The sequence below is a fragment of the Manihot esculenta genome, chromosome 8, assembly GCF_001659605.2.
Source record: "Manihot esculenta cultivar AM560-2 chromosome 8, M.esculenta_v8, whole genome shotgun sequence".
Lineage (NCBI taxonomy): Eukaryota > Viridiplantae > Streptophyta > Magnoliopsida > Malpighiales > Euphorbiaceae > Manihot > Manihot esculenta.
In genome coordinates, this window is record NC_035168.2 from 31634982 (window position 1) to 31707070 (window position 72089).

The 72089-nt window shown below is 36.1% G+C and overlaps 2 protein-coding genes across 5 annotated transcripts; both read right to left on the reverse strand.

Moving 5' to 3' along the window:
- Positions 1–19782: 19782 nt before the first annotated feature.
- On the reverse strand, positions 19783–28583 carry LOC110621780 (phosphoinositide phosphatase SAC8). Of its 4 annotated transcripts, XM_021766080.2 has the most exons (20): positions 28231–28582; positions 27843–27917; positions 27512–27639; positions 27322–27413; positions 27118–27175; positions 26490–26546; positions 26274–26307; positions 26010–26090; positions 25818–25924; positions 24031–24117; positions 23858–23935; positions 22996–23060; positions 21922–22020; positions 21706–21805; positions 21457–21565; positions 21308–21380; positions 21116–21209; positions 20910–20996; positions 20105–20171; positions 19783–20007 (listed from the first exon to the last, which is right to left on the reverse strand). In XM_021766080.2, the coding sequence occupies exons 1-20, from the start codon at positions 28397–28399 to the stop codon at positions 19880–19882; spliced, it is 1788 nt and encodes a 595-aa protein (XP_021621772.1). In that variant the 5' UTR covers positions 28400–28582; the 3' UTR covers positions 19783–19879. The 4 variants fall into 4 exon arrangements, with proteins under 4 accessions (XP_021621772.1, XP_021621774.1, XP_021621773.1 ...); XM_021766081.2 differs by lacking the exons at positions 19783–20007; positions 20105–20171 and adding an exon at positions 20184–20326 and having other exon boundaries at positions 28231–28583; XM_043959248.1 differs by lacking the exons at positions 19783–20007; positions 20105–20171 and adding an exon at positions 20344–20362.
- A 10646-nt stretch (positions 28584–39229) lies between these two features.
- On the reverse strand, positions 39230–41486 carry LOC110621755 (bifunctional monothiol glutaredoxin-S16, chloroplastic). Its single transcript, XM_021766039.2, has 2 exons — positions 40990–41486; positions 39230–39903 (listed from the first exon to the last, which is right to left on the reverse strand). The coding sequence occupies exons 1-2, from the start codon at positions 41398–41400 to the stop codon at positions 39400–39402; spliced, it is 915 nt and encodes a 304-aa protein (XP_021621731.1). The 5' UTR covers positions 41401–41486; the 3' UTR covers positions 39230–39399.
- Between the last annotated feature and the right edge of the window lie 30603 nt (positions 41487–72089).

Genomic DNA, 72089 nt, shown 5'->3' on the forward strand with positions numbered 1-72089 from the left:
CACTATGAGGCTCAGGAACTAACCGAGACTCAATAGTAGAAGAAGACTCAGTGGCAGAAGGAGACTCATGAATATCAACAAAACTAGGAAATTGAAGAGAATCAGAATAGTCAAGATCAGAATGCTCATGGTGGATAATAACCTCATTGTTGCATAAGTCTGAGTATGGAAATACATGTTCTTGAAAAGTAACATTTCTGGATAAGAATATCTGTCTGGTCTTCAAATCCATCACAACAAAACCTTTAGTGCCATCCTTATAACCAAGAAACACACATTTCTTGGCTCTTGGATCAAATTTGGTCCTTCCTGATACAAGAGTAGATGCATAGCACAGAGAGCCAAAGACTTTCAGTTGCAAATAATCTGGAGGTTTCAAAAATAAAGTCTTAAAAGGTGAATTAACTTGTAAGATGGGAGTTGGAATTCTATTGATAAGGAAAGCTGAATGAAGAACAGAATAGGACCAAAAAGATTTAGGGAGATGGGATTGAAACAAAAGAGCTCTTGCCACATTAAGGATGTATTGGTGCTTTCTTTCCACTATTGCATTTTGTTGAGGGGTTTCTACACATGTTGTTTGATGTATAATTCCCTTACTGTGATAGAATTCAGGCATGTTAAATTCAGAACCATTATCACTTCTTATCTTTTTCAAACTTGTTTCAAACTGAACCTCCACCATTTGAATGAAATTCTGTAATAATTTTCTTGCTTCAAACTTATTTTGCATCAAATATATCCATGTATATCTACTATAGTCATCCACCAAAGTAAGGAAATACTTATCTCCATTTATTGAAACTGTAGAAACCGGGCCCCAAATGTCCACATGTACAATGTCAAAAGGTCTAGTGGTTTGGGATTGGCTAATAGGAAAAGGTATTCTCTTTTGTTTAGCTAAATGACATATATCACAGGAATCTGATATATGATCCACAAGTACAGATGGACATTTGGAATGAAAAACTTTGTGTCTAGAAGTAGATGGATGACCAAATCTGTAATGCCAAACACTAAAGGAGTGAGGACCAATGCTGCTGGCAGCTTGAGAAACCTGGTTAATACTCTTTTGATGCAGCACATATAGGCCTTCCTCAACCTTAGCTGTACCAATCATCCTCCAGGGTTTCATTGCCTGAATGAAACAATAATTGTTGCCAAACACCAAGCAGCAATTAAGAGTAGCAGTAAGTTTAGTGTCTGAGATTAGATTGAAAGTAAAAGAAGGAATATAAAGGACATTTGTGAGGCAGAGATTATCATTGAGGCTAATTGTGCCTGAAAAATGTGACATTAGCTGCTCACCATTTGGTAACTTGACATGAATAGGGTGAATTCTTTTGTAAGAAGAGAAAAGAGATAGAGAAAAACAAATATGATCTGTTGCCCCTGTGTCTAAGAGCCAAAAATGAGACTTGGAAAAACATGACAGTGACACTAAATTACCTGTGGGAATTGAGACTGAAGCATTACTAGTACTGACTTGGTTAGTGGTGTGTGAAACTGCTAAATCTGAAGGTTGAATTAAAGCTAATAACTGCTGAATTTGCTCTTGAGTAAAAGGAGCACATGATCCACCAGAACTTACAATTGCCGGCATCTGATACGATTGTACACTCTCATCTGTTTTAGCAGCATCATGCATTGCAATATGATTGATAGATGAGTTTCTAAACTTAAAACCAGGAGGAAATCCGTGTTTCTTGTAGCATGTATCTACAGTATGCCTCTGCTTTCCACAATAGGTGCACACCTTTGCATTGCTAGAAGGATTTCTGTAGAAAGCATTTTTGTTCTGTGACTGATTAAAACTAATTGCTCTTTGAAAGTTTCCTTCAAGATTTGATGCCTTTGCACTAACAAATACCTTCACATTTTCACCAAGATCCAATTGTCTCTCTTGTTGTACAACTAGTGAGAAAACTTTATTTATGGAAGGTAAAGGATCTATACACATGATTTGAGATCTAACATGAGTGAATCTGTCATTCAGCCCTTTAAGGAAGCGAATTGCATAGTCATTTTTCTGATATGTAGTAAATTTTGCCACAGCACCACAAGCACAAGGATCAGTGCATGTGCAAACAGGTATAGGTCTGAAATTCATTAACTCATCATATAGTATCTTGAGTTCTGTGAAATATTCAGTGACAGTACGATCACCTTGTTTGAATGCATATATTTCTTCCTGTAGATCTGAAATTATGAAAATGTCTCCCTGTGAAAACTTTTCTTGAAGATCTTTCCAGATCTCAGCTGCTGAATCAATCCATATGATACTCTGTGCGATGGAAGGAGATAAGGATCTTGTAATCCAGGATGAAACTGTTGTGTTGCATCTTCGCCAAGCAACGTGCATCAGATCCGCAATCGACGGTGCTGGTAGAGTTCCATCAACAAATCTGTATTTATTTTTGGATAATAATGCCATTTTCATGGCACGAGTCAAGGATGATAGTTCTTCTCATTGAGAACAGTGGACACGAGTACAAGAGACGGATTCTCATTCGGATGAAGGTAGTATGGATTGGATGGATTCTGCAAGTAATCATTGACTTGATTCACGGCAACAACAAGTTGATTTGCCATTGAAAAAAAAAGGAAGGAGAAGAAAAATTACTGAGAAGACAAAAAACGGTTATGGAAGCAGAAGAGCTCTGATACCATAATAGAAAAGGAATCGCGAAATGGAGAGAAGAAAATTAATTGCTTTCTCTTGCTAGAAGAGGCTTTAGATACAAAGAGTTAACAGCTCACTTACTGAGCGGGAAAAAGGAAAAGAAAAGAACTGAGCTATTCTAACCAATAAGATAAATACATTTGCAGTATTACAAGTTAACTACCCTTTCTCTTTTCTCTGTAACAGAAAGATTGAGAGATTTCAGGTTGAGGGAGTTTTAATAAGTTCATTAAGGGTATTTTTGGAAAAAATTCTCACCTCTTACCTTTGATTCTTTGACCAAACGGGTATTTTGGACGGAAGGACTACGAATTTGGACAGAAGAGAAAGTGAGGGACTTAAGTGTTGGGTCGCCAAAATAGAGGGACAGAAGTGTTAATTACGTTAAACCTCAGGGACTAAAAAGTAATTTTCCCTTAGCATTATTACTAAATAAAGATGACAATGAATGAAATAGAAGTGGTAGCGCCATTGGCTTTTTCTTTTTCCTATTCGGTTAGGGTTTTAATTTTAGAGGTTGAGTCTGGTTGATTAGCTGCCTACGCGAGCAAATGAGCCGTGATTATTAGAATTGTCAGGTCTAGGTTGTTCTCTATGTATTGTTGGGCTTTATACTATTACCTACTGAACTTTTAAATATAATTATATTTAAATTCATTAATTTTTTCCAAATTATTTTTATACTTATTTGATATTATTATATTTATTATATAGAAGTTTACTTTTAACTTTTTAAAATTATTTCTAAATAAGGATGACAATAAGTGGAATAGCTATGGCGGTGGTGGCAATGATTTTACTTCTTATTCAGTCAAAATTTTCGTTTTGGAGATTGATCTAATTGAGGAGCTACTTGCATCAGCAAATGAGCGTGGCTTATTATGATTATTAGATCTATGTTGTTCTCTTTGTATTATTGAATGTTATATTGTTGCCTACTAGATTTTTAATGCAATTATATTTAAATTCAAAAATTTCATACAAATTATTTCACACTTGTTTGATATTATTATACTTACTATATAGAAATTTTCTTTTCAATTTTTTATTATTATTCCTAAATAAGGATGGCAACGAGTTGAATAGTTGTGCCGGCAGCAACGATATCAGCTTTATCTTCTTCCTGTTTGATTAGAGTTTTAGTTTTGGAGTTTAGTCTAGTTGATGGGCTACTTATACCAACAAATGAGCCTGGAATATTAGGATTATTAGGTTTAAGTTGTTCACTTTGTATTGATGTGTCTTATATTGTTGCCTACTGGACTTTTAAATATAATTACATTTAAATTTATTAATTTGCCCAAATTATTTTCATACTTGTATGATATTATTGTACTTACCATATAGAAGTTTACTTTCAACTTATTATTATTCCAATATAAAGATGACAATGTGTGGAATAATTGTGGCGATGACAATGACATTGGCTTTTTCTTCTTCCTGTTCGATTAGGGTTTTAGTTTTAGAGGTTTGATTTGGTTGACGGGCTGCTTGTGACCGTTATTAGGATTATTAGATTTGGGTTGTTTTACTTCTTCTTATTCAATCAAAATTTTAGTTTTGGAGATTGATCTAATTAAGGAGCTACTTGCATTAGCAAATGAGCCTGACTTATTAGAATTATTAGATCTATGTTATTCTCTTTGTATTGTTGGATTTTATATTATTGCCTACTAGACTTTTAAATACAATTATATTTAAATTCAAAATTTTCATACAAATTATTTTCCACTTGTTTGATATTATTATACTTACTATATAGAAGTTTTCTTTTCCATTTTTTATTATTATTCCTAAATAAGGATGATAATGAGTTGAATAGTTATAGTAGCAGCAGCGACATTGGCTTTATCTTCTTCCTGTTTGATTAGAGTTTTAGTTTTGGAGGTTTGGTCTGGTTGATGAGCTGCTTATACTAATAAATGAGCCTGGAATGTTAGGATTATTGGGTTTAGGTTGTTCGCTTTGTACTAATGTGTCTTATATTGTTACCTACAGTACTTTTAAATATAATTACATTTAAATTCATTTATTTTGCCCAAATTATTTCAACTTATCATTATTCCAATATAAGGATGACAATGTGTAGAATAGTTGTGCCGGTGACAATGACCTTGGCTTTTTCTCCTTCCTGGGCCGTTAGGGTTTTAGTTTTAGATGTTTGATCTGGTTGATGGACTGCTTCTGGTAGCAAATAAGTTTAGATTATTAGGATTATTAGATTTGGGTTGCTCTTTATATGTATTGTTGGATTTTATATTATTGCCTACTGGATTTTTAAATATTATAACATTTAAATTCATTAAATTTATCGAAATATTTTCACACTTGTTTGATATTACTGTACTTATTATATAAAAGTTTACTTTTAACTTTTCATCATTATTCCTAAATAAGGATGACAATGAGCGGAAAAGCTATGGTGGCAGTAGCAACATTGGCCTTTTCTTTGTACTGTTCGATTAGAATTTTTATTTTGGAGTTTGGGTCTGGTTAATGGCTGTTTGCGTTAACAGATAAGTTTGGATTATTAAGATGGTTTGGTTTGGTTTGGTTTGTTCTTTTTATATTTCTAGGTTTTATATTATTGCCTACTAGACTTTTAAATTACATTTAATTATTAATTTTGTCCAAATTATTTTCACAATTGTTTGATATTATTACACTTACGATGTAAAAGTTTATTTTAAACTTTTTATCTTTATTCCTAAATAAAGATGACAATGAGTGGTATAGTTGCGATTGTGGTGGCTGCGACGACAACATTAGCTTTTTCTTCTTTTTGTTCAACTAGTATTTTATTTTTGAAAATTGGATCTAGCTGGTGGATTGTCCGTGCCAACAGATGAGCCAAAATTATTAAGATTGTTAGATCTAAGTTGTTCTCTTTATATTACTGAGTTTTATATTGTTGCTTATTGAATTTTTGGATGCAATCACATTTACATGATAAAAAAAAAAACTTTAAAAGTCGGTTTACTCAAATATTTTTATTCAAACCTATTTAAAACTTGAAACAACATTAATGGTTAAATTTAAATTTATCACAAATTTGATTATATGCAATCCAAACTTATGGTGAGATGATTCAATTGAATTGAGTAACTAAAAATATTTGACTTATTTTTATTCTAAATTTGAAATTATATTTTTAGTTTATTTAATAATTTATTGATATGTATGCATTAAAAATAAAATTTATTAATTTTAACAATAAAAGATATATTTTAATACTACAATGCAAAAATTTATTAATTTAAGAGTACTAATTATATTATTTTATTTATTAATTTAAGAGTACTAATTATATTTTTTAAAATAATATGAAAAATACAAGTAAATCTATAATATAGATATCAGGATTTTCAAAATAATCTATATATTTGTTTTTTAGAAAAACCTTTTGCTACTAGTCTTTTTTTATACTTTTCAATTGACTCATCTGGGTTATATTTCCTTTTACAATTCTATTCACAACTAAATGGTTTTACTTTTGTAGGCAAGTCTATTAAAGTTCAGGTACCATTTTGAGTAATAGAATCAATTTCAGCTTTAATCGCTTCTTTTAAAAAGGAGTTTTGGAAGATTTAATAGTTTTAGAAAAACTTAAAGATTCATTTTCAACGAGATAAATATAAAAGTCATTTTAAAAAAAAAAATATTTTTTCTATGTCTTTTACTTCTTCTTAAATCTTCATTATTATTTTCAAAATTATTTTCATAAATATATTCACTAGGTGCATGGGAAATTCTCTCAACTTTTAAAGGAAAAATATGTCCAAAAAACTCAGAATTTTTTTGTCTCAATTATAGTGTTATAATCAAGTACATCACTTTTCAAAATAAGAAATCTATATGCAACACTATGTTCAGCATAACCTATAAACATGCAATCAGAAGTTTTTGAACCTATTTTTCGTTTTTTAGGGTCAGGAAGAATTACTTTAGCAAGACACCCCAAACTTTTAAATATTTTAAGTTACGTGGATAACCTTTCTAATGTTTTGTCAGTTATCTTATAGGGTATCCTATTTTGTAGATGACAAGAAAATAACAAAGCTTCCCTCAAAGTTTATTAGGTGAGGAGAAACTTATTGATAAAACATTCATCATTTCTTTTAATGTTCTATTCTTCCTTTTCGTTACTCCATTGGATTTAGGTGAATAAGGTGGAGTAAATTCATGAATTATTCATTCTTTTTTTCAAAAGTCATTAAATAAGATATATTATCTATCTCTAATTCTTTTTTACAAAAGTCATTAAATAAGATATATTCCCTATCTCTATCTGATCTAATCCTTTTTATTTTTCTATTTAATTGATTTTTTACTTCAGTTTTATATAATTGAAACATATCAAATTTTTATCTTTGTTTCTAAGCAAATATATTTTAGTATATCTAGAATAGTTATCAATCAAAGTTAAATAATATTTTTTACCATCTCTACTCATAGTTTGCTTTAAATCTCCCAAGTCTGTGTGTATTAAACTAAGCAATTCAGATTTTTTATGTGTAGTTAAACATGATTTTTTGGTTAACTTAGATTCTGCATAATTCTTATATTTATTTAAATATGTATTATCAGTGTCAGATACTATACCAAGATATTGCATTTTTTTAATATAAGAAGCACTAACATGTCCTAATCTAGCATACCATAAATCAAAGAATCAAGCAAGTAAGCAGAAGAATATACATTTTCATTTGTTATTGTAGAAATATTGAGAATAAAGAGTCGCTAATTACAATAACATTTTCCAACAAAAATGCCACTTTTAGTCAGTACAATTTTATCTGACTCAAAAGACACCGTAATCCTAGCCTTTTCTAATAGAGCTACAGAAATTAAATTAGCTCTCATATTAGGTACATGAAGTACTTCATTAAGTGCCAAGGTCTTGCCGGATGTGAGTTTGAGAAGAACTTTCCCTTTACTAAGGACACTTGCAGTTCGAATTACCTAAATACACATGTTCTTCTTCTTCCCTCACTATAGTGTAGGAGGTAAATGTATTTCTGTTTGTACAGATATGCCTAATAGAACCAGAGTTTACTACTCATTCTTGCACATTAGCTACAAGAAAAGTTTGAGAAATGACCGTAACAATAATGTCATCTCCTTCAACTAAATTCACTTTTGATTTAGGAGGATTGTCATTTATCACTCTTTTTCTGCACTGAGGTGCATGATGACCCGGCTTACCACATACAAAATAATATCCTTTCTTTTTAAAAGTGGGATTATTAAACTTAGGTTTGTAATTAGGTTTCTTATTTTCGTACCTGTTATTTAATTTGTGCACTTTTCCTTGTACAAGGTTTGCTCTCGTAGCCAGCTCTTTACCTTTTGCAGATTTAAGTTTCCTTCTGTTTGTATCTTCAATGATGATATGGATGATGAGATCTGACAGTGTCAACTGCTTGTGCTTCTGTTTCAATATCTTTTGTAGCTTTAAGTTCCCTTCTGTTTGTATCTTCAATGATGATATGGGTGATGAGATCTGACAGTATCAACTGCTTGTGCTTGTAGTCACTCCAGAAATTTGGTAATTTTTCTATCAGCAGTACAGCCACAAATTCATCTTGTAGAGTGATGTTTTCTGCTCTAAGATCTTCTAGAAGTTTATGGTATTCATTGATTTGCATTTTGATGTCTTTTTCTTCAATCATTTCCCACTTATAAAAATTGCCAATTACAAATTTTTGTTTTCCAGCATCCTCAGCAGTATATTTCAGGTTCATTGAATCCCATATTTCAGGTTCATTGAATCCCATATTTCCTTAGCTTCTTTGTAGGAACAGTAGACATCAAAGAGATCATTAGAAAGAGTACTGATAATTGTATGCCTACATACCTTACTAGAATAGGCCCAGATTTCATGCAACTTTGGATCAACAGCATGTGCAGGTCTTGATTTTGTGAGTGCTGAAGCAACGTCATGCATGTCAAGTATTAAAAAAAAAAATTCTCTCTTGCCATCTTTTAAAATTCTGACTTGAAAAAACTTCAATCTTTGAGATGTCAAGAAAATATTTGGCGTATGGAACAACAGGCAGTAGGAAGCATGGCGACAGGAAGTACAGCAGAAGCAAAGACAGTGATAATGTTATTGGAAGCAGGCAGTACAGAAGCAGAAGTAGTGACAACGTTCGGTTCTATTTGTTTAAAGTTTCATAAATCCTTAAGATTGTTGAAAAAATATGATAAAATAATAAAATTTGAATTGTGTTGGACATTGTCCCTAAGGTTTTATTTTGCAATCCCGCAAGATTAAATAGGTACTTCTAAAATTTTAATTTTCAGGATCATAACAATAAAAATTTATCTTTAATTTATAACCCAGCAGAAAGTATAGAGAAAAGAATGAATAAAATAGAAAAATGGGAGTATATTTCTTTGTAAAGATACAGACTATTTATAGTAAAAAAAAATGACTGTTGTAAGCGGTTATAAAAATATTGAGATAATATAATAAAATCATAATGGTCAGATTTAATATTAGATTTAAATATCAAATCTGCAATAGTAAAAAAATCTCACAAATAAAAGCTTCAACAACCATAAAATCTTTAATGATCATAAAATTTTAAACGACCACAAAATCTTTTGAAATCTAAATTTATTTTACAACAAAAAGCAAGTCACAAGCAAAAACGGTAGCTCAAAATTCATCGACACACAGTGACGGGAGTGTCAACGTGAGCTCTGCCTCGCAATCTCATCTAGATGTAGGTACCATGTCCATCGGAAAACTGGAGACTAAACCATACTCACTATCATCAACCATACAGAAGGAACTCCCGACCGAGAAGAACAAACCTCCGATGACTTCAATAATAGGAAACAAGACCGATTGATAAAAGGAAACCTTCAACCGTGACATGCAAGATCGGTCAAAACAAAATCAAAGCATAAACAACTCAAAACAAAAAGGGAGAGAGGGAATATCCTCCAAGCCAAAACAATCGATGGTTCCTCTACCCTAAAAGGCAAAAGAACCATCACAAAGAAATCTAAACAATGACTCTTACTCAAAACCTGTTGATGTCTTGCAACTGCTGGTCGGCAACCCAAATCTATATTACCATTCTCCTTATTCTTGTTCGGTTCTCTTTCTTTCTTTCTCGAGAGAGAGGAAACTTCTTCTTGAACATGTATCATAATCATTCAATAATAATTGCCTTCCTTAAATAATTATAGCTGAAAGTAAAGGTCATTGAATTGGCTCTCAGGTATTGACCTTAATTTTATAGAAACTATAAAATAAACATGCATTCTGTTAGTTTTTTTACCATGACAAATAGCATTTAAAACTCATTTAAGAGTAACATAGTAGAGATCAAGTGAAGTGCTTATAACCTAGCAGATTAAGCATTCCAGATGGCATTATTACACATCACGTTAACAAAAATTTGCCAAATTTGTGCTGGTTTCTCATTTGATGGACTCTGCCAAACTTGTTTTCATACTATATAAAACTATAATATAGTCGCTCAACATCTTTAAAAAAAGAGAGAAATAAAGTTTTATTTCTAAAAATAAATACTTAGTAATAGGTAAGGTCTTGGTCTCATTAGAAGAGAACATAATAATCTTAAGAAAAGGCTATTAAGCCTAAACAAAATCCTAAAGGAAGGGCCATATGCCCACAATGAAAAACATAATAATCTTAAGAAAAAGCTATTAAGTCTAAACAAAATCCTAAAGGAAGGGCCATATGTCCACAATAGAAAACAAAACCACCTTAGGTTTTGTTGGGGTAGAAAGGGAGCTACTGCCTAACTATCTAGTATTTACTATGGCAGATGAGATCGTTTATCATATAGAGTAGCAAAGTATTCCATTTTCTTTTTTACTCTTATCCCCTTACGAATTAAAATTTATGGATAAGAATGAAATTAAAAAAAAAAAAAACTCTTTCATTTTCTAGAAATACATGAAACTGAGATTTTATATTTTTAAATTAATAAATTTTATTCTTTAATATATGAATATACAATAATGGATACAGATAGGGGTGAGCATTCGGTCGGTTCGGTTCAAAACCGAACCGAATCGAATAAATCGAAAACCGAAATTTGAGTGTTTATGAAAACCGAACCGAACTGATTTTGGTCAGAAACCGAATCGAACCGAACCGGTCTGATTCGGTTCGGTTTGATCGGTTTCGATTTTTAATAATTTTTTTATTTTTTACACTTTATTTTTAATATTTTAAAATTTAATTAAAATATTTTAATTTTAATATGATTTTATTTCTATATATTATTAAAAAAACATATTATTATTACTAATCGGTTCGGTTCGGTTTTTTCGGTTTTTTTCTGATCAAAACCGAACCGAACCGAAATATATAAAAAACCGAACCAAATTTTTAAATCGATTCGATTCGGTCGGTTTTTTCAGTTTGAACCGAATACTGCTCACCCCTAGATACAGATATTTAAATCAGGATTCAGTTTTATTTTTTAGTAAAAACTTTAATTTCATTTAATTTATAAAAATTACTTATCTACGTGCATAAAGTTTTTTAAGTAAAATATAATTTCAAATAGAGAAATAAAAATAAATTTACGTGCAAAAAATTTTAAAAGTTAAATTAATTTGTACACATTAAATATTAAATATGAATTTTTAAAATTTTTTAATATAAATGGCTTAAATTATTATCTATTAAAAAATATTATTTAATTTTAATATTTTGATTTATATTTAAAATTTTTTAAATTTTAAATATAACTAACCATTAAACTCATTTTTTATTTAAAATTTATTTTTTTATCTAAATAGTTTATAAAATCCATTAAATAATCTAACTATTAATTTTAAAACTATTCTTTTATAAATTTAAGATTTATTTTTTAAATTTAAATAGTCTAATATATAATTTCAATCACGTAAATAAAGATAAATAAAAATAATTTTATATTTTAACAATAAAAAATTAATGTATATAAATAAATTAGATTAAATATATATTTTTACTAAATAGTGATGTTGATTGTACTAAAAATTTTTATGATAAAATTATTACTATTTAATTTTATTAATTTATAAAAATTTAAAATACAATTAGTAAATTTAGAGTGCAATTAATAATATATATAATCAATTTAATATTTTTTTAATAATAATTAATTTGTATTTAATTATTATAATTTTTATAATTTTAAATATTGAATGGATTAATTTCAATTATTACAGAATTTATATATATATATTAAAGTAAATAATTAGTGAATAATTTATTTTATGAATATTTTGAAAATAAAAGAAAATTAAGCATAATATATGAAGTTAAAATTTGAAAAATTAAACGTAAATTTTTTAAATTGAACAAAAATAAAAAAGAAAAAGAACATAAATTATGATGGCTGTATTAAAATAATATCCGTGTTGGAATTTTATTTATAAAAAATTATTATTAAATTTTTAAATTTTAAAAATTTATTAATTCTCATATTTATAAAAATAATTCGATTAAAATATTTATATACTTTATAAAATTAAATTGTTTAGTTTATTTGTTAAGTTATTCAACTTATTTTACTGTTAATTAAAGAGAATAAATAATATAAATATATAAATATAAATATATAAAGACTAAATAATATTTATAATTAAAATTATATAAATTAAATAATATAAATATTTATGTTAATGAATTTATAAAAATCAAAAAATTTATTTTATAAAATATAAAAATATTTGAATTAAATAATTTTTATATAGAATAAATTAAAAAATGTAGAGATTAAATAATAATTTTTTTATTATTTTAAAAAAATTACATAAATACCCTTTAAATTTTTCAAAAGATATAGGATACCATTCCCTCTAAACCTAGGGCTGAGCAGAATCCGGTTCAAACCGAAAAAACCGACCGAATCGAACTGATTTGAAAATTTAGTTCGGTTTTTTATATATTTCGGTTCGGTTCGGCTTTAAATTTCAAAAATTTTGGTTATTTCGGTTCGGTTCGGTTTTAATCAGAAAAAAACTGAAAAAACCGAACCGAACCGATTAGGGATAATAATATGTTTTTTCAATAATATAGAGAAATTAAATTATATTAAAATTAAAATATTTTAATTAAATTTTAAAATACTAAAAATAAAGTGTAAAAAATTAAAAAAATATTAAAAATCGAAACCGATCAAACCGAACCGAATCGAACCGAATCAGACCGGTTCGGTTCGATTCGGTTTCTGACCAAAATCGGTTCGGTTCGGTTTTCATAAAAACTAAAATTTCAGTTTTCGGTTTATTCGGTTCGGTTCGGTTTTGAACCGAACCGACCGAATGCTCACCCCTATCTAAACCCATACCTGAGTTCATCCTTATAAATATATTAATAAATTATTAACTAAATAATCTTTAAAAAACTAAGAGATTTACTATTTAGTCACTAGATATTATTATGTCAGTATTTATATTTTTAAAAATCTATTAAAAAGTTTTTTTTTTTCATCAATGACATAATCTTTCTATTAAAAATAGATAAAAGATGGAGAGAAAATTTTTAAAATCTAATTTTACCTTTAAATAAAATATTTTATTTAATTCTTGGATATTACTATTATTAATAAATCAGTTTCTGTAACGACCCGAAAATCGGACCGCTACCGGCGCTAGGATCCGGGTCGACTTAAGGCCACCGGGACCCGTAGCAAGCCTGACATATAACCTGTAAACCTGTATAATCCCATACATGATCAACAACATGCATAAAAATTTTAAACTTTTCTTTCATCATCCAACTCAACCTGAACATACATGCATAACCATAATCATGACCCCTCTGTGGGATCTCAACAATGCCCCAAGAGCACTATAACATGAGATGAGTTGGCTTACATCTGTATCATCAAATGTCTAAGATCATGCATCAACAAGGGATTACAATACTCATAGGGTCAAGCACATCTATAACCTCAAAATACCTCATTATATAACATACTGTAATCTCCTACATTACATCATAATACAATTTTCATGTCCACAATCTAACTATTACATCAACATACTTCAAGAACTCTGGCTAACCTTCTGGTCTACCCTGTACCTGCACATCTGGGGTTAGGGGAGAGGGGTGAGCTACAAAGCCCAGTGAGCAGAATAGTGGAAACAATATATTAAAATTTCATGCTTTCATGGAATGCAACACATCACAACTAATCACATCTCGGATGGTATTGTCACCTATAGTCCTCCACATAGTCCAACTGTGCCGGGACGTAGAATGGGTACAACCGGTCTTTCTCTTAACATAACATATCATATCATACAGTCCAACTGTGCCAGGGACGTAGAATGGGTACAACCTGGACTTCCTCTTACATCGTGCCAGGGACGTAGAATGGGTACAACCTGGACTTCCATACCATATCATGCCATAACATCAATCATATCATATGAGGACTAAAGGATCATCCAATAACCAATCCACATCAACATCAACATCATAAATGCAGTGCAACATATTCGTGAATACTAATGCAAACAACCTATTATATCTCATGGCATTCATGATGCATGGGTCATGCTCAAATTCATATTTCATTTATTTTAAAACTTAAGGTTTATTCCACTCACCTCTGGCTAGCTCTGACAAACTCTGTAGCAGCTGGCTCACTGCTGGGGTCCTCGGTTCCTCGGGTCCGAACCTACACAGGTGGACTCCAATGAGGGACCAAATATACATAAACATAACTCTAATATACTCCCCAAAAACCCCCTAAACCATCGGGAAAACATCACATAAAAACATGCAAGAAATGGCTGAACAGGGCACTTTCGGCGGCACCTTCGGCGGCCGAAAGTCCTGGACAGATCCGAAAGTCAGGCACTTTCGGCAGCACCTTCGGCGGCCGAAAGTCCCAGACAGAGACGAAAGTCTCCTTTTCGGGGGCAACTTCGGCAGCCGAATGCTGCCTCCACAAAGGGGGTTCGGCGGCCGAAACTCCCTTCGGCGGCCGAACCTGGTTTCTGCCAGAAGGGCAGAAACTTGGTTCACATGAACCCCTTGCCTCCCAAAACTTCAAATCAAGCATATATCTCAACCAAATCATGCATACAAGTTCCTAGGGGCCTCAAAACATCAAATACCCCAACTACAACACTTCAAACATACTCAAGCAAGCCACATTGTTCAAAAATCACATAAAACCTAACATTTGCTTAAAAACTCATACAACCCTATACATGCCATTCTACTCCATAAAATCACTTAAAACTTATTTAAAACATGCATTGAGCTTAAGATCGGCTCTTACCTCTTGAAGATCGAGAGAGAGACGACCTAAACTTGGAGATCCAAGAAAAAGAGCTCCTGAGTTCCCAAAACTCCAAAACTTGTTTCAAAAGTTCAAAACCTTCAATGCAAGCTTAAACTCAAGAAAAATGGTGGGGATTTGGAGGAAAAACACAAGAGTTGCAAAGGGAAGGTCAGAAGCTTGCTGTGGCCGAAAATGGGAGAAAGCTCGCCCATTTCGGCTAAGTGCCCCTTTTATAGGTGGTTGGCCAGGCCACGTTCGGGGGCCGAATGTGCCTCCGCATCCATGAAATGTTCGGCGGCCGAACCTGGGTTTTCCTCCAAAGACTTTTCATGTAAAACTCATTAAATTTTCATACTTAAAACCATGAAATACTTTAAAACATTTTATGAAAACATGTTTCTACCCTACTAGAGGCCTCCGACATCCGAGTTTCCACCGGACGGTAGGAATTTCCGATACCGGAGTCTAGCCGGGTATTACAGTTTCTATATTTTTAAAAATTTATTAAAATATTAAAATATTTTTATCGTTTATTTATATCAATAAAATAGTCTTTTTTTCTTCTCCTCCTCAGAAAAGAAGAAAAAAAACGAAGAAGAAAACGATAAAAATGTAGAAGAAAAAGAAAAAAAAAAGAAGAAAAAAATGATGATGATGAAAAAGAAAATAAGCAAAAGAAAAAAATCCTCTTTCTCTTTAAAGAAAAAGAATAAAAAAAATTGAAAAAAAATTAAACAAGAAGAAAAAGAATAAAAAAAAAGAAGAAGCGAAGAAAAAATCGATAAAAAAGGAAGAGGAGAAAAAAGAAGATAATTTAATATTTTATTATATTTTTAATGATAAAAATAAATATAAAAATTATTTTATTGATAAAAAATAAAAATAAAAATATTTTAATAAATTTTTAAAATTATATAGACTAATTTATTAATAATAACAATACTCAAAAATTAAATTATAAATCTCTCTTAAAAATTTTAATTACAACTAAGTATAATTTGTCATTAAATTATTTTTAGAAATAAATTCCATTCTTAATGTATATATGAAGTAGAAATATATTAATTATATCTTATAAATTATTATTGAAAGATACTCAGAAAAAAAAAAGTAATGGAAAAGTCCAGTGTATGACGTGGATAGTACCACATGAATATTCATTATGCGGTTGCTATCCAGAGGGTTAAGCCAAGTGGATAGTTATGGCCCTGGACTCTTGGAATGGCCATCCAATTCGACAATTGGCTGGGTTTTTCGAAACGGTGGCGGTGACGGTGAGTCGGTGACGGTTGCGGTGGGTGCATGCATCTGAGGTGGCTGTTCTCGGAAAATGGTGGCGGTGACGATTGGAGATCAAATAGAAATAATGTACGAGCTATGCGACAATTGCTTATTATGGCTCAAGTCACTACAATGCCAACCGTTTCATTGTGCAACAACCTCTACATAAGAAATCTCTCTCAAGTTCATTACTTTGTTTATAGGTCTTCATCTCATTTATTATGCTACGCGTTGATCAAGCTTTGATGATTTTTCTTTTAATTCAGAATTGGTGAATTTCATTCTTTCTCTCATTTTAAATTAGTGTTATTTTTTTAAAAAAAAAACTTTATTAATTTAAAGAAAATATAAAAATAGAAAGAATATCAACTCAAACTCTTTAATCTAATTCAGAATGAATCGATATTATTAAAATATGAACGATATCATTCGCAGATTTATGAAAAAAATATATTTTGTTTCTTCGTAAATTAGTGTTAAGTATTTTTTTTATTAAATTAATATAAATTACCATTTTATTGTGAGGATATCGTGAATTTTTTTTGTATTTGGTTTGTTTATATAGGTGCATGCTAAAATTTAAGCAACATTAAAATTTTTTTATTTTAATATTTAATTTTTAAATTTAAATATAATTTTTTATTTTAGATGATTCTAGCCGTTTCTACAAATAAATCCTTAAGGCTAAAGATAAAATTGAGTGACAAAAGGATAAGTAACTATCGTTCTTTTTGAAATTTGAAATTTTAATTTTTAGTTTAATTTATTATATTTTTTTATTTTTTTATATTTTTAGTATTTTAGATTTTAATCAAAGTATTTTAAAATTGATTAGATATGAACTATATATTATTAAAATAACATAGTATATTAGTTAATTAATTTGGTTTGATTTTATTAATTTTTTTTTATTAAAATCAAATTAATTTAAAATATAAAATTTTTTAAAAATTAAAATTAAAAAAAAAATATAAAATCTCACTAATTTTTAAATTAATTCAATTTAATTAATTATTTTAATTTAAATTAAATATTATTCACTTTTATTAGTGCTGCATGTATAGAAAATACCATTTATTGGAAATATAAAACAAGCATTAATTATAATCGTCTTCTTTTAAGTCATTATAGATGAAAGTATGGCTGAGCTTTATTCAGTTAAAATTGAAAAAATTGATGGATTTAAATTAATTTTAAAATTTAGTTTAGTCTTTTATTTAATTTATTTTGATTTGATTTTTAATTTTAAAAATTTCAGTTATTTTGATTCGGCTCAGTTTTGATTAGAAAAAAATCAAAAAAATCGAACCGAACCGATTAATAATAATTATATGTTATTTTCAATAATATAGAGAAATTAAATTATATTAAAATTAAAATATTTTAATTAAATTTTAAAATATTAAAAATAAAATATAAAAAATAAAAAAATTATTAAAAATCGAAACTGATCAAATCAAATCGAATCGAACCGAATCAGACCGATTCAGTTCGATTCGATTTTTGATCAAAATCGGTTCGGTTTGATTTTTATAAATATTAAAATTTCAATTTTCGATTTATTCGATTCGATTCAGTTTTGAACCGAACCGACCGAATGCTTCTCAGACTATGACCTAAATTTCTTGATAATTGTGAGGTCAATATGCATTGGACTGGTTTTCATTTGATTGCATTATCAACGCTTGCCTAAACAAAAACTTGCCAAATTGGTCACTATACTTTAAAACCATGATATCTTAAAAAAAAAAAAAAAAAAAAGAGAAATACTTATTTTTCCATAGATAAATTCATTAACCAAGGTGGCCTCTGATTTTTTTTTTTTTTTTAGATATTAACATGAAAAAGTTAAATTTTTATGGGTTGTAGAAAATTAATTTAAATTTGTAAATTTTAGCATCACAGACTAAGTTATTACACATTTTAATTATTTTATTTAAATTTAAAATTAAAATTGAAAATAGTATATCCATTTGATGTGGCATAATATGTGTTATCTATGCTATGAGATAATATATATTTTTAAAATAGGCCTATTGATATAAATAAAATCATGCCATCTTTTGTAAATTAATTTAAAACTTTAATTTTTAGTATAATAATTTAAATTATTAAATAATTGGTAATTTTATTTTAATTTAAATAGCATTTTGTTATGGTTTCCAGATTAAGAATCTCAAAATTAAAAGAAACTTTGATTTTTAAATTATATTTTCTTTGTAAAATTTAGACTAGAGTTTTCTTTATCATTAACATAATCAATTAAATATAAAATTTTTGTGCATTTCTTCTAAAACTTTAATCTCTCTTTTTATACTGAAATATTAATTTTCCGCTCAAAAAATAAAATTATGGACTCACATTAATCTTTTGAATTCCTTTTTCATCGAGCTAAATATCAATAAATTTTTTAAAATTCCTTTATAAGTAAATGTTAAATGATTTCTGATGAAATCTTGAACTACATTTTTTTTTATTTGTTTTCTTTTAAAAAAAATAAAAAAAAAGTATTTAAAGAAAACAGAGATTAGAGTATTTAATTTGAGAAATTATAAAAAATACCTTTTGGATTAAAAATATTTAAAAAATATTTTAAAAGAATTAAAATTTTAAATTAAATTATAAAATAATATAAATACTTAAAATTTTTTTTACGATAATAGATCTATTTTCTAAAAAATTATTATTTCATGTATAATAAAAAACGTTGAGCCATGCCATTTGGCATGAATACATTTTTTTATTTTAAATAAAATTATCAAAAATATTTAAAAATTTAATTTGCAGTACCAAAAATTAAAAAATTAAATCAAATCTTCAAAATTTATAAAAATTTAATTTTTTATGTTATTATAAAAAATAAAAAATTAATTTTTAATCTCTATAATATAAAAAAATTTATTAATTAATTTTTAATTTTAAAATATATATTAAAACGTTAAATATTTTAAAAATTTTATTAATTAATTTTCGTAAAAAAATTTAAAATAAGATTAATTAATAAATTTTTTAAAAATTTAAAAATTAAATAATAAAATATTTAATAATTAAAAGTAATAAAAAAATTAATTAATAAAAATTTTAAAATATTAAAAATATTTTAATATGTTTTTTAAAATTATAAAAAATCAATTAATAAAATTTTTTCAAAACCCTAAAAATAGGCCCATAAGCCTAGAGCAGAAATACGACATTTGGTTCGGAAAAGAATAGAAAAGGAGCCGCCGCCTGACAACCCACTACTTAAAAGGAAAAATCATATCATTTTTTGAGATTTATTTTTTCAGATTTTGACAATTCAATTGATACAACTATATTTGCATTTACTAACAGTATTTTTTTAAAAATATAAGTTACTTTTAAAATATATTTTCCAAATAAAATATTTTTTAAAAATATTTTTCTAACATAAGTTATTTCAATAAACAATTAGAGACTTAAGTATTAAAATTAAAAATAAAACTAAGATACGATTTTAAATTAGTAAACAAGAGCTTTGCTGCATAACTCAAATGACAGAATGCTGAGGGGCCCAGAAAAACAATGAAAAATTATTTATTATAAATAAATTACAAGATAATAAATATTTGTGTACAAGTTCCATGGATGCAATCTCAAATACTTGAAAACTAACTCATAGAAGGCCACACAAGCGAGGCCTAGAACAGAACTGCCTTCCATTAGCTTTAACGAAAGCCATTACTCCGGCAGTCACTCCAGCCCACAGCACAGTAGACACATAATGTGGTGCATTTCGCCCAGCTGTTGAACAGATGAGATTAAATATTTATTTCCTTTGTGAAAAAGAAATAATAGGAAAGTAAATTAGATACAACAAAATTTATCTGCAAAAGAATACCTTGATGAAGTGTGAAGGAAGTCAGTGTCAAACCTCCGACAACCAGGGCTGATGCCACTGGGAGATACTGCAATATTTCATTTTGTGAATCAGACGCTTTGTTAACGCCAGAGGAAAATGATTCAGAGCTTTATGTCTTTACCCACCACTGATATTCCCAACTTATGCGAGCTTATTTTATGTTTCAGAATTTCTTTTCAGAAGTGTATCGTTCCCAGTTCCCTTAAAAAGTTGACGTATACCAATACTAAGTCGCTACTTAAATATTTGAAAAAAATAACTATTTAGTCCATGTACTATGGAGAAACTAATTAGTTAGTCACTTTGATTTTAGAAAATACATTAAATCATTCCTAAAATCTTAAAAAGTTTACTAATCAGTTTCTCTATTAATTTTAACCATTAAGGATCGAAAGAAAAGTCTAAAATGTCCTCGTATGAAAGGATTAATTAGTAGAAATTTTTACAAAATTGAAGAATCAATTATGAATTTTTCCACACCATAAACACTAAATAGTAAAATACTTAACAAATAAAAAACTAAATGGATGACTAATTAATAGATTTTTTTTAATAACTCAGGGATATGTTAATATATTTTCAAAATTAAAAGACCAACTAATGAGATTTTCTATACCACAACAGTTAAATACTGAATTTCCCTAAATATTTTCATAGGCGATATAAAAAATTCATCTAAGCCACTGCCAACTTGATAAAGGTGACTGGAGATGATACTATAGACAGGAGTTATAGCAACGTTATTATATGAATGCTTAAATATCAATAGAAAGATATTGCATACCGAGACTGATTCAAATCCATTGAGCTGGAACGGCGATGGACCATTTCTGTTCATACTATAGCGGCCACTGATGAGATCCAATGCATCCTGAAAAATGTGGAATTTATTTAAGCCAGTTTCAGGGGATGTAGAAAGAGCCCTGGATCTCTTCAAGTGAGTAAACAATATTAAAACTGAAATAAGTGAAATATAAAGTAGTAGCTTGCCTGTCGAACTCCATCTTGAAAATTATTCAAATAATATCTTGAAAGAGCACTCATGCCATCTTTGATTATTCCGCCTAAAGTCTGTCTTCCATATCTGCAGAATTGATGGCATATCCAAGATGTGTCTGTTACAAATGGGATATGAATTGACCAAAACACTTGACAAAAGCATAGATTTTAATTTCGCCTTACCGAACCAGGTCTCCTTTCAGGGCATAGGTTCCAGCGTATTCAAGGCTTATCTCATCACCCTGCTCAGCCCACACTGATGATGAAAAACAATTATGCGGGCATAGCAAATCAGCATGGAATATTGCAGCAATAAGATAGAAGTTACATACGTGTTCTGAACTTTCCATAATCCTCACTGAACATAGAAATGCACTCATTAGAAGCAAGTACTCCTATTCTTTGCATTTGTGCAGTCAAAGACTTCTGAGCAAGATAACTCTGTTGACACATAAAATAAGTACGCTGGGTAATGCAATGCAGCTGAGCTAGTTATGCAAACATTTAAGCAATAAAAATACTTCCTAGTGTGTCTCTAGAATCAAAGAAAAGAAACCATAAAAGAATTCTTCTATACAGACCTGGGTAACATTTGTTCGATCCAAGCAATCAATGCAGTTAGATCTAATTATTCCCTTCTGCTCCCCTAATACTTCTCCTTCTGCGTCTATAATGAAGTATCTGCTCAGCTGGAAATGAAATGATTAAAAAGCAATATTATGGATGGCTAGCATGCTGGATCATGGCATATTTATTAATAAGAATCATGTGTCGATATTATGCATTGGTTTTCTTACCCTTGGTTTTGGAATTCTTCTGAGATTTGATCATATAGAATCTGTAGATTACCAAAGTTTGAGTTGCCACAAATGTGATGAAAGTCAAATGACACATATCTGCAATGAACAAAATAAAAGGATTGAGTTGATCACATATTACATTCTCTCATTCAAACATGGGTTCTGCAGAAAAGGCATGCTAATATGCTTCTCTAACAGACAGCAAAACCAGAGTCCACAAAATGCTACTCCGTTTGAGAAGAGAAAAATTAGTCAGGAGGAATGGGTGGATATATGTATATATAAAATCAGATATCATCACCACTCCCATCTACTTTGCATCTACACTATTTAAAAAAATAATAATAACAATAATAATAAATGCTTTCCTAAACACTTCTGAGAATAAAATTTCATACCTTTTTCAGCTCTCTTAAAATAATAAAAGTGTTCCATAAGTTGAAGGTTCTAGGAAATCTAAGTGTTAGAGTTTCTCAACTGGGATCAAATTTTGCCTGCACTAATGAATAGGCCATTTAAAGGAAGAGGAGAGCTACGCCATTAAATGAAAAAAGAAGAAAAGGAATTCCTAAGTCTTCTCTGTAGTTTGTTGCTTCTCTGACTGAGGTCAGTTATGAAACTTGCAGACCTAATAAGGATGCTCTATGTATGTAGACATCCAACGCATGTACATATCAAGGTATCCTATAAACACAAGTCAGATATCACTTCATCACTTGCTATCCCTATCAAATGGAGTGCAACTACTTCATAAAAAATTGTGACAAAAAATAGACCAACATAAAAGGCCAATCAGCAGATGACTTCAGAATATAACAGAACAAATGGTTAGGAGAATATAAAGCTGTGTATTGCTGAACGGGGATATGGAAAAAAAATTAATGCCTTGCAAGCAGCAAAAACTTGTTACACGACTTGATAACCATTGGCAAGAAAACAAGGAAGAAGAAGAAGAAGACAGAGCAAAGGTGATAATAGATTTCTCTACAGGTAATCTCATAGATTACAGTAAAGTACGCAAAATCAACTGCATATCAGAATAATTACATACATAGAAGTGGAAAATGTCACCTCACATTTGGAAGCTTTTGCATTTCTGCAGCATACGCTGAACTTAATTTCCCTTCATCACCATGCTGCAATAGTAAAAGAATGCAGATGTGAAACCCCTAAAGTTTTCATTTAGTAAATCATAGTTGTTGAATCGAGAATCGAAATCCTCATTTTGTAAATCAAGAAATGAAAATCTAATTGTAAGAATCGATGCAACTTTTGAAAAAATTAATTAAAAAACAATATAAATACATTTGTAGATTTATTTCCTATTAATTTTGTTAAAAGATATTAAACATTCAGTTGTAAACAAATACATAAATTTTAATTCCATAAAATAAAATTGAGCCTAATGACTTGTGGCCAAGCTTGAAGTATCAAATTATCAAGTCAAAATTTTAAAACAAAAATAATTAAAACTATCTTGGGCCATTCTTTTTTCATATTTTGTTGTCCTTCTCTTGGGCTTTCAGTCTCCCTTCACTTCTCTTCTTTTGATTTTGGCATTTGCTGCCCTTCTCTTTATGAATCGATGAATCTATTTATTCCTAAAGATTATTACGACTCACATTGAATTCAGGTGATTATTGTCTGATTCTTGGCTACTCAAGATTCACTCATTATCATTAGATGTGCATCATTAGGCTATTCATAATGAAACACACAGTACTAATAACACTGTAGTAAATAATTTAGGCCTTGCAGACGTCATGGACGAACAACACCTACGTCGTTGTAGTCTATCAATCAAATGAAACAGTTTAAGATCCTGTCCATCTAGCCAAATTATCTACGTCCTTAGACTAAGCCATCTGGTGGATTATGCCAACATTTTTTAATATGAATGAAAGATATAAATGAATTAAAAAAAGAGCCTTACTTTATCAGTTAAATCTACTGCCACAGTGTCACCATATCGTTGGTGAAGATCATGGAAATGGCGCTCCACAACCTTTGACTGAAGGGAATAACCGCATACACAGGCATAAATGGATAAATCTTGCAATAATTCAAGAAAAAAAAACATATGCTCTATGCTTTGGGGACACATACTGTTTGCTCATGATTAATAATTCTAAGACTTGGTTTATAGCTCAAATCAACAATCTGTTCCCAAAGAAGAGGAATTGAACCTCGAATCTGAAAAATATAAGAAGTACCATTACAAATTGAACAAAATCTATATTCCCTACTAATTGTTAGGATAGAATATAACAGCAGAAAAAAGTGACAAGATGCAGTTGAAGGACATTAGCTTTAGGGATAATTTTCATTTACTTCTTAATTATAAATTCATTTTTTTTTGTCTTGTTTTTCTAGTTTGAAAGTCTAGAATTCAGCGTTAATAAGTAATTTTTATTGTCATAGGAATATGAAGAAATTTTGCACTTCTTATTCTATTTTGTATTGGCATAGAGATTCTAAGTTTGGGTTTCTAAATCCTAATAGGGTAAAACTAGTTATTAAGGTTATAGATACCTATTTAACTTGTTACTTTTTTAGGTTTTTCATAATGAAAATTTAGACTACTTTCATTTGGAAGGCCTGTATGTCGAGCTTCCTCTTTCCCCTTTCCTCTTCTTTCTCTCTCTCTCTCTCTCTCTCTCTCTTTGCTATTGCTTACTCTTTTTCTTCTGCTGGTACAACTACCTCAGGTGATATTGAAAGCCACCAAATAGCAGCAAATAATTTCCATTTAGTATTTTAATTAGCTCTAATTCAGTTTCCTCCCCTAAGCTCCTCTACTTCTCTAACTCTAAAACAACAAAACTCATCAACAAATTGGGATTTCGCACCTTAGGCATTTGTGCCTAGTTCCATGACCTGCTTTACATCAGAGTACACAAAAAGTAATCATACTCCTGTCAGGATTTGAACAAATGAGATAGCGACTAATCACAGTCATTTCTAAACCTGAATCTAAATTCTATTATACATAACAGAAATTTGGATAAAATGGACAGACTGGGTTTCCTGAATCTCAAAGAACTTGACCATATAACAAATGTAGCATGTCAAAGAGAAAAAAATTCTTGTAATTTCAACCCCCATATTCAGGAAATCTTCTTTAGGCTTCATTTGTTTTTCATAAAATAATTTTTCAGAGGGAAATTTGAGAAAATGATTTGTTTCCCATTGTTTTGTTGCAAAATTGAATTTGAATATCAGAAAGAAATTATTTTCTGCCATTTGGAATACATTAGCAAATATTAATTGTTTACAAGCTATAAGAAATCTGTATTTTCCTATTGGTAGTTGAATATGAAAAAAAATGGTAGATTGTGTCATTGCGGACCCTATGGTATTATGATTTTGCTGGGGGAAGCTCCCCTCATTTTTTGCCACAGGTAGCCATTTCTAGTAGGTTAAATAAACTCTACACAATTTTCTGAACTATAATGGCTCTATTATATATTGTAACACCCTAAGCCCAACTGGATAGTTCACTTAAATTGGTTTAGTAGTTGGAGCTAGGGCTTCTCAAATCCTTTACCAAACCCATCCATCAACGTGGGGAAGGGAATTATGGGACATTATATCAAGAATAAATTGTTTTAGTCTATAGATTAATGAAAATTAGTTTATATGGTTCTCCCACAGCTTCCTCCCCATTTTAATGTGTTTATCAAAGTTTGGAAGAAAAAGTTTTCTGCCAAGCATATGGAACCTTAGATAGAAGACGTTTTGCAGACTGATAAAATCAACAAGATTGTGACTTGTCAACCTTTCACTACCTCAATCATATAAATTGTTGTGTATATAGGTAGTTGATTCCACAATTTTGGGACAGTACGAGTCAAATTCAGATCCTTAACTTCAAGAAAGGACAGAGTATGTACCTGCAATAATGAGCACTTGAAACCTTCAAGCTCAAACAATTGCTCAGTCTCAATAAAATTAGCAGTGTCTCCTTCAAGGTTAGCTCCTCTTCTCCACATTCTTGTTCCTAGACCACCAATATTAACATATTTTATACATTTATTGATAGGCACATGGATATTTCAGCATCATTGAAGCCTATAGGATGGTACCTAGCCGTCGAGTACACCTTCTTGAAACTAATGTAATAGTTGCAGTTGTGTCTTTCAGACTTAGCTGAGCAGCTCCAAAACGTGAATCTTAGTTAAATGAAAACAGAAGAAAGGACATTTCAAAGGGAATGAAATCAAAGTGATTCAGCATTCTCACTCCCCTTCAATGAATGTAATAAATGTCCAGAGAGAAATATGGAGAAAGTAAGGGGAGAACGGGCTGGGTTAAATAATTAGCAAAAGAAATCAAAGGTTTTAGGATATTTCCTTGCATCAGAGGAATGATGAACTCATCAAGCTGCCAAAAAAAATTCGAATTAGAAAAAGGAAAATATTATTGATGATCAAAGAACTGACCAGACTATACTTGTTTATTTTGGGAAAAGCTATCCTCTTATCTTTTTCTTCTGTGCAAACAAGAAAATTAAAATCCAAAATATTTGCACAAGTTGTATTTATTGAATAATTAGAATATCTAACCTTACACTCAATTAATTCTTCCAAAAGATTTTTGTTCCAAACAAATCTAGGATCGGCCTGAAATGCATAGAAGTAGAAAGTCAATATTCATAACAAGAATTCTGATATTAGCAACAGAAGACAAATAAAATTTATATTCTGAAATGCAATTCCCATTGTTTAACACCCTAGACAAGAAATACAACTATGAATGAGCCAATGATGAAATGAGAACACAAATAATCTAGCTCAAACAGAGAAGTTTAGTTGAGAAGATGGATGTAAAGTAGATTCACTAACTCTATATTTCAGATTTATAGGCCAAACTTGCTTTTATTGTCTATCGAACAAAACATGTCTTCTACAAGTGCGCAAATTAAAAACAATGTTATGTAATATAACATTAATAAAATAATGACCAATTCAAAGAGGGGAATGGTTCTCCATGCATTGAATTAGTATAAACTAAGACTAACAAAATTAAGCAAGTCAAATCCATTGAAACTACAACCATTGCTAGACCAGAAAGTTTTTTGCCATATTTAGTGCAATAGGCGAAGAATATCAAAAATCACATTACTTAATTGTATCATGCACCTGATATCATCTTCAAGTGATTAATTCACAATAAAATTATTTGGAAACTCACCTGCTTCCAAATTGGTTTAGCCATCCATCCTGGTGATAATTTATATCTTCTCTGTAAACTGTGGATCATAGTGAAATGCATGTTTATAAACAAAGAATGGCCATGAAGCAGATTCAAATATGAATATAATAACTTAAATTTTCCATGGAAAATGATGGAGATAATATAAATATAGAGGATGCTGGAAGGTAGAGAATTGTGTACTTCAATGTTATATCCGTTTCATATGAATAATACAAGCCAGGAGTTGATACCACAGTTTTCAACAAATTCAAGAAGTAAGCCTCATCTCTTTTCTGCCAAAAAAAAATTGTTAGGCAAAAATCATAAACCTGAAATCTCAGATTCTGCTCATATCAACCTCCTTAGAGAGGAAACACAAGGAAATGCATACTTCTTGAGAGGTTGAAAATCTCAATGCCTCATTGCAGGGCAGGAACTCCATAGACGTTATCCTAAAAACTGGAAAACCAAGAAAGTCTCCAGCTTCCTTCCGAGAAGTTATTACAAGTATGTAAGTACCTGCATCAATATAAGAGGAATTCGAAAAAAACATGAAAAGAGCCTACAAATTCCCAAGTACTTAATGAGAAGTTTTTGGTATGCATCGATTTAATCACGCACATACCCCTCAATATATAATAAGATCATAACACCATCGAAAAAACAACATTTCTTTTACCTGACGTTAAGCAATTGATTTGTAACTTAAAAGGAGAAATTACCTGCAATCAGCCTAATTGTTCCAGCCACCCCGTAGATCGTCGAGGTCTTGGAGGGAGTTCCAGAAATAGTCTCATCTAATACAATCAACGAGAAAAATAAGGTTTTTACGCTAAAAATTGAAAAAAAAAAAAAAAAAGGGATGAGCTACGACAAAAAAGGTCCTGTTCTAGTTTGGATTCTATGCATGACACTTGAAGGTGAAGCCTCTTCACTAACATGAAATTTTGTCTCATTAACAAATCGATCGTTTAGCTTTAATTCAACAACCTCTAAACTCGAAATCCTACGCTTCAACTAAGCCAAGGAATTGCAACATTAAGCTCGCACGAACCAATGCCAGAAATCCAATTGAAGCAAAAAATTGAATAAGATAAGAAAGACTCTTACCAGTGAAGGGCTCAATATTGCCATCACGACGACCAATCGAGAAGCCTCGATTGGGATAGTCGACAGATTTGATCACGTACTTGTCCTGAAATTGTTGCAATTCCAAACGGTCAAGAAGCTTAAACCTACCCGAAGAAGAAGGTGACGGCGAAGAAAAGCTGCTTTCCATAATCGGAGAAAAGAAGGGATGGGATTCCGATCAATGCTTGGTTGGCGTACTGAAGGAATGAGAAAATGACGTGAACAACCGTATGATCATCACAGGAAATGAAGATCGGTCAAGTCATAACAGCTTTTGCGTTCAATGGACAGCCAGTTTGATAATTTCCGGAGCTAAATGACATTCTTAACCCTTGACATTTTTGCATTTGTGGAATTTCATTCTTTATAGGGATGTCAATTTGCCCCATTGGGTGCTCCCAAACAATTTTATTTTATTTAGTTACACTCCAAAAAGGGAGGGTCTCCTTGTTCCTTTTTATAGAATTTCTACTTAGATTTGATTTTTGGATGAATTAAACTCAAATTCAACCTTTGGGCATATTTATGAACGATTTAATTGCAATATTTATGATATTTTATTTGTTAAAATTTATAAACTCATTTATTAAATATATTAATTTATAAACGATTTAATTGTAATCTTTATGATATTTTACTTGTTAAAATTTATAAATTCATTTATTAAATATATTATTTAATATATTTATGAGTTAAATTGTAAAATAAATTATTTAGTTTTAAATTAACTGAAATTGTAAATAAATTAAAATGTTTATGAATTTTTAAAGTTTAATTTAATAAAAATTTAATTCAGTTTGATTTGCATTAAATTTAATTTTATTAATATTAAATTTAAAGTTAAAATGTGTAAAATTTAAGTTGAGTATGATAAATTAAATATAAATTTTTTAAAACTCGATTTTATTTAATTTATTCACTATCTTTGTGGAAATAAAGTTTAGAGCAATTTAAATAATAAACTGAATAGTGTTGATTTAGTTCAGTTTTTTCAGTAAATCAGTTTTAATTGGTGCATTAAAAAGTTTCATTTTTTCAATAATTTCATTATTATGATTAAAAAATTAATAAAATCCAACCAAATTAAATATTTAAATTGTGTCGTTTTAACCTCTTGTAAATATAAACTATTCAAGGCCCTTTCTGGTTTTGCATTCGGCCCTTTTCATGGTCCAGAGACGAGTACCCCACCGGCGCATTATGTCACAGCTCTTCCCTCTCTCCCAAAAATCTAAAAATTTTCGGCGCAGGAGGAATTGCCGCAGCGGGCCCATGGAGCGCCTAAACGAGGCTTAGTTGGCACGAGACAGTTGCACAACAGGCATGCAGGACTGGCGCGCACGAAAAGTGCAGGCGGGGCAATCGCTAGTTGACCAACGGGGCTGGTTGGCCTACGGATTTGGTTGGCCCACGGAACTGCGCCAGACAAGGTCCAACTTGTGGAAAAACTTTCGAACGAGCCTAGGACGTGCAAGAATTGGCTAGAAGGATCTGGTTGGCCGCTGGAGGATTTCAGAGCAGCCCAGAATCGCCCAGAAGCGCCCAGAATGGCCTGGAGGACACCAGATCAGTCCAGAAGGTTCCAGAACTCTACTAAGCCAGCCAAATCTAGAATTCTCCATAGGATGTAAAATTACCAAAAAGCCCCTAAATGTTCTAGAAGGGTAATTCTGTAAATACACATGTAGGAGGCCTATAAATACCCCCATAGACATTCATTTGTACAGCCTTGAAGTTTTGGCTAAAGCACTCACACTTGTAAAGCTCTCTTTCAAGCAATACAATCTTTCTTCCTTCAACATCATTCTCTGGTGTCCACTAGCAAACTTTTCTTCCCAATTTAGCTTTCTGCTGCCATATTCACCCACCACAGCTCTTGTATTGAGCTATTGGACAGGCTGAACTTAGTTCCAGCAATTAAGTGCCGCACGATTTAGGTGAATTTCGGTTATTGAAACACTTAGTCCGTGACAAGTGGTATCAGAGCTTCGGTTTGCTCTTTGGGTGAAGATGTCTGATCCAAGCGAGGTCACTGCTGGAGGCGCTGCTCCCATGGCTGAGGAGCATGCTGGCGGCAAGAGGAAAGGTAGGGGCAAGTCTAGGGAGCCAGCTCGAGCTAGGGAGGAGCTCGGCGACATGGAGACCCGCCTTGCGAAGGTTGAGCTAGTTCTGATCGAGGAGGAGGAAAAGTTTGAGGAGATTGATACCCGCATAGAGGAACTCGGTTCTGGGATGGAAGAGTTCCGAGAGGAGTTGCAGGGTGCCCTCGACTCCGCCGTCGACAAGCTAGCAAGTGAGACGGAGTCACTTAGGCACGCCCACGCTGAAGACAATGCTGCCATAAGGGAGGAAAACCGATTCTTGCGGGCAGAATTGGATAGAATGATGGGGAAGATTAAGGAGCTTGAGGAGCAGATGGCCTTAATGCGCTCCGCGGCGCGGTAGTCCAAGGCGGTATGGCAGCCACATCATCCGCCTTGGGAGCTCCTGCAGCAAGGATGGAAGTGCCCAAGCCTAGTGCATTCAAAGGGACGCTCAACGCCAAGGATATTGACAACTTCTTGTGGAGCTTAGAGCAGTACTTCAAGGCATCAGGGATCGTGGAGGATGCCCGAAAAATTGATCATGCCCCGTTGTACTTGGCTGACACCGCCATGGTCTGGTGGAGAAGGAGGCAGGCCGACATAGAGAAAGGTACATGCACCATGGCCACATGGGAAGACTTCAAGAAGGAGCTGAAGCGCCAATTCTACCCCAACAACACTGCCAAGGAAGCAAGGGCGAAATTGAGGAGGCTCTCTAAAAAAGGTACAATTCACGACTATGTTAAGGAATTTTCTGAAATTCTTCTGGAAATCCCCAACTACCCCGATGAGGAGGCCCTATTTACCTTTATGGATGGGCTTCAGCACTGGGTTAAAATGGAGATTGAGCGTAGAGGAGCTCAAGACCTTGCCACTGCTATCTCCATAGCAGAATCCCTCGTTGAGTATAAAAAGGGGGACAAGGGCAAGGGTCCGGCAAAGCCATTCAAGGGCAAAAATACTGCTGAAGCCACACCCAAAAGCAAAGAAGGTCCCCCAAAGAAATGGAAGTCCAAGGAGGGACCAAAGGAGGGGAATTTCAAGGGATGGAAGAGACCCGAGAGGCCTCCCATGGAGTGCTTCCTATGCGATGGGCCACACCGTGTCTATGATTGCCTAAAATGCAACACCCTCTCGGCCATAGTCAGCGAGAAAGAATCCAGCCAGCAGCCTAAGGAGGGTGCCAGCATGGGCTCCCTACAACTGGTAGCCGTGGCAGCCAAATCAGCCAAGACAGTTGAGGCTCCTGCCAAGCACAAAGGCAGGTTGTTTGCTCCTGTGTGCATGAAGGGACAAATGTTGCAGGCCCTGGTTGATACTGGTGCCTCGGACAATTTCTTGAAAGTGGAGGTAGCAGAGAAACTGGGTATACCATTCCAAAGGGAGACAGGCTGGCTGAAGGCAGTAAACTCTCAACCAACTCCCACACATGGAGTAGCACACAATGTCCCAGTAAAAATTGGTGAGTGGTTGGAACTCTTGACTTTTCTATTGTCACCATGGATGACTACTCTTGTGTGCTTGGAATGGATTTTATGGATAGAGTGAAGGCTGTCACCATCCCCTTCACCAATAGCATGTGCATTTTAGAGGGAGACAACACTTGCACTGTCTCATTGGTGAGAGGGAAGGCTGGCACCAACACCCTATCTGCCCTCCAGCTTTCCAAAGGCCTAAGGAGGTCCGAGCCAACATACTTGGTGGCATTGAAAGAGGGGGACGAGCAGCCCCCTGCACCCGAACTGCCTACCGCCATCAAGCGAGTCCTGGATGAATTTTCAAATGTGATGCCACAGGAGCTGCCTAAGAAACTCCCACCAAAAAGGGAGGTTGATCATCACATCGAGCTGGAGCCAGGGGTGTAACGACCCAAAAATCGGACCGCTACCGGCGCTAGGAACCAGATCGGCATAAGGCCGCCGGGACCCGTAGCAAGCCTACTATGCATCCTGTACAGCTTGTATAATCCCAAACATGTCCAACATTTTCTTAAAACATTTAGAAACTTTACCTTTAACCAGTTTGACCTGTGTACGCACTATGACTGAACTCATAGAACCCCTAGGGTCAGCATACCTTACGCCAAACTCAGTCCATCACATGTAACAGTATAAAATAAAACTCATGTACAAAGGGATTATCCAAACTCGGGCCAAGCACAATACTATAACTCTGAACATATAACATAAGGTCATATTACAAAACAACTCTTTTTACAACAATACATAATCTTATATTACATCATGTCCACTACTATTCTATTACATAAACATGACCATGGACGTAACCTGCTGATCTCCTGACTATCTCTGACCCTACAAACCTGGGGTTAGGGGAAAGGGGTGAGCTAAAAAGCCCAGTGAGCAGAAACCATAAAGAAAACAATTCATTTTTAACATATGCTTTCATGAAATGCGCCACAGCACAAACATATCACATCAAGGATGAATTTGTCACCACTAGCCCTCTACATATCATAACATGTCCAACTACACCAGGGGCGATTAGGCCTCACCTAGTGTTCGCTTACATAACTCATATCATAACATGTCCGACTACACCAGGGGCGATTAGGCCTCACCTAGTGTTTGCTTACATAAACATAGTACCAGGGGCGACCTGGTCTTTTCATCTCATATCATAGCATCATCATCATCATCATATACTGTCATGGTGAGGGCTAGAGGATCATTCAACATTCATCCACATCAACAACATAATATGCAATGCATCATATTCGTGAATACTAGTGCAGCACAACCTAATATATATTTCATGGCATTTTATGATGCATGGATCATGCTAAAACATTCGTTTAACTTTTAAAACATAAGGGTTAGTTCCACTCACCTGTGACTAGCTCAGGGCCGACTCTGAAATGGCTGACACTGCTAAACACCTCGGTTCCTCGGGTCCGATCCTACACAGGTGGACTCCAGTGAGGTGCTAAACATACTCTAAACAACTCATAAAAGACTACCCAAAAACCCCCTAAAACATCATAGAAGCATGCATAGAAAACATCCAAGAAAAGGCTGGACAGGGCACTTTCGGCGGCACTTTCGGCGGCCGAAGGTCCCTTCCAGAGACGAAAGTCAGGCAAGTTCGGCGGCACCTTCGGCGGCCGAACCCTCACTCCAGAGACGAAAGTCAGGCACTTTCGGCGGCCGAACATTACCTTCGGCGGCCGAAAGTCTGCTTTCAAGCCAAAACTCAACTTTCGGGGGCAAGGTTAGGCGGCCAATCCATGCATTCAAGGGCGGGTTCGGCGGCCGAAACCACCTTCGGCGGCCGAACCTGAGTTCATCCAGAACTCAGCCTTTGTGCATTTCAAGTCTCCCAACCCCCCGAAACAAGCCTCTAACCTCTTAAAACATGCATAAACTTCTCAAAACCATGCATAGACCTTTAACCATGCATAAGGGAGTTTAAACTTCAACCCACAACATCAAGAAACATACATAACTAGCTTATGACCCACATAAGCCAAAACCATCAAAACAAACCAAACCTCTCATACTCTCTCCCAATCATGCATACTCTCTCCCATATGCTCAAGGGGCTTGAAACTAACTTAAACCCCAACACAAACATCACATAAACATACATTGGGCATAAAACCCACATAAACCCTAACATGCATTTCTACCCATACTCAACCATCAAAACCCTTTAAAACTCACTTAAAACCTCATTAAACGTAAGGGAAAGCATAGATCCACACTTACCTCTTGAAGATCGAGGGTTTGTGCGAGCTCTAACTTGGAGATGGGAGGAAACTACTCCTTGGGTCTCCAAACTTCCAAAACTTTGATCTAAGCTTGAAAATTCTTCAAAACAACCATGGAACTCATAAAAATATGAAGGAGATGAAGAGAAAACATGAAAATGACTAGAGGAGGACGTGAACATACCTGAACTCGAGAATGGGGAGAAAACTCGCCCATTTTCGGTCTGAGGGGCTTTTATAGGTGGCCAGCCAAACCTCCTTCGGCGGCCTAACGTGCAAGCAAAACACCCCCATGTTCGGCGGCCGAACTTGAGGTTCGGTGGCCGAACTTGAGGTTCGGCGGCCGAACCTGGTTTGTTCAAACATAGCTTTCGGAGGCCAAAAGCGCTCCCAAAACCAACTCATGTTCGGCGGCCGAACTTCACTTTCGGCGGCCGAACCTGGCAAAAACCTCCTTAGTCTTTTCTTTTCGAAACTCAAATCTTTTTCATTTAAAACCATGAAATCAGTAAAAAAAATCGTTTTAGAAATCACATTTTTACCCCTCTAGAAGACTCTGGCATCATCAAAATTCCATATTCCAACGGAGATTCCGCCGGAAGGTAGGGATTCCGATGCCGGAATCTAGCCGAGTATTACAAGGGGCAAAACCACCTGCTGGTGTTCCCTATCGCATGGCACCTCCTGAACTTGAAGAGCTCCGCCGGAAGTTGAAAGAGTTGCTGGATGCTGGGTATATCCAGCCCTCCAAAGCTCCGTACGGTGCACCGGTCCTCTTTCAAAAGAAGATGGATGGCTCTCTCCGTATGTGTATAGACTATCGGGCTTTGAATAAGGTGACCGTGAAGAACAAGTATCCCATCCCACTCATTGCTAATTTATTTGACTAGCTTGGTGAGGCTAGGTGGTTCTCAAAGCTAGATCTTCGGTCAGGCTATTATCAAGTCAGAATTGCTGAGGGGGATGAGCCGAAGACAACATGCGTTACAAGGTACGGGTCTTATGAATTCCGAGTCATGCCCTTCGGTCTAACCAACGCTCCTGCCACGTTTTGCACTTTGATGAACAAAGTGTTCCAGCTCTTCCTGGATCGCTTTGTGGTGGTCTACTTGGACGATATAGTGGTGTATAGCAGGACATTGGAAGAACATGCTAAACACTTGAAGCAAGTCTTCAAGATGCTGAGGGATAATGAGCTTTATGTCAAGAAGGAGAAATGCTCCTTTGCACAGCAAGAGGTCCCTTTCTTAGGGCATATTGTTGGGCATGGCAAGATTAAGATGGACAGCTCCAAGGTCCGTGCCATTCAAGAATGGGAGCCACCAAAGAGGGTGCCTGAGTTAAGATCTTTTCTTGGCCTTGTGAACTATTATCGACGGTTCATCAAGGACTACTCTGCCATCGCAGCACCCCTCACCGATATGCTCAAGAAGAACAAACCATGGAAGTGGGATGCCCGAAGTCAAAATGCTTTTGAAGCATTAAAGAAAGCTATCATGGAAGAACCAGTACTGGCTTTGCCAGATTATTCCAAGCCTTTTGAAATACACACCGATGCCTCTGATTTTGCAATTGGAGGAGTACTAATGCAAGAGAGGCATCCGATTGCCTATGAGAGCCGCAAGCTGAACGAGACCGAAAGGAAGTATACTGTACAAGAGAAGGAAATGACCGCTGTGGTCCACTGCCTTTGAACTTGGAGACACTACCTGCTGGGTTCCAAGTTCATGGTAAAGACTGATAATGTGGCCACGAGCTATTTCCTCACACAAAAAAAGCTCTCCCCAAAACAAGCCCGTTGGCAAGCCTTCTTGGCAGAATTTGATTTTCTGATGGAGTACAAGCCTGGACGGGCCAATCTGGTTGCTGATGCCCTCAGCAGAAAGGCAGAGCTGGCTGCTACTGCCACCCAACCCAGCTCTTCCCTACTAGATCGCATCAAAGAGAGAATGATGCATGATGATCAAGCCAAGTAGCTGGTGGAGCTGGCAAGGCAAGGGAAGACAAGAAGATTCTGGTTGGATGGGGGCTTGGTCCGGACCAAGAAAGGCAGCGTCTTTGTGCCAAGGTGGGGAGGCTTAAGGAAGGAAATAATGAGGGAGTGCCATGACTCCCTCTCGGCTGGCCATCCGGGGCAAGACGAACCATGGCCCTGCTGGAACGCACCTACTATTGGCCCCGGATGTTCGATGATGTTGAGCTATATGTGAAAACTTGCCTGGTCTGCCAGCAGGACAAGGTCGAACAACAACGGCCAGCCGATCTGCTGGATCCTCTCCCAATCCCTGAGCGACCATGGGAGAGTGTTTCTATGGATTTTATCATTGGGTTGCCAAGGGTGAATGGGTTCGGCAACATCATGGTTGTGGTTGACCGGTTTAGCAAATATGGGGTCTTTATCGCAATGCCGGCCAATTTTGATGCAAGGGATGCAGCCCAACTATTCTTCAGGGACGTGGTAAAATATTGGGGAATACCATGCTCCATAATCAGTGATCGAGACACTCGGTTTGTGGGCAACTTCTGGATGGAGCTGTTCAAGCTCATGGGGACTAATCTCAACTTTTCTACAAGTTTTCATCCCCAAACCGATGGGCAAACCGAACGTGTCAATGCTTTGTTGGAGCTACATCTAAGGCATTATGTTACTGCCAATCAAAGGAATTGGGTGAATTTGCTGGACATAGCCCAATTCTCTTACAACCTGCAGAAGAGCGAATCTACTGGGGCAAGCCCGTTTGAGCTGGCCACGGGACAGCATCCCCTTGCACCTTATGACGTGGTAGCGCTATACAAAGGAAAAAGTCCAGGTGCCTTCCAATTTGCCAAAGCATGGAAAGAGAAGCAGGAGTTAGCAAGGGCATCTTTGGCAAAGGCAGCCAAGAAGATGAAGAAGTGGGCCGATCTGAAAAGGAGACACTGAGAATTTGAGGAAGGGGATCTCGTCATGGTGAAACTCATCCCTCAAACTATTCGGAACTATAAAAGAGCCCACAAGGGTCTGCTGCGAAGGTACGAAGGGCCATTTCCAGTGGAGAAGCGGATAGGAAAGCTGGCCTACCGAGTCAAGTTGCCACCACACTTGGAGTGCCATCCGGTGTTTCATGTAAGTTTCCTAAAGCCCTATTATCCGGATGAAGGAGATCCAAGCAGGAACAAATCGAAAAGGGCCCCAACAGCAGTTTCCACCGTCTTGGATCATGATGTGGAAGTGATCTTGGCTCACAGGCATATACCAAGAAAAGGGTCCCATGTAGCCTATAAAGAATACCTGGTAAAGTGGAAGGGACTGCCAGAAGCCGAGGCGAGCTGGGAAAGTGAACTTTCCTTGTGGCAACATGAGGACAAGGTGCAAGCCTATTGGCAAGACGCGACGAGGGTGTCGCGGGAATAGCCGGGGGAGCATGTCACAGCTCTTCCCTCTCTCCCAAAAATCCAAAAATTTTCGGCGAAGGAGGAATTGCCGCAGCGGGCCTATGGAGCGCCTAAACGAGGCTTAGTTGGCACGAGGCAGTTGCGCAACAGGCATGCAGGACTGGCGCGCACGAAAAGTGCAGGCGGGGCAATCGCTGATTGGCCAACGGGGCTGGTTGGCCTACGGATTTGGTTGGCCCACAGAACTGCGCCAGACGAGGTCCAACTTGGGGGAAAACTTTCGGACGGGTCCGGGACGTGCGAGAATTGGCTAGAAGGATCTGGTTGGCCGCTGAAGGATTCCAGAGCAGCCCAGAATCGCCTAGAAGCGCCTAGAATGGCCTGGAGGACACCAGATCAATCCAGAAGGTTCCAGAACTCTGCTAAGCCAGCCAAATCTAGAATTCTCCATAGGATGTAAAATTACCAAAAAGCCCCTGAATGTTCTAGAAGGGCAATTCTGTAAATACACATGTAGGAGGCCTATAAATACCCCCATAGACATTCATTTGTACAGCCTTGAAGTTTTGGCTAAAGCACTCACACTTGTAAAGCTCTCCTTCAAGCAATACAATCTTTCTTCCTTCAACATCATTCTCTGGTGCCCACTAGCAAACTTTTCTTCCCAATTTAGCTTTCTGCTGCCATATTCACCCACCACAGCTCTTGTATTGAGCTATTGGACAGGCTGAACTTAGTTCCAGCAACTAAGTGCCGCACGGTTTAGGTGAATTTCGGTTATTGAAACACTTAGTCCGTGACAATTATCACCGGCTCACATATCTTTGAAGGGTGTCCGCCTCATACCACTCAGAGTTGAGTTGGCAGTTCATTGCTTGATTTCAAAGCTTCAGTCAGAGATCCTCGACTCTATCCATAGTACTCGATGCCCGCGTCTCCTCACATATCCACGGCTTCGGTTAATTACCCGACTACATCAATAGATCTCCATAGTTGCTCGTTTAAGGTGATCAATATTTCAATCAAATTAAAATAAACGAATCGAATTAATTTAAAATTTTAATTTAGCCTATAATTTAATTTAAAAAAAATTAATTATTTTAATTTATTTTGATTTTAAACAAAAAAAATAAATAAATAAACTAATTAATTATTAATATTATATTATTTTAATAATATAAAGTGATTGAATTTTAATTAATATTAAAATATTTTAATTAAATCATAAAATATGTAAAATAAAGTGTAAATAATAAAATGTATATTAAAAAACTTAATTAATCAAATTAAATCAAACCGTATTCAATATACTCGATTTATTTTAAATTAATTTTTATCTAATTCTGTTTATTTTTATTTATTCAATTTAATTTTAAATCTAACATATTGATTTTTCTCTAATTCTGTTCTATTTGTATTTATTCAATTTGATTTTAAATCCCGCATTTGATTTATTATTCAGTCTAATTTTAAATCCAACATATCAAATGATGACCAAGCTCCACTTCCTTTTTGCACGTATGTTGCCGGCAGTGGCCAATGCCTTCAGCCACAAGGAGACTTGAATTACTAATTTCATGGATTTCTCCACAAGCTTACCTAAGTTAATGTTCACACTTCACATTCAAACTATGAAATTTGCAAGAAACAAATGTATCTACCTCTTCATCACTTGTGGTATAGTTTCAAGATTAGGAATGGTGAACAAAAAAATCCCTCCCTAACCCATAAATATAACCATTTGAAAGATATCAACAGCATAATAAACATTATCGATAAACTCCATGTCTGAAGAAGTAATTGGCATTTCCTCATATTTATGATTCAAATCGAAGAAGGTTCCAACACAATCACATCATAAACATATCATGAACTTCGTTTTTTCCTTCAACTTCCTCATCATCCTATTTCACTCTGCTACACCCATTTAGAAGGGTTGGGCATCATAAAATCAAGAACCTACTTTTTCAACAAACCAGCTAGCTCACCCTTCTCATGCATGGAAGTCAATATATCACATCCTCCTATCAATTCTCCATTGACAAAAATTTGTGGGAATGTAGGCCAGTTGCTATACTTCTTCAGCGTCTCTCTCAATCCATAATTATATTCTTCATCCAGCACGTCTACACTCTCATAATCAATTCCTTGGGTTTCAAGAATGCCAATTACCCTTTGAGAGAATCCACATAATGGGGCATTTCGTGATCCCTTGATAAAGGCCACCACCTGGCTCTCCTTGACCAATTTCCCAATGAGCTCCTCCAGAGGAACTGTTAGCTGAACATGACGGCCAGGTGTAAGCCGAAGATCTGACTTCTTCTTTGGTGGCTGCCTGATCCACGTAGCATTCCCTGATTGATTGCCTGGTGGAACCTTTCCAGTGGTTTTTATATGTTCTTCCATCCATGATTTCCAAGCTTGGGTAAGTGACTCTTTATCCGGTTCATCTACTATCCCAACCTACAAGACAAATTCAATTGTCACTAACAAATTACTAGTGTGCAAGTAAATATGATTGGACTAAAAGGACGATGGTTGGCAACTGGCTGTCCTATTTTCTGTTCATTTTCAACAATCAAAGTTTTACATCGTAAGGTTACAAGCTTAAACATTCAACTTTGCAGACAGCATTTACCCAAGCTCCTGCAAAAGAAGCACAATATGATTAATTCTCCCCATTTGCCTAATAACATATCTACCATCTCAAATTTTTTAGTCTCACTGTGGATGAACAAAGTGAAATGGGTGATATATATTATGAGGTATGGCTATTGTAAGCTCGACCTTATAAAAGAATGAGCTTAATACCACTAACATAAATATTCATATCTAAATTTGTTCATTTATTATTCACTTCAATTAATTTTGCACAAATCCCAGGCGACATCAAGCTTATATTAGATGCAACTTACATTATGGGCTACCAAAGGAGTCATAACTCTCACCTTTTATAAGTGAAAAATTCGAATGGTATAATCCAAGAATCCAATTGTAAAAGCTGATGTAAAAGTTTCACACTTATCACATTATAAATGATCCAACCTCAAGTTCCTATAAATTGCTTCAGATCAGGACCCATTGGTATGTCAATGACCTGTATTCTCTAAATCTTTCAATCATGGAACCCAATAAACTATATTCTCTAAATCTTTTTGCCGGTTTGGAATCAAGAATTTCACAAAACTTTGATCCAATTCCTTTCTTTTCTAACAATTTTCTTGTTTGGAAGGAAAAAAAAATACAATTCTTTTTTAACTTACAAAAAATTTCATTTAAAAAGTTTAAATTTTGCATGAATTTGCAAGAATTCTTTGAATTCTTTTCTAGCAAAATGAATAATGTCGTATGAAGGATTAATCATCTGCACCCTAAAGAATCTAAAATAAAATGTCATTCCAGTATTCCTATTAATGTCATCAACTCAAATAACCTGTTCTTTAGCAATAATTTTTGTAATAACCGCAAAAGTCTATGGATATACGAGTAATTTCGTATAACCACCAAAGAACCTAAGACAAAGTATCGAAAATAACAATAAACAAGCACCTTAACGGAGGAGCAAAGGTCCGGAACCGACTTCAGGTGAGAGAAAACGCTAGCCCCAACGTTCCGGGATATGCCAATGAATTGAAGGTCATCGTTCTTATCGTAAACTGCATACACACCCGATTCTGATGGCAATTTTTGAGAGAACTCCTCCGCCGTTAAAGGCACGGCTACTAAGTCCGTCTCGGAGATTTTCTTGACGGCTGCCGGGACAATTAGAGAGCGAGAACGAGAGCGAGAACGAGAGCGAGGTATAATTGGGGTGTAGGGTTTTAAAGAAGTGGAAGGAAAGGGGATGGAAGGCTTAGAGTGTGAATAGAATGAGAGATTGGGGGCAGTTTGAGGAGTATACGAAGATAGTACGCGAAGAGAAGGAGAAGTTTGCAAAGGAGAGAGGCTGATGGAGGCCATGGGAAGAAATGACAAGGGAGACGGCGAACCTGTGACTTCACTTGGATTGAGAACGGAGGTCACTGGTCAGACATGACCGGCGATGATATTTTAGTAGAGAACAATTAAAAAAAGAGTAAATTACAAAAAGCTCCCCGAATAATAATATTATTAATAAATTCAGTCTCAACAACCTTGTGTTTTTTAGCATAATTATTTTCTTTGTCCGTCACTTATACCTTAATTAATTAAAATATTTTTATAATTTTCTTTGGAAAAGATAGATCCCATAATTATTTTAGCATAATTATTTTCTGTTAAGAGAGATCTCATAATTATTTTAGCATAATTATTTTCTTTGTCTGTCACTTATACCTTATGCCGAGAGATCGAAGAGAATCCTGGAGGAAGACGAGGAGAGCTTCTCCTTTTTGTTAAGAGAGAAACAAAGAGAAAAAGAAGAAGAAAGGGCATGAGAAAGGGTTTCTCATAGCAGTTACAGACTGCAATCATTAGGCAAATCCAATTTAAAAGGTTCTTTTGGCTTGCATAGATACCGATCGGAACTTCATCTTCCTGATCATGTGGATATGATCTTCTCAATTGCCTTTGCATTTCACTTGTAGATCTTGACTCTTTTCCTTCTGCATCAAGTTTGATGCCATAATTCTGCATACTTGCAAAGACACTCATAATCTTCGCTTGGATGGATTTGATCTGGGTTCCGATTTCATGAAGATAAGGAACTTTACTAAACATGGAGGTAGTCCTCTTGATAAGCCCACATAACCTTCTTCTTGAGCCTGTTTGAGCTCTGAGAAGGAGAAAGGAGTCAATAACATCATCAGCTTCATATGCAATGTCTCTGATTTCAGCTATCAAGTTGTGAACACATTCATCTTGATCTTGTTTGCTGTCTACATCTTGCAAGAAGCATTGAATCCTGTTCAATTCAATTTGCAACTGTTGAACTTCATCACGCCTCTAGAATTATAGGAAGAAAAATATTTTTCATTTTCTTACTTTCTGTATAATAGGATATAAGGATTATATAATATAAGATATGATCAATTATGTCTATGATTATGTTATCAATTATCGCCTAATATCATGTTAGAATTATGCTAACTATGATAATATTAATCACTAATTAATTACAATTATGCTAGAATATTCTTTCCAACACTCTCCCTCAAGTTGGTTCATGTGGATCTAACATACCCAACTTGTCCAAAACTTTATTGAATATTCATCCAGTAATTGCTTTAGTTAGGATATCTGCCCACTGATCTTCCAATCGAACAAACGGTAATGATATCAAACCATTGACCAACTTTTCCTTGATGAAATGTCAGTCTATTTCAACATGTTTTGTTCGATCATGTTGAACAGGATTTTCAGAAATGTTGATTGCTGCCTTGTTGTCATAACGAAGTTCATGTGCGTCCCCTAATGGAAATCCAAACTCAAACATCAACTTTCTGATCCATAGTAGCTCTGCAAGTCCTTTTGTTATTCCCCTAAATTCTGCTTCAGCACTGGACAGTGTCATCACCTTTTGCTTCTTACTTTTTCATGTCACCAAGTTACCTCCAACGAAGGTAAAATATCCTGAAGTGGATCGTTTGTTGGCACGGTCTTCTGCCCAATTAGCATTTGTATATTATATGACCATTCTTCTTGAACAACATGCACATCCCTAGGGGTGAGCAGTATTCGGTTCAAACCGAAAAAACCGACCGAACTGAATTAATTTGAAAATTCAGTTCGATTTTTTATTCAACTCAGTTCGGTTTTTAATTTCAGAAATTTTAGTTATTTCGGTTCGGTTCGATTTTGATCAGAAAAAAATCGAAAAAACTGAACCGAACCGATTAGTGATAATAATATGTTATTTTCAATAATATAGAGAAATTAAATCATATCAAGATTAAAATATTTTAATTAAATTTTAAAATACTAAAAATAAAGTGTAAAAAATAAAAAATTTATTAAAAATCGAAACCAATCAAACAGAATCAAATCGAATCGAATCAGACCAGTTCGATTTGATTTCTGACCAAAATCGGTTCAGTTCAGTTTTCATAAATACTAAAATTTCAGTTTTCGATTTATTTGGTTCGGTTCGATTTTGAACCGAACCGATCGAATGCTCACCCCTACCCATCCTAGCTGCTCCTTTCAGATATCGAATAATCCTCAATGCTGCCTCCATATGGTCTTGATTTGGATCGTGCATGAACTGACTTACTAAACTCACAGCATACGCTACGTCTGGTCTGGTGTGTGATAAGTAAATCAGCTTTCCTACCAATCTCTGGTACCTCCCCCTATCTGTTGGTCCTTCTTCTGAATCTTTGCTCAACTCATGATTGACCATTACTGGAGTATCAACCGGCTTGCAGTTTATCATTCCTATTTCGGCTAAAAGATCAAGGATGTATTTTCTCTGTGATATTAGGATTCCCTAGTCTGACCTGAGAACTTCAATCTCAAGGAAGTATTTTAACCCCCCAAGTTTTTCATCTCAAATTCTTGAAATAAGTTGTCCCTCAGCCGTTTGATCTCGTCCACATCGTCTCCTATTATAATCATGTCGTCCACGTATATAATCAAACACGTGATTTTTCTTCCTCATCTCATCAAGAACAGGGTGTGATTAGAGTTACTCTGTCAATATCCATATTTCTTCATTGCTTGGGTAAATCTCTCAAACCATGCTCTGGAAGATTGTTTCAACCCATACGAGGCTCGCCTTCATCGACACACTTCTCCCCGTCTATATCCACTCGTGAACCCTGGTGGAGCATCCATGTAAACTTCATCTTTCAGGTCATCATGCAAGAAAGCATTCTTCACATCAAACTAATGAAGTGGCCAGTCTAGGTTTGCAGCAAGAGAAAATAGGACTCGTATTGTATCAATTTTTGCTACTGGAGAGAACGTTTCAGAGTGTATCCTTTTGCTACCAGTCGAGCTTTATATCTATCCACCGTTCCATCCGGCTTATACTTTACTGTAAACACCAATTTGCATCCCACTAGTCGTTGTCCCTTGGGTAGCCAGCATTTCTCTCAGGTTTTATTTTTCTCCAAGGCATCCATCTCGATCTCCATTTCTTCAATCTATCTCTTGTCCTTTTGAGCCTCTGTGGCATCCTTTGGTATCCATTCTAAGCAAATATTTTTTTGTAGTGTGATAAGTTGAGGTGATAGATTCTCTCCTCTAGTAATATTTGCCATAGGATACTTAGATTTGGCTACCTCAAATTCTGGATCATACCTCATAGGTGGAACTCCTCTGTTACTCCGAGGGGGTAGTACATAGTGGCCTGTTTCAGGAGACTCAAGGGAGATGAGTTCAGTGGTAAAGTTATTAGAAGAAGGAGAGGGTTTAGATTCATATACCTCAGTGGCGTATTCCTCAAGATATTCTACGGTGGCAGACTCTGGTTGTGGCGTTGAGATTGAGGACTATACTAGATGATCAGTGTCTCCAAGTTCTAGTGTAGACTCAGGAAGGGAAAGTGGATGGACAGTCTCTGACTCCCCCCTGAGGATTTTCTGACTCTCTCCGAGGATAGCTAAGCCAACTTGGAAGTGGTGGTTCTGCTGTATTCTCCCCTTCACTGCCAGTTGGCGAGGAGAAAAAATACTCGTCTTCAAAAAAAGTGCAGTCCATAGTGGTGAAGAGCCGTTTAGAGATTGGGTCAAATCACCGATAGCCCTTTTTATGGACACCATAACCGAGGAACACACACTTAAGAGCACATGGATCAAGTTTAGTGCGATGTGATTTAGGAATGTGAACATAGACCGTGTAGCAAAAAATTTTAGGTAGAAGGTTTAGATGGGAAGGGATGGTGTGATGAGAAGATAAGGTATGCAGTAGAAATCGAAAATTAAAAACCCGAGACGGGAGTCTATTGATGAGGTAAATAGAAGTAACAACTGCTTCGAACCAAAACTTATAAGAAACCCGGGCTTCAAATAATAAGACTCGGGTGATTTCAAGGATGTGCCGATTTTTTCTTTCGGCAACCCCATTTTGCCGTGGGGTATACAGACAAGTAGTTTGGTGAATGATCCCATTGTCCCGAAAAAAAGGTTTGAAGATGATTATTGACAAGTTCCCCCCCATTGTCATACCGGAGGACTTGAATGGTGCTGTGAAATTGGATTTTAATCATGCGAAAAAAGTCGTAAAATTTTTCAGCCACTTCGTATTTATGTTTCAACAAGTAGATCTAAGTAACACGAGTGCAATCATCAATAAAAGTAACAAAGTATCTATAATCATGAGAACCAGTTTTTAGAGCAGGCCCCATACATCAGAGTGTATTATTGAGAATGAAGTATCAGATTTATTTACGGAAATATGATAAGTATTCTTATGACTTTTAGCAAGCACACATGAAGAACAAACAGGGATATCAATGGATTTAAATTCAGAAAACAAAGAACGAAGATATTCACTTGAGGGATGGCCAAAGCGCTGGTGCTAGAGCCACAACTGTCGGGTTGAAGACCCTTGAGCTAAGTGAGCCAAATTAATAGTAATTTGATTTGCTGGTTTCTTATTTGTATTTTGGCTATTCTGAATTAACAGAGAGAGTTTGTGTGACAAGTCTGTTATTATATCAGTTACTACCTAAGATTGATCGGCTGGACTCTGGCTAGAAGAATCGCCATTGCTGTTTCTCAGTTAGAGAAGGTTGGGAAAGGTATTTTGGCGGAAAAATCGGCTAAATTTTTAGATCGAAACCCGCTCTGATATCATCTAGAATTATAGAAAGAAAAGTATTTTTCATTTTTTTACTTTATGTGTAATAGGATACAAGGATTATATAGTACAAGATATAATCAATTATATAATGACCCGGTGACCGGACCGCTACCGGTGCTAGGATCCAGATCGGTTTAAGGCCGTCGGGACCCGTAGCAAGCCTACGATGCATTCTGTAAACCTGGTAAATTCCATACATGATCAACAATTTCCATAAAAAATTATCGCCGCCTAGAATTATGCTAGAATTATGTTAACTATGGTAACGTTAATCACTGATTAATTATAATTATGGCATAATATTCTTTCCAACACGCATGCCATAAAGTAAACTTGCTTCACAAACAAGTACATCAACAATTCTTTCAATGGCAGAGGAAACAAAAGCCTCAACCATTTTTTCTTCTTGTAAGAAAGATGACAACCAAAGAGTTGAAAAATATCTCTAAGATGACTGATTTGGATGATATGCTTTTGATAGGTATTACTGCCTAAGGAATTAAAGCATTGAAATCTTGTATATTTCATTTTCTTTCCTATCTTTCCCTATTTGCAACCTTTATTGATTCTTTGCTATGAACAAGGGCAAGGAACCTGGCTTTGGAGCAAAGCATAGAAAAAGAAAAATTAAAGTATAGAAAAAGAAAAATTAAAGTGAAAAAGCAATCAGCTTTCTCTTATTCTTTGCTTCATGGTGGAAACAAGAATTGGGTAGGGCAAATATAAATAAGGTGATTTTAATCCTTTCAACTTAAATTGACCGGAAAATGGATTTAATTTGACAAGAAATTTTTTCAGTTGACTAAATTAAAATATAAAAAAATTTTAATATAATTATAAGTGTATTTTAATTAATTAAATTATATATAAGGATACGAGAGTAATTATCTTTTTTTTATCCGAAAGAAATAAAAGGGAGAAAATTTGATTGTTGGATCTCAAAATCTATACGAATGCCTACTAGCTATTCAAATTAGGATGTGGTAGGCAGAACCTTTATTAAAATGCCTATAAATTTTGATTTTCATGAACATTTTTTCTCGATTCACAGAATTATAAAAATATATTCAAATAATAATATTATTAATATGATTTCTGGCAGTGGCGGAGCTAGAAGCTTTCCTTTGGTAGGGCACCATCGGCTGCAACTGCACTGTTGCGGCACCACCGGCTGCGCTGCTGCGGCACCTTATCCCCCTTCAAAGCATTTTCCGATCGCTGGTACGACACGTGCCCCCCTTACCGTACCTTCCCTCCGCCCCTGATTTCTGGCCTTATCAAGTTATAAAGTATCTTTTTTCTACACGAAGAAGTCTCAGTTTTGAGAGAATACTCTGTCACCTAAATAGTCAGAACATTAGCAATATGGACGTGAAAATTGATGTTAAAAATTTTTTAGATATTTGTTCAAGGATGATTATTAGTTTGAATTTAGACCGTTCATCCACGATTGTAGAGTTTTATTTTCTTTGAGAGCCTAATTGGATCTATATCAAAAAATTAATTTGATTACTAATTAATTAGTTAGAGCAACTATATTTTATGCTAATCCAGTTAAATTTTATACTAGTTTTAATATTTAATATGAGTCACCTTACTCTATTTAAGACGATTTTATCCTAATTTTTTAATATAACTTTTTTAATTATAGGTCTTTTCTAATTTTAATATTTAATATGAACCGCCCAACTCTATTGGAGAAAATTTTACTTTAAATTTTTTAATTTAACTTTTTTAATTGTAGATTTTTCTAGGTGTATCTAGCAAGTCTATAACTTAGATTAAATTTACTGTTTTAATATAAAAGCCTGGTTTCAAAAGGAGAATAAAAATTAATTAAATATTTATAAATATTAATTTATCAAATACTTTTAGTTCGCCATTAATTCAGTTAATATATATGTATAAAAACAACTGAAATTCCCTTATAAAAGAAAATTATTTAATTTTTCTCAAACCGAATAAAAGATTAATAATGGTAGAACTAAATAATCATTTGTTTGAGATTTAACAAATTAATATATTAAAATAAATTTAAAAATGGATATAATAGTTAAAATATTTAACAAAATTAAATTTAATGACATTTTAATGAGTAAATTGGACATACATAGATCAATTAGTTAATTTTACTTCTGATAAAAAAAATTAGTTAATTTTACAAGTGAGCATTAAATAGGCATAATAAAAAAATCTACTTAATTTATTTCGTAATAGTCTCATCTTTTTTTATGTTTCTATTAACTTTACCAGCTTCTGATTTCTTTCTTCACTCTGGTGTATTCCAATAGGCAACAAATCTATTCCTTTTATATGCCTCCATCCAATCTGATTCTTGCAACATTTTATTTCTAACTCTATTCAGAATGTTTCGCAATCTTTCCTAGGGATGTAAACGGGTAGGTTACCCGCAAAATTGAGAGTACCCAAACCCGAACCCGATTATATATACAATTCCCAAACCCGTCCCAAACCCGTTTAATATTTTAATTTTACTATCCGAACCCGTCCCAAACCCGTTTAATAATACCCGCACAATACCCAAACCCGATATAAACCAGCAACTCAGCAAATAATTTTTTTAATTCAATTCAATGATAAAACCAAATAAACTATCTAATAGTTGCACAACCCAGTAGGAGGAGAAATGTTCAATGACAAGAACCAGCAACTCAGCAACCCAACAAATAATGATTTATAATCAAATAATTAGATTAATTGTCCATAAAATTTAAAAATCAACAGTATTACATTAATCAAATAGCAAATAATTAAATTTTTTAACATATCCAAATAATCAGATTAATAGTTCATAAATTATAAAATTCTTTAAGAACATACACATAAAAGATCTTGAAACCTGAAGAGAGTTATAGTCAAAGCAGATGTCGCCGATTGAGGAGAGAAGGGTTGTCTCTAGCGTCAGTGAAGTGCGGGGAGAGAAGCGTAAATCGAAAAGAGTAGATTTCACCCGACTGGGGAGAGAGAAGGAGATATCGCCGACGCCGACCGAGCAGAGGGAAGAGTTGTCTTCAACTGGAAAGTCGGAGATGTCGCCGCTGGAGAGAGAGAAGGAGATATTGCTGACGGGGGAGAGAGAAGATTTATCGTCGACTGGGGAGAGAAAGGAGACGTCGCCGGTGACGACTGGGCTGCCGGCAGTCGTCAGTGAAGTGGGGGAGAGGCGTGACTGAGAACTATGGGAAGGGAAGCGAGGGAGAGAGAGAGACGTAGACGAAGAGAGGAAAGAGTAAAATGAAAAAATAAATTAGAGATTAGGGTTAGTTTTGTTAGTATAGTTAATCGGGTTCGGGTAACGGGTATCCGATCACCTAATCCCGAACCCTACCCGAATCCGAGACGGATAAAATTTTTCAAACCCGAATCCGCCCAAATCCGTTTTGTAAAAACCCAAATTCGTCCTAATAGGGTTTGGGCGGATCGAGTACCCGTGAAAACCCGCCCGCCTGCCATCCCTAATCTTTCCTTGTCCAGCTTTTTTCAAGCAATTTGAATTATATATTCTTCACTCTCATCTCATACATATCGACTCTACAAATAACAATCAATTTTTAGTAAATTTAACAAATTTAAAATGCCTATAAGAAATCTAAAGATATCATTTGTATTTTATCCGGAAAAGTCCAAAGAGCTCGTCTTTTGTCTTTAGAAATATTTCTGACCAAATTTTCCATGGAGCAGTGGAATGCATTTTAATGTCATTAGTGATTGATCTAATAATTGTAAAATCTAGAAAACTGCAATATAAAATATATATAATGAAAATTGTAAGTAATAATACATGTTACATCAATAGTAAAAAGCTTCGTATAACTTGTATATTTTCTTTCAATCTAATTACTTGTTGATCAGATGGGCTTGATGGGATAGGATGTCCCAAGCTCGGACCCCTAATTCGAAGATGATGATGAGATTGTGTTTGCTTGCCCCCCTAATGCTTATGGAGTATGCTCTCGTGTTTCCTCTTACACCTCTATTATCTCATGTATTTTATTTATAGAGAGCCGCTAGCCATGTTCTCTACTTCTAGATGGTAGATGGTACTGCTTGTAATCTCCCAATTCTTTTTATTTATTTATCTTATTATTATCAATGTAACAAATTGACATTTAAATTTTAAACTTATTATAAAACTTCTTGTGAATTTAGATTTTTAATTTTTGGAATTTAATATTTTATTATATATAATTTTGAGAATTTATTTTAAATTATTTAAAGACCCCGTAGCAAATTTTAAATTTTATTTTATTTTATAAAATTTTCAGACTTCTATGAATTTTATAAAAAAATTTTAAATTCATTTATGGTTATAAGGCAGAGCAAAAACACTAGAAATAAAGTTATAAAAAAATATAAATAAATTGGACCGATCAAATCAAACTGATCAAATCAGACCAATTGAATCAAACCAATCAGATCGGACTGATTGAAACAAATCGGGCCACCTCCTTTTCTCTTCTCCCGTGTAATGTCCTCCCCCTATTTCTTCTTTCTTTTTGTGAATGTCAAGGTTGTAGGAATCTTTATTTCAACTAATACGTTTTTATGATATTATATTTCTTTTGGAGAGCTGAACTCCCTATAGTGTTACTATTATTATTTTGATTATTTGAGAATGTTGTTGTTGAGATTTATTCACATGTAGGTCGGGTGAGTTTTATCTCCGTTGGTACGTCTAGTTTATGGCAAAACTCTGTCCGCTTAATTTCTTGATTTTTAACATTTTTTTTGTGAGTCTTATTTATCAAATAAGAGATAATAGGCTTATTACGGGCTTTGGAGACTTTAGTCTGGCCCAAATCCTAATGCTGGTCCGGCCCAAAATTGAATCGTGACACTGCTCTTTGAGGCATCTAAAAAAATAATTGTCCATAAGTTTCAATCAACAACAATGATTAATAATAATAAAACCATAATCAATAATAAGTCTTTAAAAATATATAAAAATAAATTTATATAATAAGTAATAAATAACATAAGATTATATATTTTACAATGTATCATTCATAATCTTCATCTTCTAAGTTCACATCATCATCATTATTAGCACCATCATCTTCTAAATCGTCATCTGACTCTTCAGTGTCCTCTTCCTCTTCCTCTTCCACCCCTTCAAGTGGTTATTGCACATGTTGCAATTTATTAATATCTACCTCAATTATAACACTTGAATCTAAGTAAAATTGTGGGAACATCAAGTTCAGTTGTTGGTATAATTTTTTGAGGTCTTGAGACATCATTATCCTGATAAGCAACATCATTGGAGTTTTGCTCATTTGAATTAACGTTAACCATGGAAGGCCCAATGTTATAAGTGCTCCTAGCTTTGGTTTTGAAAACCGCACACCAGTCATGTTTTGCTTTAATAATTTGAGGATATTTAATGTAGCAAACTTGATGAGCTTGTTGAGTTAAAATAAATAGATTAGAGATGTTAGTCTTAATTTAATATTGATTTCCACAAGACCATATTGAGGATGGATTCTTACCCCTCTATTAGTGTCAAACCATCCATACTTGAAAAGAATTCTCTCTAAAGTACTTTAATTCAATAGTTGAGATATAATAGATAACTTGGTATGATTATTGTAACCTTCCCATAATAGCACATCCATACCATGCAATAATTTATAGAAATTTGAAAATTTTGGGTTTGAATCCATGGTTTCATTGCCCATTTCAAAACTACCAATTCCAAATGTACCATAATCTATATTCATTGCTTCTATAACTATGCTTTTATAATTATTGATATTGTTGGTTGTAGCAAGATAATCAATAAACTAATTTGCAAGTTGTCAGAAATTATTTCATGAGTGAGAGATTCACCATGCACAATCCACTTAATATATCCTCCAACAAATCCATTTTTGTAAATGTGATACGTGACATCTTACCTATTCTAAATTTTTCTAGTCTGACACTTAGAATATGGACAACAAAATTTATTTTTAGATATAAACTGTACTTGTACATAGGCAAAATTTAAAAATGTTTCTATCACAATCTCAAATTTAGAATTAGAGAAGTCATTTTGATCTAGTCGCTGATACATGCAACTACAATCTACCGAAATGAAAAATATATTCTAAAATATAAATAATTCAACTCTAATTATACACTTTAACAAATCAAACACACTAATTAATTTAACAAATCCAATACTAATTAAAAACTCTAATAATAATTATCCAACAATTTAATAAAGTTTACACTCATTCAAAACTAATTTAACAATTCCTACACTAATTCAATTCTAATTAAACAAAGTTAAACTTTAATTATATAATATTTTAACAAATGATCAACACATATTAATTTAACAAATCCAATATTAATTAACAACTCCAATAATAATTATCCATCAATTTAACAAATTTTACATTTATTCAAAATCAGTTTAACAATTCCTATACTAATTCAATTCTAATTAAACAAAGTTAAACTCTAATTATACAATAATTTAACAAACACATTAATCAATTTAACAAATCCCATATCAATTAACAACTCCAACAATTAATATCCATCAATTTAATAAATTTTACACTCATTCAAAATCAATTTAACGATTCCTATACTAATTCATTCTAATTAAATAATTTCAAATCTAATTATATACCAATTAAACAAATTCAACACTAAATACCCATTAATTTCACAAACCCAATACTACTTATCTATCAATTCATCATTAATATAACAAAAAATTCAAAAATAATAAATATAAATCTTTATAAAATAATTTTTTTTCATAAATCATCCATAAAAAAAATATTTACAAATTCAATTTATTGCAAAATTAAAAACTAACCTTAATTCTTTTGATTAAATTCAAATGTGAGGAAGAGACATTGGAAATTAAGGATCCGTGCGGTGGCAGCTGCAATGGGTGGTGGTGAGCAATAGTGTCGCATCGTGGAGGGGAGCATCGTACAGCGTCGGTCGTGGAGGGGCAGCATTGTGCAACGTCGATCGTGGAGACGCAGCTCCATCAATCACGGAGACGTAGCATCGCATCTCAGGATAGCGTCGCATCGGCGTCGTTGCAAGAGTTGCCCGTTACTTCAACGTTAGTGATGTAAGCACAACCAACAACACCAAAAATGATGAGCTAGCATTGCCTCAAGGACCAATTACAAGGTTGAGATCCAAGTGGTTGAAGGAAGCACTTTAAGTATTCATGAAGGGATATGTTGAAACTTTGCAAGTTCATTTTGAAGTTGAAGAATAATCTAACCATTCCAAGTCAATTAGGCCAAATGTGTCCTTATTGACGATTCAAATTTTGTATTTGCATTAACAGATTCTCCATCACTAATTCAGTAGTGGGTAGTTATTTAGCAGTTGATAGTTAACTAGTAGTGGATAATTAACCAGTAGTGGATAGTTATCCAGTAGTGGGTAGTAGCATAGATCATGGGTCCATGCATAGCAGTGGGAAGTGGCAAAAATCATGGGTCTTTATTTAGTTTTTTTTACTTTTTTTTTTCTAATTAGGCTAGGCTGTCTTAGGGTATATAAAACATATCTTTTTTCATATTGTACACAAATAATCAATTATTCAATATAATTGCTTTACGTGATTCTTCTTTGAGAGCTTAAGAGAGATCTTGGTTCTTGACATTGCATCATGAATAAGGTTTGTTACTAACTTGTATGGTTCTTATTCTTGCTGCTCTTAAAATCAATCAATTATAAGTATTCTTAATTGCATGTTAATTAAGGGTGTTTTAGATTCGGAAATTATTTTCTGAACTAACTACTTTTTACTAGGGTATATGTCGTTTCAGTCTCTAATAGGATGGGATTTCGCATCAATTGGTATCAGAGTTAGGTTTAGTAATAATTTCTTAACTATCCTTTGTGTCTTTGTATTCAATTTTGTTCATTATTGGCCAAATATATCACTTTAGTTATCTGGTGTATTTTCTTCAATTTTTTGTGATCTTTCCGTTTAGGATACCTATTAGAGTCGAATTCATTGTTTAGTTGTTGTTCAAATCGAATTTTAACCTAAATTCTTATTTAGGTGGAATTACTATCTCTAGTGATTTGGTTTGTGCTTTTTGCCCTAATTTGTATGCTCCTATTCTAATACTCTTAAAATAGTATTTACAGTGTTTTACTTCTCTCCATATAAAAAAAATACCAAAAAGAAGAAAAAAAAAGAAAAAGAATTTCTACAACTTTGGGTCAATTGTTAAAACTTCATTCTGATATTGATACCTACTGATATAAATCATATTTCATATACCTTGAATATATTTCTGGGTTTGGAATTCGAAATATATGTTTGGGGTAGGTTTAGGGCCAATTTGGGTAGTATTTTCATAAAACAGTTGTACTTAATACTTGCTGCTTTAAGTGTCTATTTTGTTTGCTTGCTTTGAATTGTTTATATTGAGTCAATATAAACATCAGTTAACCTAGGATCGCATGCTTAGGGAAACTTTGTGTTAAGCACATCCGTCTTGTCAATTTTGATTCTTAATTTGTCAATTTGGTGTCTTTCTGTCTATTGGTTCCTTACACTTAGTTTAACAAATTGCACATTATTGAACATCTAATTACACTTAGTACATAAAATTTCACTTTTGTGTGCTAAAACAATCTGTTTGTTCATTTTGGTAGTTTGCATCTAGTATTATTTCCTATCTTTTCTTATTAGCTCTTTTTTTTCTTTCCTTATTATTTGAATCATATAAACTTGGCTTATTGAGTTTTTATTCTGAAGTGCACTTTTGAGATACCAAGTGAGTGCTTGAAAGTTAAACACGTGAGTTGAGAGAATTGTGAATTTTTCTATAATGTCTGGACATAATACTGGTGATACTTCTGACCCTACATTTGATCTTAAAGTTATGTATAAAGCTTTTATGGATAGCTTTCAAAAGCTAAATTTGAGAATGGATAATCTCGAGGACAACCTTAGATCTTCAAAGGGCAAGTCTAATCAGGGAGATAATGATACATTTGATCCATCCTATGAAGAGGAAAATAAGGCACAATCAGCTCCTTTCCGAGCCAGAAGGTTCAATGATCATGTACTCTATGTAGATAATAATATGAACTTCATAAAGATGAAGATTCCAAGCTTCAATGGTAAGGCTGATGTTGATGCCTATTTAGAGTGGGAGCGTAAAGTGGAGATGTTTTTAACTGTCAAAGCTATTCCAATGATAAAAAGGTAAAACTTGCTACTCTTGAGTTTTCAGATTATGCACTAATATGGTGGGATGAGCTTGTGAAATCTAGGAGAAGGAATGGAGAGTCACCCATTGCTCCTAGTTGGGAAGAGATGAAGCGAATCATAAGGAAGAAATATGTGCCTACTTATTACCATAGAGATCTCCATCATCAGTTGCAAAGACTTATCCAGGGATCGAAATCTGATAATGAGTATCATAAGGAGATGGAGTTGCTCTTGATCAAAGCAAAAATAATGGAGGAGGAAGACCAGCCTATGGCTCGTTTCTTTGGTGGTCTAAACAAGGAGATTGCTGATGTGGTTGATTTGCAACCATATGTTAATTTGGAAGACTTGGTGAACATTTCCATTAAGGTGAAAAGACAAAGAGGCCGAAGTAGATGTGGGAGTAACAGGACTGCTCAAAACTCCAACAACAAATGGGATTCCAAATAGAACACTAAAACTGATCCTAAAAGGTTTGATAAATCTTCAACTCAAAAAGGCACGTTACCTTCCAAAGAAACATCTAACTCTCATGATAAAAACGAACCAGCCCCTAAATCTAATAAGACTAGAGATATTCAGTGCTTTAAATGTAAAGGGTGTGGGTATTATGCCAATGAGTGTGTTAATAAACGTGCCATGATAGTAAGGGGAGATGAGATCATCTTCAAAACTGATTCTGGTTCTGATGAAATACCACCTTTAGAAGATTGTTCTGATGTAGAGATAGAAGAGTATCCTGCTCAGGGAGAATCCTTAGTGATATTACATACTTTAAATGTTTTTATTAAAGAAGAGGGAATTAAACAGCGTGAAAGCATATTTCACACTCGTTGTTTGGTAAGTGGTAAAGTCTGTTGCATGATAATAGATTCGTGTAGTCAAGTTAATTGTGCTAGTACTATTTTAGTTGATAAATTAGGACTAAAAACTATTAAACACCCTAATCCTTACCAACTTCAGTGGTTGAATGATAGTGGCGAGGCAAAGGTAACCAAGCAATATAAAGTGTCATTTTCTATTGGTAAGTATGTAGATGAGATTACTTGTGATATTGTATCCATGTAGGCTGGACATATTTTGTTAGGTAGACCATGGCCACTTGATAGGCGTGTCATTCATGATGGGTATAGTAATAGGTTTTCTTTTACGTTCTTTAGTGTAAAACATATACTTGTACCATTATCTCCTAAAGATGTATATACAGATCAAATGAAATTATAACAATCTGCTAAATTGGGTAAGGAAGGTGAGGCAAGTAAAAAGAATGAGGAAGAAGAGGCCAGTAGTAAAAAGAAGGTTTCAAATGGCCCAAATGAGAGTAACTGCATAGGAAAGGATAAAAATGAGAGACGTGCAGAAGAGAAAACATTAGTGAGTGTGGAGGTAAAAGGAGAGCTGAGTGAGAAGAGTGAAGAATTCATCAAGTCTTCATTTTATTGTAAAGAGAGAGAGTTGAAGAAAACATACTTAGGGAAGAGAGCTTTGATTATGTTGCGTTTTAGTTTTAATTTTATGATTGAGACTAACCCTACTGACGAATTGCCTAGTTCTTTTTTTAAGTTGTTGCAGGATTTTGCGAATGTATTTCCTGAGGAGGTGCCATCTGGGTTGCCGCCCATTAGGGGAATAGAACATCAGATCGATTTTGTTCCTAGAGCTCAGATTCCAAACCATTCAGCTTACCGGAGTAATCCTGAGGAGACGAAGGAATTGCAAAAGCAAGTTGATGAGTTGCTAGCTAAGGAACATATCAAGGAGTGCTTCAGTCCATGCGCAGTACCTGCTTTGTTGGTTCCAAAGAAAGATGGAATAATGCGCATGAGTGTTGATTATCGTGCAATCAACAAAATCACTGTAAAGTATCGCCATCCTATTCCTAGATTAGATGATATGCTTGATGAATTATATGGTGTTATTTTCTTTATCAAAATTGATTTGAAAAATGACTATCTTCAAATTAGGATGAAACTAGGTGATGAGTGGAAAACTGCCTTTAAGACTAAATATGGTTTATATGAATGGTTAGTGATGTCTTTTGGTTTAACTAATGCACCTAGCACATTTATGAGATTAATGAACCATGTTTTGCGCGATTATCTAGGTAAGTTTGTGGTTGTGTATTTTGATGATATATTGATTTATAGCTGAAACTTGAATGATCATATTAGGCATGTTAAACTTGTTCTACAGAAGTTGCGTGAACATGAATTGTATGCTAATCTTAAGAAATGCACATTTTGTACTGATAGTGTCATATTCCTAAGATTGGTTATTAGTTCACGTGGAGTTGAGGTAAATACTGAAAAAGTTAAAGCTATCTAAGAATAGCCTACACCTAAGAATGCTAATGAGGTGAGATCCTTTCATGGATTAGCAAGCTTTTATAGGAGGTTTGTTAGATATTTTAGCACTATTGCTGCACCTCTAAATGAGATCATTAAAAAGGCTGTTGAGTTTAAATGGGGTAAAGAACAGGAACTCGTATTTAACACATTAAAAGAAAAACTTACTACTGCTCCTATTTTAAGGTTACCTGATTTTTCTAAAACCTTTGAAATCGAATATGATGCTTCTATGATTGGTATTGGTGATATTCTTATGTAGGAAGGCCGACCCATAGCATTTCAGTGAGAAGCTAGGTGGCACACATTTGAACTATTCCATTTATGATAAAGAGTTATATGCACTGATTAGGGCTCTTAAAGTTTGGAAACACTACTTGCTGCCTAATGAATTTGTGATTCATACCGACCATCAGTCTCTCAAACACTTGAAGGGACAAGGTAAGTTGCATAAATGGCATGGTAAGTGGGTTGAGTATCTTGAAATCTTTCCTTATGTGATTAGATACAAGCAAGGTAAGGAAAATGTGGTTGCTGATGCATTATCTAGACGTTATACATTGATTTCCATGCTTAGTTCTAAGTTATTAGGGTTTGAGCATTTGAAAGATATGTATGAGAATGATACTGATTTTTCTGATGTATTTAAGACATGTGAACATGAGGCGTTTAACAAGTTTTATTTGCATGATGGGTTTCTTTTTAGGGAAAAATAAATATGCATACCCAATTGTTCAGTGCGTGAGTTGCTTGTTAGAGAATCACATTCAGGAGGGTTAATGAGACATTTTGGTGTGCAAAAGACTTTAGACATATTGAATGAACAATTTTATTAGCCTAATATGTGAAAATATATAAAGAAAATTTATGCTCAATGCTTTGCATGTAAACAGGCTAAATCTAAGTCCTTGCCACATGGGTTGTATACTCCTTTGCCTGTATCTACTGAACCTTGGATTGATATATCTATGGATTTGTGATAGGTTTACCTAGGACAACAAGAGGTAGAGATTCAGTGTTTATTATTATAGATCGCTTTAGTAAGATGGCACATTTTATTCCATGTCATAAAACTGATGATGCAACAAACATAACTGATTTGTTTTCAGGGAAGTAGTTCGTTTGCATGGTATACCTAGGACTATTGTTTCTGATAGAGATTCTAAGTTTCTTAGTCATTTCTGGCGTGTTTTGTTAGGGAAATTGGATACTAAACTTTTATTTTCTACTACTTGTCATCTACAAACAAATGGCCAAACTGAAGTTGTTAATAGGACTTTAGGAACTATGCTTCGTGCTATTGTGTGTAGGAACTTGAAAACTTGGAAAGACTGTTTGTCATATGTTGAATTTGCTTATAATTGCGTTGTCCATTCTTCTACTAGTTATTCACCTTTTGATGTTATGTATGGTTTTAATCCATTAATTGTATTAGATTTAATACCTTTACCTTTGAATGAGTTATCTAATTTAGATGGAAAAGCGAAGGCTGAAATGGTTAAATCAATATACATGAAAGTGTGTGAGCATATTGAGAAGTGTAACAGGATGTATGGGAAACAGGCCAATAAGGGTCGCAATAAAGTTGTATTCAGACCAGGTGATTGGGTTTGGATCCATATGTAAAAGGAGAGGTTTTCGAATCAAAGGAAATTAAAACTCGATGCGCAAGGGGATGGACCATATCAAGTGCTGGAACGGATCAATGACAATGCATACATAATTGATCTACCAGGTGAGTTTGGTGTAAGTGCTACCTTTAATTTTTCTAATTTTTCACCTTTTGATTTTGGTACAAATTCGAGGACGAATCCTTTTCAAGAGGGAGGGGATGATGTAAGCACAACCAATAACACCAAAAATGATAAGCTAGCATTGCCTTAAGGACCAATTACAAGGTTGAGATCCAAGAGGTTGAAGGAAGCACTATAAAAGATTCATGAAGGGATATGTTGAAGATTTGCAAGTTTATTTTGAAGTTGAAGAACAATCTAGTTATTACAAGTCTAAGGTTGAATGTGTCCTTATTGACGATTCAAATTTTGTATTTGCATTAATAGATTCCCTATCACTAAATTAGTAGTGAGTAGTTATTTAGCAGTTGATAGTTAACCATTAGTGGGTAGTTAACCAATAGTAGGTAGTTATCCAGTAGTGGATAGGTTGAATAGATCATGAGTCCATGCAAAGTAGTGGGTAGTGGCATAAATCATGGGTCCATGCATAGTAGTGAGAAGTGTCAAAGATCATGGGTTTTTATTGTAACGATCCAAAAACCGGACCGCTACCGGCGCTAGGATCCAGATCGGCTTAAGGTCGTCGGGACCCGTAGCAAACCTACTATACATCCTGTACATCTGATAAAATCCCATACATGATCATACTTTTGCATAAAAATTTTAAACTTTCACATATACCAAACTTGACCTGTGCATGCACCATAACTGTAAATATAAAACCCCATACTAGAGCCCTCATCAAATGCTCCAGTTGGGTCAACATAATATACATCAAGCTTGGTTCAATACATCTCATCATTAATCATTTTCATAAAGATCATGTACAACAGGGATTAACCATAAACATTAAGGTTAAGCACAATACTAATCCTCAATACATTTCTTTACATTACAATACATTACATTACATTACATGTCCACTATGACTCTATTACATAACATAACCATAACTCTGCTGGCTTTTCCATAGCTACCTGTGCTCCTGCAAACCTGGGGGTTAGGGGAGAGGGGTCAGCTACAAAAGCCCAGTGAGTAGAACTATAAAAACATTATAATAAACATATGCTTTCATGAATGCGTCACAGCACAAATAATACACATCACGGATGGACTGACCCAAAAATCCCTCTACTCTGTGCCCGACCCTCGGTGGAGCTCCTCAGGACTTCTGTTACATACATAAGCTCTGTGCCCGGCCCTCGGTGGGGCTCCTCAGGACTTCTATTACATATCATAATATCTAGAGGGCTAATGGGTCGTCCTGTTGTCCATCCACACCCACAATGAATAATGCAATGCGTCATATTCGTGAATTCTAATGCCAACAACCTACTATATATCATGATGCATGAACATGCTTAAAACATTTGCTTTCTTGAAATAAAGGATTAGTTTAGTTTCACTCACCTCTGGCTGACTCTGAACTGACTCTAAAGCAGCTATCTCACTGCTGATCACCTCGGTTCCTCAGGTCCGATCCTACACAGGTGGACTCAAATGAGGGACTAAACATACTCTAACATGACTCTAAACATCTCCCCAAAAACCCCCTAAAACATCATAAAACATGCCTTGAAAACATGCAAAGGAAGGCTGGGCAGAGGACTTTCGGCAGCAGGTTCGGCGGCCGAAGGTCCCTCCAGAGCCGAAAGTCATGCACTTTCGGGGGCAGGGTTCGGCGGCTGAAAGTCCTTCTAGAGCCAAAAGTCACAACCTTCGGAGGCCGGTTCGGCGGCCGAAACTCCCCTCCAGAGCCGAAAGTCCAAACTTTCGGGGGCGAGTTTAGGCGGCCTAAAGCTGCCTCCAGGCAAGTTCGGCGGCCGAAACTGGATTCGACGGCCGAACCTGGGCTCTCCCAAAGGGCAGAACCCGAGCCTCACATGCACATCCAGCCACCCCAAAACCTCTCAACTCACACCAACACACACAAAAGCATGCATAAACATATTTTCCAGCATATAGGGGCATAAAACTAGCTTATACCCCAACAAACATCAACATAGCATACATTTGAGCATAAAACTAACATAAACCCTAACATTTAACAACTACCCTAAACATGCATTCAACACCCTTAAAACCCCTCAAAACTTACTTAAAACATAAAAGAAGATGAGGATCTACACTAACCTCTTGAAGATCGAGAGGAGAGTGATCTAAACTTGGAGATTGGGAGAAATCGAGCTCCGGGGGTCTCCAAGCTTCAAAACTTTGATCTTTAGCTCAAAATCTTCAAAAACCAAGTGAAAACTCATCAAAAACTTGAAGGGATTGAAGGAAAACAACAAATCGACCATGGAAGGGCGAAATCTCATGTAACAGCCTGAAAACCGAACTGCTACCGGCGCTAGGATCCAGATCGGCTTAAGGCCGCCGGGACCCGTAGCAAGCCTGCTGTGAACTCTGTGTACCTGTGAAATCCCATACATGATCATACATTTTCTGTAAAAATTAAAACTTTCCCTGTACCAAGGCTCAACCTGTGCATGCACTATCTCTGAATTGTGAACCCCTACTAGAGCTCTCATCTGTGCTCTAAGTGGGCTACACTCATACTGTGTTAAGCCTGGTTTATCATACATATACAATAAAACATTTACATAAAAAGATCATGTATACAAAGGATTATCACTCTTAGAAGCAAGCACCATTCTATACACTGTACAGTATACCCTATCTCTTTAATAAATACATGTACACACTAACTATTACATAGCTCGTCTCTTTCTCTGTACCCTGCTGACACCTCTGGACTCTGAACCTGCAAGACTGGGTGTAATAGCCCGGCCCTTTCACCGGCACTGTTACCGTTCACGGCTCAGGGCTATCCCTCGCCTGGCCCGTGCCACCTCGGGCTTTCCACTGGCGTCGTGAACAGCTTTTAACATCCATTCACCCTCACGGGTTCCTGGCAGGATTTGTCCCCTTGGGTTCTTGCATCGCATCCTTCCCCAAGTGGATTTGGCCCAAATTTCCCTTTGGAAATTGGAACAATTGGTACTCACTCTCACCAGACTATTCCCTTAAAGTGGGAGGTCAAGGGTTCGAGTAGTGGGGGAGGCGACCTAATTTCCAAAGGGAAATTTGGGCCAAATTCACTTGGGGAAGGATGCGATACAAGAACCCAAGGGGACAAATCCTGCCAGAAACCCGTGAGGGTGAATGGATGTTGGAACAATTGGTACTCACTCTCACCAGACTATTCCCTTAAAGTGGGAGGTCAAGGGTTCGAGTAGTAGGGGAGGCGACCTAATTTCCAAAGGGAAATTTGGGCCAAATCCACTTGGGGAAGGATGCGATGCAAGAACCCAAGGGGACAAATCCTGCCAGGAACCCGTGAGGGTGAATGGATGTTAAAAGCTATTCACGACGCCAGTGGAAAGCCTGAGGTGGCACGAGGCCAGGCGAGGGATAGCCCTGGGCCGTGAACGGTAACAGTGCCGGTGAAAGGGCCGGGCTGTTACACTGGGGTTAAGGGAGAGGGATGAGCTATACTAGCCCAGTGAGCAGAACTATAAAACATATATTAAAACATGATCTCATGGTATGCATCACATCACAGACAAGCCACATCAAGGGTAAACCTGTCACCAAGTAGTCCCAGCATCATATGCCAGGGCGTAGTCAAAGGCTCCTGGTCTTCCTGTAAACATAACGTAACTTACACTACCCCAGGGCCTTATTAGGCACCTGGTCTTGGAGTCCCTTTCTGTGCCAGGGCGTAGTCAAAGGCTCCTGGTCTTCCTGTCAGGGACTATTGGATCATCCAGCATTTACCCACATCAACAACATATATGCAATGCAACATATTCGTGATACCTAATGCAATCATCCTAAACATAATCATGATGCATGAAATATGCTAAAAGCATTTAACTTCTCATATTTAGATTATTAAGTTTAGTTTCACTCACCTCTGGCTGACTCTGAACTGACTCTGCAGGTTCTGAAGCAGTGCTCACTGCTGAACTCTCTGATTCCTCTAGTCCGTTCCTACACAGGTGGACTCAAATGAGGGACTAAACTAACTCAAAAACACCTCTAAGAAACTCTCCAAAAACCCTCTAAAAGATCCTAAAACAAACACATAAAACATGCAAAAGAAAGCTGGACAGGGCACTTTCGGCGGCAGGTTCGGCGGCCGAAACCCCCCTCCAGAGACGAAACTCATGCATCTTCGGCGGCACCTTCGGCAGCCGAAAGTCTCGTCCAGAGACGAAACTCAACCTTCGGCGGCACTTTCGGCGACCGAACCTTTCCTCTAGAGACGAAAGTCCCAATTTTCGGAGGCAAGCTTTGGCAGCCGAAACTGCCTCCACAAGGGGTTCGGCGGCTGAACCTTCCTTCGGCGGCCGAACCTTCCTTCGACGGCCGAACCTGGTTTTGCCCGTTGGGCAGAAACCTGCTCTGTTTCATGCAAACTTCACCCAAAACGTAACCAACATGCATAACAATTACTCCCAACTAGCATATACCCTATAACATGCATAAAGAGGTCCAAAACTATCCTAAAACCTCAAACAAACATATCAAACAACACTTAAACATACTTATACACAAACATCATCAAAATCCTCCCTTAACCTCAACATGCATAACTACCCATACAACTCCCATAAAACCTTCAAAAATCAAGAAAGGAAGTTCAGGATCTGCACTTACCTCTTCCAAACAAGAGAATAAAGGATCCCAACGTGGAGATATGGAGAAATCCTCTCTCAAATTCTCCAAGCTTCCAAACTTTGCTCTTTTGCTCAAAAACTTCAAAACCACATGAAAATCTATCAAAACCATGCAAGATGTGAAAAAACACATAAATCACTCAAGGAAGATCAAGTCTCACCTCAGCTCGTGCAAATAGAAAGAAAATCTTATCCATTTGACCGACCTAGGGCCTTTTATAGGTGGCTGGCCAGACCACCTTCGGCGGCCAAACGTGAAACCCGAAAGCCATGCATGTTCGGCGGCCGAAAGTGACCTTCGGCGGCCGAACCTTGGCATTTCTCCCTTGTTGCTTTTCTTTCAAAAACTCATTTCTTTTAACACTTCCAACATTAAAAACTCTTATAAAAACATATCCCTTACCCTTCTAGAGAATTCCGATATCAGAAATTCCACCGGACGACAGGACTTCCGATGCCGGACTCTAGCCGGGTATTACATTCTCCCCCCCTTAAGAACATTCGTCCCCGAATGTCCCTCAACTACATAAACACATAACACATATAAAAGGGGAAAACTAACTAACTAACCTCAAAACAAATATGGATACTGCTGAAGCATAGACTCCCGTGTCTCCCAGGTGCACTCTTCTAGATTGTGGTGGTTCCACAAAACTTTTACCATCGGAATCTCCTTATTTCTCAACCTTTTGATCTGAGTGTCAATGATCCGCACTGGTTGTTCTACATAAGTGAGATCTCCTAGGATCTCTATATCTGGTTCACTGAGAACCTTGCCCGGATCTGACACAAACTTCCGTAGCATAGAAACATGGAAAATCGGATGGACTCTCTCCATAGAGGCAGGTAAATCCAGCTTGTACGACACATTCCCGATCTTCTGCAATATTTCAAAGGGACCAATGTATCATGGAGCTAGCTTACCCTTCCTTCCAAAGCGAATCACTCCCTTCATTGGAGACACCTTCAGCAAGACCATATCCCCCTCCTGGAACTCTATCTGCTTCCTATGGACGTCTGCATAGCTTTTCTGTCTACTTACAGCTGTTTTGATCCTCTCTCTGATGATAGGCACTAATCTACTGGTAATCTCTACTATCTCTGGCCCTGCCAGAGCCTTCTCTCCTACTTCTTCCCAGCAAACAGGTGTTCTGCACTTCCTCCCATACAGAGCTTCATAAGGAGCCATCCCTATGCTAGCATGATGGCTGTTATTGTAGGCAAACTCCACCAGAGGTAGATGCTGCCTCCAAGAACCGCCAAAGTCTAACACACACATTCTGAGCATATCCTCTATGGTCTGGATGGTCCTCTCTGACTGACCGTCTGTCTGTGGATGGAAAGCAGTGTTGAAATCCAACCTTGTGCCCATAGCAGCTTGCAGACTCCGCCAAAACCTGAAGGTGAACTGAGGGCCTCTATCTGATACTATTGACACAGGAACTCCATGCAGCTTTACTATCTCTTCTACATACACCTGCGCTAACTTGTCCACAGAATAGTTACTCCTGACTGGAATGAAGTGAGCAGATTTAGTCAGTCGATCCACAATCACCCAGATGGAGTCTAGCCTGTTGGACGTCGCTGGTAATCCCATTACAAAATCCATAGCTATGTTCTCCCATTTCCATTCTGGAATCGGCAGTGGGTTAAGCATTCCAGCCGGCTTCTGGTGCTCTAGCTTCACCCTTTGACATGTCTCGCAGGCTGACACAAACTGTGCCACTTCTCTCTTCATGGCTGGCCACCAATACACTCTTCTCAGATCTTGATACATCTTGGTGGCTCCAGGGTGAACGCTATACCTTGCATTATGAGCTTCCCTCATAATGTCCTCCTTTAAACTGCTGTCATCTGGTACACATAACCTCTTCCCGTGATGAAGAATCCCCTCACTGTCAAATCTGAACTCTGCACTGTTGCCTGACTGAACAGTCCTGGCAATCTTCACTAACTCAGAGTCCTCGTGCTGTTTCAGAGCCACTTGCTCTAGAAACACGGGTGTAACTCTCATCTGTGCAATCAAAGCACCTGTACCAGAAAACTCTAACTATAGCCCTTCATCCATGAGCTTGTAAAAGTCCTTCACTACCGGCCTTCTCTCTGCTGTAATGTGGGATAAACTGCCAAGTGACTTCCGGCTTAAGGCATCAGCTACAACATTAGCCTTACCCGGATGATACTGGATCTTGCACTCATCTGAGCACTTCTACCCACCGTCTCTACCTCAAGTTTAGCTCTCTCTGGCTCAAGATGTACTGCAGGCTCTTATGATCTGTGTAGATCTCACACTTTACCCCATAGAGGTAATGTCGCCACATCTTGAGTGCAAAGATAACCGCTGCCATCTCAAGATCGTGTGTCGGGTAGTTCAGCTCGTGCTTCTTCAACTGTCTAGAAGCATAAGCTATCACTCTATCTTTCTGCATCAACACACAACCTAATCCCACTCGGGATGCATCACAGAACACTGTGAAGTCTTCATCACTAATCGGCAGAGCTAACACCGGTGCTGAAGTCAACCGTCTCTTCAGCTCTTCAAAGCTCTCATCACATTCCTCTGACCATACAAACTTCTGGTTCTTTCTAGTCAGTCTGGTCATAGGAGCAGCTATCTTCGAGAAGTCCTGAACGAACCTCCTATAATAGCCTGCCAAACCCAGAAAACTCTTGATCTCTGTCACTGTGGCGGGTCTTGGCCAGTTGGCTACTGCCTCTACTTTCTTGGGGTCCACTGCTATGCCTTCATCTGAGACTACATGCCCCAAGCAAGAAATGCTCCTCAGCCAGAATTCACACTTGGAGAACTTGGCATACAAGCCATGCTCTCTCAACGTCTGTAAGACTATCCTCAGATGCTGGGCATGCTCCTTTACATTCCTGGAGTATACCAAGATATCATCTATAAAGACAATCACAAAGTGATCCAGGTACTCTCTGAAAACTCTGTTCATGAGATCCATGAATGCTGCAGGGGCGTTAGTCAACCCGAACGGCATTACTAGGAACTCATAATGCCCATATCTGGTCCTGAAAGCTGTCTTGGGTACATCCTCTTCCTTGATTCTCAACTGGTGGTATCCGGACCTCAGATCTATCTTAGAGAAACACCTTGCTCCTGCCAGCTGGTCGAATAGATCATCGATCCTGGGTAGAGGATACTTGTTCTTGGTAGTGACTTTGTTCAACTGCCTGTAGTCGATACAAAGTCGAAGAGGTCCATCCTTCTTCCTGACAAACAGTACTAGAGCACCCCAAGGTGAGGTACTTGGGCGGATGAAACCCTTGTCTACCAAATCCTGTAACTGCTCTTTCAACTCTCTCAGTTCTGTTGGCGCCATCCTGTAGGGAGGAATAGAGATCGGTCTGGTACCAGGCATCAACTCTATCTCGAACTCTATTTCCCCATCAGGTGGTAGTCCTGGAAGCTCTTCAGGAAACACATCTGGGAACTCGCTAACAACTGGTACTGAGGATGGTTCCCTAACCTGACTGTCTCGCTCTCTCACGTGAGCTAGGAACCCCTGATAACCCTTCCTCAACATCCTACGAGCCTGGAGGGCTGATATCAAACCTCTAGGTGTCCCCCTCTTTTCTCCTCTGAAGACACACTCTGACCCATCCTGGTCTCTGAAACTGACTACCTTGTCTCTGCAGTTCAAGGTAGCACTATAGGTAGATAACCAATCCATCCCTAGAATGACATCAAAATCTATCAACTCTAGAACCACAAGGTCAGCTGGAAGGCATCTATCCTCTATGAACACTGGACTAAACCGAAAGACTGACTCTACCAATGATGGGTCACATCTAGGTCCACTGACCCAGAGAGGACACTCTAACTCGGATACTATCAAACCCAATCTCTCTGCGGCTCTAGAAGCAATGAAAGAATGAGAAGCACCGGGGTCCATCAAAGCATACACCTCTGAACACCCAATGATGAGATTACCTGACACCACTGTGTTCGAAGTGTCTGTCTCCTGTTGAGTCATGGTGAAAATCCGTGCTGGGGCTGACGGACCTGCACCTCGGGAACCCATCCCTGATGAAGAGGCTGCCCCTCTTCCTCTACCTCTGCCACTGCTCTGAGGTACGGCTGAAGCTGCTGGTTGTGCTACACTGCCTGAGGTCATCTGCTGGGATGGTGCAACCAAAGTCGCCTGAGGACATTCCCGAGCATAATGTCCCTCCTGCCCACATCTAAAGCAGGCTGAAGATCCCAACAGACAAGCTCCTCTGTGCTGTTTCCCACATCTCTTGCAAACTGGATTATCCGTGCCAGAACTGGAGCCGCTACCCATTCCCAGACCTGACTTAATCCTTGTAATACCCGGCTAGACTCCGGTATCGGAATTCCTACCGTTCGGTGGAATCTCGGATGTCGGAAACCTCTAGAAGGGTAAAACCATGTTTTATGAAATGTTTTTAATGTATTTTATGTTTTTAAGCAAAAAGGAAATTGAGTTTTGAATGAAATAGACCAAGGAGACTTTGCCAGGTTCGGCCGCCGAAAGTTAGGTTCGGCCGCCGAACATGGTGGGGTTTTGGGAGCGCTTTAGGCCTCCGAAAGCCTTGTTTGAAAGACTCAAGGTTCGGCTGCCGAACCTCATGTTCGGCCGCCGAACATGCATGAGATGTGGGGGCACGTTAGGCCGCCGAAAGGTGACAGAACCAGCCCTATAAGAGACCCCGTGACCGAAACAGGCGAGGTTTTCTCTCCCATTTCGGCCGACGGTAAGTTTTAGCCCTCCTATGGTCATTTTAAGTGTTTTCCCTCAAATCCTTTAGATCTTAACAAGTTATATCTTATTTTTGAAGAGTTTTAAAGTTTAAGCAAGTTTTGGAGCTTTGAGGTTCAAGAACTCGAATCTCCTCACCTTCGAGCTAGGATCGTTTCTCTCTCGATCTTCAAGAGGTAAGAGCCGATCTCTAGTTCTACATGTGTTTTAAGTAAGTTTTATGCAAGGTTTTGGGGTAGAAATGCATGAGTAGGCTTGTTGGGTTTTTATGAAAAATCCATGGTTTTAATGTGTGTTTATGTGCAATGTGGCTTGCTTGTGTGTTGTAGTTGGGGTTTAAGCTTGTTGGAGACCCCTAGGAGCTTGTATGCTTGAGTATGCTTGTTGTAGAATAGGTTTATGCATGATTGGTTGTGTAGGGGGTTGTTTTGGGCATGAAGAACCAAGTTTCTGCCCTTTGGCAGAAACCAGGTTCGGCAGCCGAAGGTACTTTCGGCCGCCGAACCAGCTTGGGAGGCAGCTTTAGGCTGCCGAAGCCTGCCCCCGAAAGTTGGAGTTTCGGCTCTGTCCGAGACTTTCGGCCGCCGAAGGTGCCGCCGAACATGCATGAGTTTCGTCTCTGTCTGGGAGTTTCGGCCGCCGAAGGTGCCGCCGAACCTGCCTGACTTTCGGCTCTGGAGGGACTTTCGGCCGCCGAAGGTGCCGCCGAAAGTGCCCTTCCCAGCCTTTTCTTGCATGTTTTCTAGGGATGTTTTGAGGTGTTTTGAGGAGGCTTTTGGGGGTATGTTTAGAGTTATGTTCTTGTTGTTTGGTGCCTCATTTGAGTCCACCTGTGTAGGTTCGGACCCGAGGACCCGAGACCCCCGGTTGTGAGATAGTCTTTCAGAGTCCGTCGTCAAAGCTTCGGTCACCAGGTGAGTGGGATTATTCCCTAAGTTTTCAGTAATGAATAAATGAACAAATGAATGAATCTGATAGCATACTCATGCATCATTAGTGCCATGCGATGTTTTAGGATGTTTGCATTAGAAATTCACGAATATGTTGCATTGCATAATTTGATGTTGATGTGGATGGTTGTTGGATGATCCATAGTCCTCTGATGTTATATTATGATGATATGTTATGGACGACCAGCGAGGCCCATTCTACGCCCCTGGTACTATGTAAGAGAAAGTCCAGTGAGGCCCATTCTACGCCCCTGGCACTTTGGAATGTTATGTTATGTTATGTAAGAGAAAGTCCAGTGAGGCCCATTCTACGCCCCTGGAATTTGGAGATGTTGAGGACTAATGGTGACAATACCATCCTTTATGTGATTAAATGTGATGTGTTGCATTTCATGAAAGCATGTAAAGTAAAAGTTATGTTATTTAATGTTAATAATAAAATGAATAATAATATACCTAAAAAGTGTGGAATTAAAGCAAATGTAAATAATAAAATGAAGAATAAAATACCTAAAAATGGAGGAATTAATATCATGTTTTTTACTTTTTGCTCACTGGGCTTTTTAGCTCACCCCTCTCCCCTAACCCCAGTCTTGCAGGTACTGTGTAGATAGAGAAGTCAGAAGAGTAAGAGGAGGTTATGTAATAGCATAGCTGTGGACATGGTTTATTCATAATGTAAAAGTATGTTATGTAATGTAATGTAAGTTTTATAGTGTGCTTGACTAGAGTCTGTTGTAATCCCTTAAATACATGAGATAAATGTTTTATGATGTTTATGTAACCCCAGCCTGATATATATTATGTACCCCATTGGAGTATTTGTTGAGAACTCCAATGAGGGGTTTATGTTATGTTTATACATGCACAGGCTAGGCTGGGTAAAGAAATGTTTGAATGAAAGAAAAGTTTTAATTTTTATGTATGTTTTGGTTCATGTATGGGATTGAACAGGTTCACAGGATGCATGTTGGCTTGCTACGGGTTCCGGCGGCCTTAAGCCGACCTGAATCCTAGCGCCGGTAGCGGTCCGGTTTCCGGGTCGTTACAGAATGGTATCAGAGCCCTAGGTTCATATGGTCGGACCTAGAGTGTCGGGCTCATAGATGTGATAGAAATGTCAAGCACAATAGGAAATCATGTCCACTAGGATAGGATGTAGAGTCCTGTCTAGAATGCAAGTATGTATGCCATGAGATATGCTTTGAATATGATGTGTATATGATGTGGGTTCATGTGTTTCCACATGAACCATTTGATGCTAATGTTTGTTATCTGTGCTGTTTTTCAGTAAACAAAATGCGAGGAACTCGTCGATCAGCTAGATTGACTAGAGTACCACCGGAGGATGAGGGCACGAGCGCCCGTCCTCCAGCATTGCCGAGGGCAATGTCAAGCAGGTCCAACAGGGACAGAACAGTGAGGGACCCTAGAAGGTCCTTGGATCTGGGTAGAAGCAGATCAGTAAGGGGTACAGTTCAGGAAAGGATGTCAGTTGATGAAGAAGTAGAGATGGATGTGGATCAGAGGAGGGATGGTAACCTTGGTGTAAACTTGCCAGAAGAGGGCATGGGTGAGTCACAGGGAGGCACTCAGGCCTCGGGGTTTGTTCCACCACCCCAGTACCCACCTTTTTCACCATACCCCGGGTATTCGATGGGAAGTACATCGGATTACCCCAGTTTTAATCCTTACCCTTCTCACATGCCATATCCACCTTTCTACCCACAGTATCCACAGTACCCTATGTACCCACCTCCATCCTTCCATCCAGGCACAGCAAACCCTATCCCAGGGGATGTCGCACCACCACCACCAGCAGAACCCACAGTTCCAGAAACCCAAAGACCTCAACCTACCTCATCTAGAGGGAGCAAGGCCAAGATGACCGACTACATGAAGTTGGGTGCTCCCCAGTTTGATACAGGTGATGATCCGTTTGTGTACCTGGAGAAGGTCAAAACAATTACAGATGAGATAGGTGCTGATGACAGCAGAGCCATTCAGATGGCTGGTTTCACCCTGAAATGCAAAAAGGCCCGTGAGTGGTTCAAGGGCTATGTGAAACCAAGGGTGGACAGTCTTTCATGGGAGGAGTTTGCGAATGAGTTCGCAGGATGGGCTTTCCCTGACAGTTCAAGGGAGCTGAAGATGATTGAGTTTGAACAGCTGAAGCAGACAGATGAAATGGGTGTCGATGAGTACACCGATAGATTCTTAGAGTTGTTGCCGTTTGCTGGGCAACATCTG

What these genes read in the sequence shown, in the direction of transcription:
- LOC110621780 (XM_021766080.2), bottom strand. Translation starts at nt 28,399, where the DNA reads ATGGAAAGCAGCTTTTCTTCGCCGTCACCTTCTTCTTCGGGTAGGTTT. An exon ending in CAGTAGATTTAACTGATAAA is followed by an intron (nt 23,061 to 23,857) that starts GTAAGGCTCTTT and finishes TTACTATTGCAG; the next exon opens with CATGGTGATGAAGGGAAATT. An exon ending in ATGGATTTGAATCAGTCTCG is followed by an intron (nt 20,172 to 20,909) that starts GTATGCAATATC and finishes GAAATATTGCAG; the next exon opens with TATCTCCCAGTGGCATCAGC.
- LOC110621755 (XM_021766039.2), bottom strand. Translation starts at nt 41,400, where the DNA reads ATGGCCTCCATCAGCCTCTCTCCTTTGCAAACTTCTCCTTCTCTTCGC. An exon ending in ACCTTTGCTCCTCCGTTAAG is followed by an intron (nt 39,904 to 40,989) that starts GTGCTTGTTTAT and finishes TTTGTCTTGTAG; the next exon opens with GTTGGGATAGTAGATGAACC.